The sequence below is a fragment of the Molossus molossus genome, unplaced genomic scaffold (assembly GCF_014108415.1).
Source record: "Molossus molossus isolate mMolMol1 unplaced genomic scaffold, mMolMol1.p scaffold_m16_p_23, whole genome shotgun sequence".
Taxonomy (NCBI): Eukaryota; Metazoa; Chordata; class Mammalia; order Chiroptera; family Molossidae; genus Molossus; species Molossus molossus.
In genome coordinates this window covers 9,907,501-9,971,673 of record NW_023425359.1, presented here as the reverse complement: position 1 = coordinate 9,971,673, position 64,173 = coordinate 9,907,501, and the positions used below count along the sequence as shown (strand labels likewise).

General features: G+C 42.1%; 1 protein-coding gene across 5 annotated transcripts; it reads right to left on the bottom strand.

Annotated features, from left to right (window-relative positions):
- Positions 1-13,209: 13,209 nt before the first annotated feature.
- Positions 13,210-39,710, bottom strand: EXO1 (exonuclease 1). 5 transcript variants are annotated; one of them, XM_036277445.1, is made up of 14 exons: positions 39,287-39,708; positions 38,440-38,613; positions 36,757-36,876; positions 34,094-34,217; positions 32,973-33,110; positions 31,641-31,853; positions 29,864-30,051; positions 29,095-29,191; positions 26,745-26,970; positions 21,824-22,070; positions 16,920-17,082; positions 16,194-16,877; positions 15,155-15,348; positions 13,211-13,486 (listed from the first exon to the last, which is right to left on the bottom strand). In XM_036277445.1, the coding sequence occupies exons 2-14, from the start codon at positions 38,598-38,600 to the stop codon at positions 13,345-13,347; spliced, it is 2,697 nt and encodes an 898-aa protein (XP_036133338.1). In that variant the 5' UTR covers positions 38,601-38,613; positions 39,287-39,708; the 3' UTR covers positions 13,211-13,344. The 5 variants fall into 5 exon arrangements, with proteins under 5 accessions (XP_036133336.1, XP_036133338.1, XP_036133335.1 ...); XM_036277444.1 differs by having other exon boundaries at positions 13,212-13,486; positions 16,194-16,919; positions 16,962-17,082; XM_036277446.1 differs by having other exon boundaries at positions 13,212-13,486; positions 16,962-17,082.
- Positions 39,711-64,173: the final 24,463 nt, after the last annotated feature.

Below are 64,173 nucleotides of genomic sequence, written 5' to 3'. Positions count from 1 at the left end.
CACCACCACCCAGCCACCTCCACAAGTGACACACTCAAGGAGTGGACTCAGTGGGTACAAGAGCCCTGCTGAAGTAAGTCTTGCTCTATGTGGTGGGCTCCTACACCACTGATCCTCCAAGAGAGTCAGAGGGCAGTGGTCAGTGGGCATAGCCAGTCCTTGCGGCTGATCAGCCTGAGTAAATCCCTCCCATTGATGTGCCAACAGCAATCAAGACTCAATTACAACAGAAGGGTGGGCAGTCCACACGAGGGATGCACCTCGAGGGCCCAGCTGGAAGATCAGGGAGGCTGTGCCACTGGACCCTACAGGACACCTACTACAATAGGCCACCTTAGGAAGTCCAGGAGAGATAGCCACTCTATCTAATACATAGAAACAAACACATGGAGACAAAGTGAGGAGACAAAGAAACATGTCCCAAATAAAAGAACAGAATAAAACTCCAGGAAAAGAACTAAACAAAATGGAGATAAACAATCTAACAGATGCAGAGTTCAAAACACTATTTATAAGGATGCTCAAGGAATGTAGTGAGAATTTCAGAAAACTTCAAGGAACTTAGAGAGGACTTGAAGAGCATAAAAAAGGATCAGTCATAAATGAAGGATGCATTAACTGAAATAAAGAATAATTACAGGGAATCAATAGTGGAGTAAGTGAAGCCAAGAAGCAAACTATCAATTTGGAATAGAAGGAAGCAAAAATACCCAATCAGAACAGCAAAAAGAAAAAAGAATGCAAAACGAGTATAGCATAAGGAGCATCTGGGACAACTTCAAGTGTGCCAACATTCACATTATGGGGGTGCCAGAAGCAGAAGAGGGAGAGCAAGAAATTAAAAACATAGTAACAGAAAACTTCCCTAACTTGGTGAAGAAAACAGACATACAAGTCCAGGAAGCATAGTGAGCCCCAAACAAGATGAACCCAAAGAGGCCCACACCAAGACATATCATCATCAAAATTCAAAAGGTTAAAGACAAAGAGAGAAACTTAAAAGCAGCAAGGGAAAATCAGTTAGTTACCTATAAGGGAGTTCCCATAAGACTGTCAGCCAATTTCTCAAAAGAAACTTTGCAGGCCAGAAGGGAGTGGCAAGAAATATTCAAAATGATGAAAAGCAAGAACCTACAACCAAGATTACTCTATCCTGCGAAGCTGTCATTTCGAATCGATGGACATACAGTCAGCCCTTGTTTATCGCAGTTAATCTGTTCCAGACTCTACAGCGATTAATGAATTTCTGCGAAGTAGGATTCTTTATTTACATACAGTCGTCTCTCGCCACTTCGCGCTTCAACCTTTGCGGCTTCACTCTATCGTGTTTTTTTTTCCCAGACAAGAAAAGCTAAGGAGTTCATCACCACCAAACCAGTATTATATAAAATGTTGATGGGTCTTCTTGAAGAAAAAGATTAAAAAATATGAACAATAAAGTGACAATAAATATGTAGCTATCAACAATTGAATCTACAAACAAAATGAACAAGCAGAACAGAAACAGACTCATAGATACAGAGAACTTTTTGTTGTTTGCCTGATGGGGGGAGGCTGTGGAAATGGGTGAAAAAGATGAAGGAATTAAGAAGTACAAATTGGTTGTTAGACTGAGGAAACTCGAAGGGAAGGAGGGAGGGGGTGGGAAGAGATAAACCAAAGAACTTCTATGCATATATGTATAACCAATGGACATAGACAATAGTGTGGGGAAGGCAGGAGGAGGGCTGAAGCAGAGAGGAGGGGGTCAATGGGGGATATCTGTAATACATTCAACAATAACAATAAGTTTAAAAAAAAAGAAAGAGGTGACCCCCTCTTTGTCTAGACAAGAGCACCGTTTATTTTGCTATCCGAATCTGTCTCTCCTAGGTTAGCTCCTTCTGCTCAAATCATGCTTTTTTATTCTTTACTACAGACTAGAGCTAATTGTGGTTTACACTCTGCTATGAATTTAAAGTTAAGAATTTCCTGTGTGCTGAAAAGTGCTGTGTGTTCTGACACATCAGTTAAGTAGCTTTGGGGTGGCATTCGGAGAGGAATTCTTGTGCATATGCCTAGAATTTCCCCTCTTGGGTTAAAGAGGCAAAGAGAAAGCCACTTTGACAGGACTTCACAGGAGTTCTGAATTGTTTTTTAATTTTTTTAATTTTTATTTATTGATTTTAGAGAGAGGATGAGAGAGAGAAACATCAATGTGTTATTCTACTTTTTTATGCATTCATTGGTTGCTTCTTGTATGTGCTCTGACCAGGGATTGAACCTGCAACCTTGGCACATTGGGAGGATGCCCTAACCAACTGAGCTACTGGCCAGGGCCTGAATGGTTTTTGATAACACAGCAAGTTGAGTGTGTTGGTAATGGGTAACCCTGTCTAACCACTCTCCACCCAAACATCAGGCACACAGCCAGCCCCAGCTGGGAGGGTCTAAGTTTATGAGCTGGGTGGGAAGGGAAATCGTTTCAGAACCTGGTTAACTAATGCTAGATCATCCAAAGACTGACCTCTGACCCTTGCCCTGCTCTCCCAGTGTGCAAATGCCTGTTCTTCATGGGAAATGATGGAGCTGAAGGTGGGGCTGTTGCTCTGGGCTCTTGCGTCCAGAAATGTTACATCTCCTTCCTTCTGGTACCTGGCTCTCATCTTATTAAGGTTGAGGAGACTCCAAGAGTCAGAACTCTGTGGTTTGGAAGATGTTTAGAGCAAGAATGTTCATCCGCTTTGGTCATTGTTCTGTGAGTGGAGCCCAGAACAGTGCCTGATATATAATGGGTGCTCACTATCCGTGTGTTTAAATGCATTAATGTAGAGATTAAAAATTACTGGGACAGAGAGTGGGGAGTGCATGAAAATCAGAGGTGCACCTATATGGATGAAAGGTGGAAAGGGTGTCAAAATTCACTTTTTGGTGAAGCTGCTGATGCCCCCAGCATCCTTCAGTCTGAGAGGGTCTAAGCCTGACCGTGGTTTCCCCTTAGTTTCCACTGGATTCACCTAACCCCCAGCAGGTCAGGGGAGGATGAAGCACGTTCCCCGAGAGCTCGTAAAGACTCAACAATAAACACTCCGGAGAAACTGTCTGCATCAGCTGAAAACTTGGCGAGGTTGTCTCCAGACCCAGGAGACTCCCACGCCAGCCGTGTTTACTGAGCCCCTCGTCAGCTGTTTTTCGTTTCATGTCATTTTTTATTGAGTCCAGCTGGCAGGTGACAACTTGAATCCCTTAAGCTTTATTTCTCAAAGTCAGCAACATTTGCTTTACTTTGCCTGGCTTTGTTCTGAGTGGGAGGCCGCTGGGTGCGGGGAAGCCCCTCCGCCAGTGGTTCCAGCAGGTAGACAGAGTGTTCCCCGACCAAGTGTCCCTCCCCGCCACGAGGGGGGAAATAGTCAGAAGCAAAGTGCTGTCTTTGGGCTTTATTTTATTTTTTTTAGTTTTAGCCCTGGCCTGTGCTGCTTAGTGGTTAGAACCTCAGCCCTCGCACCAAAGGGTCACAGGTTCGATTCCCGGTCAAGGGCATGTACCTTGGTTGCAGGTGTGAACCCCGACCAGATCCAGGCATGTGCAGGAGGCAACCAATCGGCGTGTCTCTCTCTCATCATTGTTTCCTTTCCTCCCTCCCTCCCTTCCACTCTATCTAAAAATCAATGGAAAAAATATCCTCGGGTGAGGATTAACAAAATACTAATACTTAGCCCTGGCTGGTTTGGCTCAGTGCTTAGAACATTGACCCACAGGCTGAAGGGTCGAGGGTTTGATCTCTGGTCAAGGGTATGTACCTGGGTTGCAGGTTCAGGCCCTGGTCGGGGTCGTTAGGGAGGCAACCAATCGATATGTCTCTCTCACATTGATGTTCCTCTCTCCTTCCCTCCCACTCTAAAAATCAATGGAAAAATCCTTGGATGATGATTAACCAAAAAACAGCGATGGAAAAAACCCCAACAAAACAAACTAAAAAAACAAAAAACAAACAAACAAAAAAACACAATTAAATAAATTATGACATGTATTTTATGGTGTTAAAGAGATTAAAGATAAATTAACCTATGCATGTTAACAGGGAAGGATGTTCAAATCGTATGTGGATTTTAAAAAGTCAGTTACAGAAATCATATTAAAAAACACACACACACACACACACAGAAAACAAAACTTCATGAAAAGTAAAATATCCACCAGCCTGACAATAGGGGAGGGAATTAGGCTGAAAGTACTAATCAACAGTCTCGAAGTTGGTCCATAATGTTGACATTTTTATAGGTGGGAATACATCTGTGCCCTACCTGTGTAATGAAAAGAAATAAAGAAATAATGTATAAGAAGGTGAGGTTTTTTTTTTTTAATTTTGAGAGTACGTTTATTAAAGTTGGGGAGGGCTTAGGGCAGAAGAAGCAACAGGAGAGAGCCTAGGTGTTTTTTTTTTGTAAATAGACTTAGCTCTGGAGGCATGGCTCGGGGGTTGAGCATCCTTTTATGCACCAAAAGGGTTTGATTCCGGGTCAGGGCTCATGCCTGGATTGAGGGCTTAATCCCCACTGGGGGGTGTGTAGTACGAATCGATAAAAACATTGAAAAAAATATATAAAAATAAAGAAATAGACTTAAAAGAGGGTAAAGGAGGGACAATGGTGACAGAGACTTGATTTTGGATGGTGAACGCACAATGCAATATATAGATGACGTATTATGGAATTGTACACTTGAAATCCATATAATTTTTTTTTAAATTTTTTTTTATCCTCATCCGAGGACATTTTTCCAATTTTTGTACAGATAGAGTGGGAGGGAGAGAGAGAGAGAGAAACATCGACGTGAAAGGGACACATCGAGTGGCTGCCACCCACACGACCAACCAGGGCCGGGGACAAACTGCAACCGAGGTACGTGCCCTTAGCGGAAACCGAACCCGGGTCTCTCCGGACCGCAGGCCGATGCTCTAACCGCTGAGCCCAACCGGCCAGGGCGAAATCCATATAATTTTATTAACCAATATCACCTCAATAAATTTGATATATCTATCTGTATCTGTATCTGTATCTATATCTATCTATACCTATATCTATCTATCTAGGAAAAACCAAAATGGACAGGAACAAAAGGTACTTGGCCTTTCTCTCCAGACATTAAGCATGTGGCAGAGCTGCCCTCTTGTGGAGCTTTTGAAATAGTCTTTAAAGCTTATTTATAAATCAAACACTATTTACTGTGTTTGATTCACAGAATTTTGAAGTTGCAATTTCTGAGTGACAGGTCAACCCCTCGTGTCTGTTTTGTGAGACAAAGAACACAGAAAAATGTCAGTGGTTTACCCAAAGTCACTTAGAGTTTAGGTAAGTCAGAATTACAGACCAGGTCGTTTCTAACTGGATTCTTTCAGTTCTTCTGCCTCCCGGAAACCACGGGCCAGCAAGTGTTAAACACCAAAGCGTGTTTAGCAAGACTTCCGAGGCTACAGGCTATAGGATAGTCTGGGGCTCGAAGTCGTTTAATGCGACATGTGGGGAATGCTGGGCATGTCGGCAGGATCTGCTGAGAGCTGAGAAACACAAGCAGCTTGAAAATGCATTTATTGGATAGTGGATTGCAACTTAATATAATTGACACATTTAATAATAGCTTTACCCTAGCCTGACCGGTGTGGCTCAGTGGTTGAGTGTTGTCCCATGGACTGAGAGGCCCTGGTTTGATTCCCAGTCAGGGCACGTGCCCGGGCTTCGGGTTTGATCCCCAGTGGGGGGCGTGCAGGGGGCAGCCGATCGATGTTTCTCTCTACATCGAGGTTTCCATCTCTCTCTTTGAAAAAAATCAATAAAAATATATTTTAAAAAATAGCATTACCCTTAAGGCTGCATCTAGTCATTAAGCACAAAATTCTTTTTTATTTATTTATTTTTTATCCTCACCCGAGGACATTTTCCCATTTTTTTGTTCAGGTAGAGTGGGAGGGAGAGAGAGGAACAGAGAGAGGGAGAGAGAGAGAGAGAGAAACATCGATGTGAAAGGAACACATCGAGTGGCTGCCACCCGCACAACCGACCAGGGCCGGGGACAAACTGCAACCGAGGTACGTGCCCTTAGCGGGAACCGAACCCGGGTCTCTCAGGACCGCAGGTTGACGCTCTAACCGCTGAGCCAAACCGGCCAGGGCTAAGCACAAAATTCTAAGCAACCACAGCCTACTGCTGGAGAGGGCGCGGGCGTGGAGAGGGGCCCCTTCTGAGCCACAGGTGCCGGAGGAAGACAGAGGACTAGAGAAAACGGGAGAAAACCACCACCACCACCACCACCCTGGCGCTACAGCCCCCACCCAATCACTGGGCAACCCTAGAAGGCTCTGAAGTCAGTGGTGCACTCACGATGACCATCAGCGACAGCCAACCCGCGGGGTTAAGTGCTGTCTGGACGTGGACAGTGCCCTGCTCTAACCACCTGCAGCAGAAGAGGCATGCCGCTGCCAGGCATAAACATTATCTACTTCATCCCTGCTGCTCCACATCAGCGTGGATGGCGTGCAGTCAAGAACTCTATGACACGTAAAAACAAAGAAAAAGAAAACTACCAGCCCTGGCCGGTTTGGCTCAGCGGTTAGAGCGTCGGCCTGCGGTCCTGAGAGACCCGGGTTCGGTTCCCGCTAAGGGCACTTACCTAGGTTGCAGTTTGTCCCCGGCCCTGGTCGGTCGTGCGGGTGGCAGCCACTCGATGTGTCCCTTTCACATCGATGTTTCTCTCTCTCTCTCTCTGTTCCTCTCTCTCCCTCCCGTTCTACCTGAACAAAAAATGGAAAAATGTCCTCGGGTGAGGATAAAAAACAAACAAACAGAAAACTACCAGACACATGATTCAGAACCAAACTCAGAGATGAACCAGACACTGGAAATATCAGACTAGGAATTTAAAATAGCTGTGGTGAATATGTTCGAGTGGCAAGGGTGGACAACACACAGGAGCCGATGGGGGAATGTCAGTAGAGGAACAGAAACTATAAAATAGGAATGCCACAAGTAAAAACAAAAAGCACGTACAGAGATGGAGGGCCGCTGAGGGAACTGGTCAACTAGAAAATGGGTCCATCGAGGTCACCCAAACCGAAACAGAGCAGAAAGTGAACACCACAGCTTGCAGAGACAACTTGAACGGTCTGACAGTGCGACTGGAGTCCCCAAAGAAGAGAGAATTGGGAGCTAAATCGGAAAATGGGCGTGGGAATCACACCCCGGTTTTCCTTCGTCTCTTCTTTGCAGCTCAGAGCCTCACCTGGACCGTTTCCTGTCCTTTAGGGTCGGAGGCCGGCTGGTGTCAACTGGCCAGAGAGGAAACGTTCAGGCTTTGGGAAATGAAGATGCTTTATCTTGTACACGAGGGACAGGATTTGTGGTGTCTAATGGCTGCATTGCATCTATTCTAAGTACACACGGTAACATTTTTAAAAATAGTGTTTCTTAAAGTTGATGGAGTGTCAACATAGTGATTTTTTTCTTTCTTTCAGTGGTACATACAATAATAGTGCATCTTGCCATTAATTACATCTTCACTTTGATGAAATACTAATTAAGCCCTGGCCAGTTTGGCTCAGCGGTTAGAGCGTCCGCCTGCGGTCCGGAGAGACCGGGGTTCGGTTCCCGCTAAGGGCATGTACCTCGGTTGCAGTTTGTCCCCGGCCCTGGTTGGTCGTGCGGGTGGCAGCCACTCGATGTGTCCCTTTCACATCGATGTTTCCCTCTCTCTCTCTTCCTCTCTCTCCCTTCCACTCTGTACAAAAAAAATGGAAAAATGTCCTCGAATGAGGAAAAAAAAAAAGAAATACTAATTAAAAAAAAATAACATAAAACAGCCCTGGCCGGTTTGGCTCAGTGGTTAGAGGGTCGGCCCGAGGACCAGAGAGTTCCAGGTTCAGTTCCGGTTTCATCTCTGGACCTGGTTGTGGTCGTGAGAGAGGCAACCAATCGATGTGTCTCTCTCACATCGATCCCTTCCCATTCTGTCTGAAAATAAATGGAAAAATATTCTCGGGTGAGGATTTAAAAATAAATTTACATATGTGTGTGTCACACACACACACACACACACACACATATATGAAACAGAAAATAGAGAAAAATCACACAAAACAGCTAACGGGCTTAATAAGTTATAATTATAAGGCTGACAGCTTACCTTATGATATGGATAACTTAAGCTACTCTGTTATTATAATATAAACAGTCTTAAAATACACTACCCAGGTCACCATAAAACACTCTGCTAGCCACTCCCAGAATCCCCTTGCTGTACTTTGTCCTAATAATCAATATCTCTCCTGCTGAATAACCACTATCCTGAATTTTATAGTTGTCACATTTTAAATTATTTTTTATTGTCTTATCACCAAAGTGGGTATCCCTAAATTATCTAATTTAGTTTTGTCCGTTTTTTTAAATATAAAATTTCCCTTCCCATCCCTTTCTTTACAATTTATGTTGAAAATCCCAGGGCAACCCTGACCGGGTAGTTCAGTTGGTTAGTGTCTTCTCCATATGCCAAGGTTGTAGGTTGATCCCTGGTCAGGGCACATAAAAGAATCAACCAATGAATGCATAAATAAGTGGAACAACAAATCAATGTTTAGCTCTCTTTCTCTCCCTTCCTCTCTAAATATCAATTAAAAAATATATATATATATTAAAAAGGAATAAAATCCCAGGCTTCTATGCTAATTGCACTCATGCTACAGTTCCATGTGTCCCTCCCTCTGTCCTCTGCATGCCCTGCAGTTTGTCAGCTGCGTCCAGAGGCTCAGACTCATCTCCAAGTTATTGGCAAGATAGAGGATGTTGAATTCTCTCAAGAGGCATGGGTCTGGTTGTCCATTTTTGTGATATTAACAGCAGCTGATGCGCGGGACCCCAATCCATTCATCCACTGGAGGGTGCGAAATGGTGATGTTATCTCATCTTTTCCTTTATTAGAGCACTGAAGATATCTTCCTGCCTTCGTCTGCTCTTTGGCCCCCCAGTGGTCCAGTTTAGAGAAAAGATGGGAAAAAATGATATTTCTCCTTCACTTTACACTTTCAAGATAATGAATTGGTACTCTACCATCCTGAAGGTGAACAAGTATCTTTAATACATTTGTGACGGTTTTCAATACATTCAATGATCCCTTTTCATGATCGAATTTTCCTATTTTTAGACAGTGGGAGCCTCAAGTGGACTCCTGAATCATTTAAAAATTATACAGCAGCTTATCTTTTACATGTCCTGCCAGGCTATTTTTTATGAAGCTTTTTTCCCCCTCCTGTTTTAGTAAAAAGTGGTGTTTTAAGATTAATAAGCTGAGTAATAAGGATGCTTATTGGTACAGCATTGGGTAACTTTGTGTGTGTGTTAATCCTCGCCTGAGAATCTTGTTCCATTTTTTTCCAGAGTGGAAGAAAGGGGGGTGGGAGGAGGGAGGGGGGAGAGAGAGAGAGAGAGAGAGAGAGAGAGAGAGAGAGAGAGAGAGAGACTGAGATCCATGTGAGAGAAACACATCGATAGGTACACATCGATAGTTTGTTGCCTCCCACATGTGCCCCAAGTAGGTCTGGATCAAACCTGCAACCCAGGTACCTGCCTTTGACCAGAAATTGAACCCGATTCTAACCACTGAGCAACAACGGCCAGGGCTTTATCAGCACTTTTTAAAAATTTAATTAAAATTTTTTTTTTTTGGTTACAGATGTTTCTCCTTTTTTACCCCTTTGGCACCCCCTCCCCATCCCCGGCTTTGTTGTCCATTGGTTATGCATACATGCATATAAGTTCTGTGGTTTATCTCTTCCCACCCCCCACCCTTTTATCAGCACTCTTAATTCAAATTCATAACTACAGAAATGTTAAATTAACTTGTTCAGTATCCCCCTCCCCATCAAGAATCCTGGTTTTTAAGAAAACTGGGGATGTACTAAAAGTCCCATAAATATTCATGTATTCTATCCCACACCATACACACAGTCTTAAAATAGCACTATCAGACTAAGTACCACCAGCTAAACCAACTGTCTCTGCAAATGCTGTCCCTCCTTGTCTATGTATGTCACTGGGGCATACAGCACAGCCATTGCATTTCATGCTCTCACCCCTGCACCCCAATTTTACAAATACTATTTAATGCCCACCCCCAGTCTTTCCGATGCTATTTCCCTGGTTCTTTGTTATCCACCGCAGCTCATTTTCTGGTGGGACTCCTCAGTACAAGCTTAAGGAACAGTATTTCCCAAATTCTTGTATGTTGGATGCTTGTCTGTGCTCATATACTTGAAAGACAAATTATTTTTGGATATAAAATCCTCCTAGTTTTTGAGTTAAATGTTACATTCTTCAAGCATAAAGAATAATTGTGAAAACACCTGATCATCTAATGTTTTTCTTATATGTCATTTACTCTTTTTTAAAAAATTTATATTTAAAAGTAAAGTAACTTTTACTTCTGTCTTGCTGTAGGCTGTTTGGGGTCAATAATCTTAGGTACAAGAGTGCACTTTATAGTTTTAAATCTTGTTAAATTAGAAAGATTTTTTGAAAATTTTTCCCCTTCAGACTCCTGTTGGACCTTCTGTCCTTATCTTCAATATTTGTTACTTCTTAATCTTTAAAAATGTTTTTGATTTTACCTCTTTTGCTTGTGTTCGGCCTTCATTTCTGAAATGCTTATTTCTAATACTTACCTGAGTTTCCCTTTTAAAAAATTTTTACAATCCTAGTTTTCCTTTATATCTTCTATCATTTGAGTACTTTAAACTAGTTTTGATCTGTTCTGTGGGCCTTTCTGGTAGATTTTCATTTGATATTATTCTGCCTGATTCTTTTGAAAAATACTAACTTTGCAAGAAGTTGGTCTAAAAATGTTTCTGTGGTTTCTTTGGAAGCAAAATTCATTTTCTTTTTTTGTTGTTGTTGTTGTTTTTTATCCTCACCCAAGGACATTTTTTTTTTTTGTTCAGATAGAGTAGGAGGGAGAGAGAGAGAGAAACATCGATGTGAAAGGGACACATCGAGTGGCTGCCACCCGCACGACCAACCAGGGCCAGGGACAAACTGCAACCGAGGTACATGCCCTTAGCGGGAACTGAACCCGGGTCTCTCGAGACCGCAGGCTGATGCTCTAACCGCTGAACCAAACCTTCCAGGGCACAAAATTCATTTTCTTCAACTTTAAGAAGAAAGCATGGTTCGTAGGGCTTTTAGAGCTTCTAAGTGTTAGAAGAAAACAGGGCATTCTGCTGAGCTTTCTTGGCCAACAGTTCCTTCTTCCACTTTAAGCTCATTTCCTGCTCAGTTCTGGCCTAACTTCCAGCACTTTCCCTCCCGAGGGGACCCATGCTAGAAGGGAGCCTTGGTGAACCAGCCTCAGTAAGGCACTTGGACTAGACTGCTGGTCTCTCACGTCACCCCTGTAGGCCTGTGGACACGCCGTCGGAAAGGGCAGAACCTGTCTCCAGTGCCGTTTCCTATTGGGCCTGCTGTGCATTTCGGTGGTTATTCTAGTTCGCCTCAGGCCCACTAGATGGTCTATTCCTCCCTCTGCTCCCAGATGCCAGGACCTGCATGTGGTCCTGTGGCTGTGGCTGGTTTGTCTTCACCCACTTGTACTTTGGAATTTTAGGTTATCAGTCACCCAGATTTCTTGTAATGTTCATGGGTTTTAACTTGCTATCCAGTTGTGGGGGTTTGAAGACTGGAAAACGGGGGCACAGCTGCCACTTCCCCTTCTCCCACGAGAATCTTAATTAAATGTTTGCAGCCAATCCCATTTCAGCCTTACCGTGAGCCCCCACTTTAAAGGAATCTGCATGACATCTCCATGTACTAAGCCCACCTAAACCTTTACCTCCTTTTGGCTTCTGTCACTGGAGAACTGATGTACTAAATCACTTGCCATTTATGTTTCCTTACCCAGCTCGTCTTCTACTAGCCTTTGTGAGTCTGTAATGCTTCATTCCTTTTCTGTCCTTTGACATTTTATTTTAAAAAATATTTAAAAATTGATTTTTAGAGAGGAACAAAGAGGGAGAGAAACATTGATATGAGCTCCTGCACACCCTGAACTGGGGACTGAGCCCGAAACCCAGGCATGTGCTGACTGGGAACTGAACAGGCAACCTTTCGGTGATGGATCGATGCCCAATGAAGCCACCCCAGTGCGGTGGACAACACTCAGCCAGCTGAGCCACACTGGCCAGGGCTTAAGTGGCATTTTAAATGAGCAAGAAGATAAATATTATTTGATTTGCTTTCTTAATTCGTTCCATAGCAGGAAACATCCACAGAAAACAGATTTGCTTCTGTTCTTTAGATTTAGTTCTTTCCAGATTTTTTTGTTTTTAAAAATTCTATGCTGTTTCTTACAATGTTATGTTCCATTCTGACCTCTTTAGCCCAAAGTCCTCTATTAAAGCCTCATTTAAAAATGAAAACACTCTGGGTCCCCATCCTTCATCTTCTATATCTTAGATGCTGGTTCTCTTACCAGGTATCTGCCTGTCCCTGTAGACTGACTGCACATACTACAGACTTTGCAATTCAATCTCATATCACACCTAGGACACCAGTTTTAAATGTATGTTAATGAATTTCTAGCCTGTACTTCAAAAAAGACATTTAAAAAAAGGCTATTTCAAAGTTGAAGAATATTAATAAGAAGTAGTTCCTTTCACCTAAAGCTAAAAGCAATTTTCTTCCTCTGTCAAATCTGTAACCAACCAAACTCTCCAGGGGTAAATAAAACACTATCCCATTTGAGCAATAATTTTAAGCCTTCCAACTACCTCCCCATCCCAGCAACTTTATTTTCAATTCAACGTAGCAAGACAGAAGAGGTAGGTGGAAAAATTTAAAGCTTGGAGAAATACAGTGATTTCCTCTGTAAATAATAGAGAAATAATCACAGAATTGTGGTTTTCTACTTACCATTCTTATGTTTGACAATGTAACAGAAATATTGAGAGTAAATTTTTATAAATTCCAGTAGACTTGCCCAATTAACATTAAAACTCCCCAAAAGTGTCAAAAATAAAATAATTTATCTAGTTAATGAAAACACAAAAAACCGAACAAGCCCTGGCCGATTTGGCTCAGCAGTTGGAGCGCAGGCCTGCGGACCAGAGTTGGAGCGTTGGCCTGCAGACAGATGCATGGGGCACGTACCCAAAAAAAAAAAAAAAAGCCGAACAAAAGAAACAATCACATGGTTAATATACAAAATGTACTCTATTTTAAAAAGGGTTATATATCTAAGAACAAATCTTTCAGACTGGTGATGGCCTCATGTCCAAGCAGGACCGCAGATGGACAAGTCTCGGTGGGCACGAGCTGCCCAGCTGCCCGTTTACGGGAATATCGCTCTCTGAACACGCGCACATTCAGATTTGTTAAATATGTCTTCTTCTGTTTCTGGAGTTAGTTGAATATTATCTTTGACTGGAGACAGGGGATCTGGCTTCTTATAAGAAGAAAGCTTTTCAGAATCTCTGCAAAATAGAACAGAATGAAACGAACTTGGTGTTTTTAGAGTGGTGATGCTAGGGAATGTGCACCCTGGACAGAATAACGGCATATAAAGGGCAGGTATGCAGTTTGCCTCCGCTCATTATATGCACAGTCAGGTTTTCCGAGGGCATCCAATAACACCTGCCTCAGAGTCCCTTCCTGGTTTCTCAATGACCTTTCAAAGTAGGTGCTGAGTCACTAATAAATATATATTAGTTAGGCAGAATGATTCCATACAGAAACGAATTCTTTTCTACTTAGCACCCTTCTCAAGCCTTGCTAAGAACCAATACAAGTGAGGCATGAACAAATGTTCTAGCCTTATCTTTTACTCCTCCAACCCCTATGTTTTTGAATTTTTTTTGTCCTGGAAGCAAGTATTTGTACTCTCCACTTCTATGTAAAAAACAAAAAAAACCAGTCTCACTTAAAATTCTTGACACAGCAGCAAAAATCATTAATTTCATAAAATCTCAATGCTCTCGACTTTTTAATACTATAACACAAAGGGAAACACGATGCACTTTTGTTGAACACTGACTCTTGCTGTGACCTGAAGTATGAGGATTATCTCAAGTAAAAGCACCTGTGACACTACTGGTCTTCAAATTTCAGTACCTGGCAAAGGGCTGCTGTAAATGAACAAAAAGAGCCTACTGCAAAGACAGCAACTAGACGTATGTGTTGCCAACGATAACATTCAAGCTTTCAAGTAAAAATCTGAATTTTGGAAAACTTGAGTTTGCCCCCTGACAGCTTCTGAATACTCAAACACTTTGATGATAAGATTGAGTTTTTAAAATACTGCGTAATAAAATGTGCCAGCACTGGAGAAACAAGCCCACTTTCCCAACGAGCGACTCGGATGTAACGAAATCAGGCTCGAGCACCACGCTCTCGGGTGCGGCACAGCGCATGCGCGGCAAGTCAGCGACGGGGTTTCGTGCTCTACATCGCAGCGACCTTACAACACTGCTGCCTGCTGAATTTTGATATAATATCAAAATAAGATATACTATTAAATACAAAGGCCATTAAAATATACAGTTATAATTTTTTTAAACTTTTATTCTTAGTGCATTTGCTTCATTAAGAATAAGATAAAAAGGAATTATAAAACAGTGTTACTCTGTAGCTACCTTTGCAGTCCTAACAGGGAAATACTGTGGTCCAAAAAATGTAGATATAGACAGGGCCAATTCATTTAAAACAGTGGCTGCCACACACATCAGAAATCTGCCCAATTCATCAGATAAACTCAACGATTTCTCCTATTTTAGATGTGATCATTTAGGGAAAGAAACTGATTTAAGTCCAGAAGTACCATTACCTCCAATCCCCATGTCTTAAACAACCTTGTTCTCATGACAATCCTAAGAGATAAAGAAAACAAAGCTGAGACACTCAGACCCCAGGAGCCAGACTGAGAACTGAAGTTTTTTGAGTTTGCCGACTTTTCACTAAAAGAAGGTACAGAAATTAAAGTTAAATATACTTACAAGGAGACAGCTAAAGGAAATAGGGGAATATAGTTCTCTTAGGTAAGAGAAAAAGATACTGATTCATATGGAAATAGAAAGTTGGGAGAAAGATCGAAATTACAGAAAAAATAATAATTTATTCTGTTTTACAGTAACGAAACAACTCACTTTTTAAATCCAAAATTTTTCCAGAGCTCATTGATTTTTATCTGCAATCCTGGCTTGTTCTCAGCATCATGATGTTTCCTCTTCTGGATTCTTGCCGGCCTCTTGCTCAGTCCACTGACTCGGGCAGGTACCAGAGGCTCGATCTTGGTTGTAAAAAGACTGTCTGCAGAACTAGATTTATACAGCCCAGAAACCTGAGGAGTAAAATCCGATTTAATACTATTCTGTTAAAGCAACAATCTTTAGTTAATTTCAAACTATTTATACTCTGGAACAGAAAAATAACATAAACAGTGTGAAAAGATGTGCTATTTTATAAACATCTACTACACAAATTATCATAATTTTAACAGGTAACACATGCAGCACCTGGCACTAAATTCAAGAGTTATAGAATAGAGAAAAGTGGCTCACTGGCTGAGCATCGACCCATGCAGCAAGAAGTCGCCAGTTCGATTCCTGGTCAGGGCACATGCCCAGGTTGTGAGCCAAATCCCCAGTGAGGGGCATGCAGGAGACGGCCAGTTGATGTACTCTCTCACCGATGATTCTATCTCCCTCTCCCTTCCTCTCTCTATAATCAATAAAGAAGAAAAAAAAGTGAGCCTCTCGCTTACCCCTTCACTGCCTCTAGGCGACTGCTGTCTGAATCCATTTACCGTGGTCCCCCTTATTCGTGGGGGATAAGTTCCAAGACCCCCACTGTACACCTGCAATGTGGAGAGTGCCCAACCCTGTTTTCCTGTACACACACACCTGTGATAGTCTGATGCCTTTTCCATCAACACCAAACCGTGCACACACCCTGCAGCCATCACTTCTGCAGTGTGAGGTGCAACAGCAAAACTAGCACAAGTCCCTTTTCCTTCTTCAGTTTCACAATGGAAGATGCATTCTTACCACAGACCTCAGCTACCTCAGCAGTTTTTTCTCTCCTTACTAAGTTGAGAACATTCACCTCTTTTCTTTAGGGCTTCTCTGCAGCACATCTGAATTGTATATATACATTTGAAAACAAAGGTTTCATAATGTGACTTACCTGTGAATTGAAATCCTTAGTCGCAAGCTGAGAACGTGAATTTAAGTTGTGTGGTGGTAATTCTACACTTTCCCGAGACTGTGGAGACCAGCCCGGTTTACGTAAAGGATGAGCTTCATCACCCGACTCATCACTCTTGATCTGAGACACACCAGGCACCTTCCTCTCAGGCAGAGAGCTGGGGGAATCACTCTTTCTCCGGAACTGGCGCAATGTGGAGCTTGGAGAGGGGCTCGGAGTCCTTGAAAAATCTCGAAGACTTCCAGACCAACTGAAACAACTTCTTAGTGTCCCCAAAGTGGGTGGGGAAACAGTCCTTGTGAATTTGCTGGTCTTAAAATACTGAGACTCTTCATCAGCTATCACAGTTACATCATCTGGAATCTGATCCCTTGAATTATGTGCTACATTCCCATCAAACAGCTTCTTTCCCTCTAGACAACCTGATTCATTCAGATCAACTGAGTTCTTGCCCTCTAGACAACCTGATTCATTCAGATCAACTGAGTTCTTGCCCTCTAGACAACCTGATTCATTCAGATCAACTGAGTTCTTGCCCTCTAGACAATCTGATTCATTCAGATCAACTGAGTTCTTGCCCTCTAGACAACCTGATTCATTCAGATCAACTGAGTTCTTGCCCTCTAGACAATCTGATTCATTCAGATCAACTGAGTTCTTGCCCTCTAGACAACCTGATTCATTCAGATCAACTGAGTTCTTGCCCTCTAGACAACCTGATTCATTCAGATCAACTGAGTTCCTGCCCTCTAGACAATCTGATTCATTTATATTGGTCTTTTTGTCTGTGACAGCAGTTTCATCTAGAGGCTGAGTGCTTGCTTTCTTTGATACACAGTCCATAGGATCCAGAGAACTGCAAAAAAACCTAACAGAAAAAACAACAGAAAGAATGCATAAGTATTTTAGTTTCCTCACAAGGTGATAAGATTCAGAATATGGCCCAGTTTCTTCTTATTTTTCTATTTATCATCAGATAGTGTGGGAGGGAGGAAGAGAGGGCGTGACAGGGAGAAACAGCGATGTGATAGAGCCACATCGACTGGCTGCCTTTCACATGACCCAACCAGGGCCAGGGATAAACTGCAACCGAGGTACATGCCCTCGACTGGAATCGAACCTGCAACTCATTGGTCCACTGGCTGATGCTCTAACCACGGAGCCAAACTGGCCAGGGCCCCGTTTCTTCAAAGTCTCATAGCCCAGCTAGTGTGGCTCAGTGGTTGAGCATCAACCCATGAATCAGAAGGTCACCACTGGTTTGATTCCTGGTCAGGGCACATGCCCAGGTTTTGGGCTGGATCCCCGGTATGAGGCATGCAGGAGGCAGCCAATCAATCGATGTTTCTATCACTCCCTCTCCCTCTCTTTCTAAAAGTTAATAAAAATAAATAAATAAATGAATAAATGTCTCATAAATAAATAATTTTATAAAGCAAAAATAGAGCTTGAAAGTTCAATTTTGATTCACACATTTAGACATTTTATTTATACATTTTTTTAGGTATTTCTAAAAGCAGTCATCTATATATACATGTATTTAGAGCTTGTGTATTTTATCCATACCTAATCATTATATAGATATTCTTTCTGCTAACCTTTTTAACTTCCAGACTATAAGCTCCTAGAGGACAGGTATTGTCTATGCCTTTGCATCTCCATAGTAGGTACTAAAGTAGTGGCTAACACGGGCCTGAAAGCCACATACTTGAACAGATACAAATATCCAACAGAAAAGACAATGTACAATTACTGTCCCATATTTTGTAGAAAGCAAACTAGCCATTTACTCCTCATCTTAGCTTGATTCCTAGTAGCAAGCCATGTGGAAACTGAAGTAGTAAATTAACCCACCAGATTTTTATATACCCTATACCCTTCTATACTATTTTAATACTGAGGTTGAGAGTTCCAAATCGATCATTAAATCCCATAATACTAAAGAAGTATTACTTATTCAGTGTGGCATCTTTAAAAAAAGACAGCTACTCCAACATACTTCAATACGAAGGAAAGAGAGATGAGTGTCATTATTGGGGAAGATGTATTCAAGGAGAATTTTTAGGTTTGAAAAGAAAATTCCAGAGTACACAGATACATATAAAACTTAAAGAGAATTTACCTCCTCAATAAGCATCATCGAGTTGAAGCTCAAAATATGAGCAGAGTATTTATTATACGCTGGACAGTAAGACCCTCTCCATCCTCTCACCAGATCCCCTACTGACAGGTGTGGGGCAAGGGCAGAAAGACGCAGGACATGGAAGGAAAGGTCTTACCAAGATTTCCAATGAGCACAGAACATCAGCTCCTAGATCTGATCACATGATTCCTTCTTACGTAAACAATAATCCCTATGCTATCCAGATATTTCTCCATGTATTATTCATGGGTAAGAGAAGTGACAGTGCCCAGGTTATAAAATTAATAAGCTACAGAACAGAGTAAAAACCCAGAACCCCTCAGTTCATGGCTGCTTCTTCCCAATTAGCCTGTGGGATTAGTTAACTGACATTTATATTTCTATCTCAAAAGATAAAATGACAAGTTCTAAAGTATCTATATAATAAAGATAAAGAAGACTTAAAATTAAAATAGTCTTCCAAAAAAGTAAAGATCAGAGACAATATTTTGCATTATATCAACAACAGTGGGGTGGAAATGAATACTTGAATAGCCTTTGTACATGATCATCTGCAGTTTATGGATAAAGAAATAGGGTCAGGGAAGTTAAATGGTATGTGGGAGGTCCCACAATAATTAGATGACTGAGAATTCAAGCCTGGCCTCCCAAACCTGTGTTCCTTTCCCTCCACCATGGCCCTGTGACTGTGAATCTTTCCTATCAGCAGTACTAACCCACAACCCTGGGAAAGTTTCTTAACCTCTAGAAGGCTCAATTTCTTAGCCAAATAAAAAACATAACACCAACCCTGACTGTCTCATAATATTGTGAGGAACAAGAGAACATATAAAAGAAACCTTGAAAATAAACCAAGGAAACTAATGGAATAATATTTAGTTTTTATTATCCAGATCAGAAAATTATACGTCAAAGACCAATTATTATTTCACAGGAAGCTGATGGAGAAAGATTCTTTCTCCAAGCATTTGTGCAACATCAAACTAAACAATATAAAGCAGCTATGTACAGCTTCAGATGGAGATTTTATTAAGCTTCCACAATGACTAAACAAGCAAATCCTGCAAAGACACATGGACATCCTCATTAAACGCTGGGAGGCAGAAAAGGAAATTCTAGTTTCACCCAAAGAAAAATGAAACACAAGCTCCAAAAATTTCCCCAACTGAGAAAAGTAAAATTTCTAGAACTTATTAATCAGTATATCATCTAGAACCCTTTTCCATATTTTTCGGCCTACCTTTTCATCATTCCACTGCTAACAAGTACCTTTAATGAGGGCGACTAGCAAAGGAAGAACCAAAATGATCATTTAATTGTATTGTGACTGTTTCCTTGAGAAGACCTGATGGGAGAAGGGTCTGAGACCTCACCTACAGCGTGGTTGAGGGATTTTACCAGCGGTCCATTCTTTCATACCAACTACCACTGTCAAGGTGAGGCAAAACTGGCTGCAGCCTGGCTTACTGAACTTGAAAAATAAAAACTATTCACTCCAAGTCTTCTGGAGGAATACAGGGGCTGGTGAATTTTCTCTTTCTTAGAGTTAGTAGAGCATGTCAAAATAAAAGACCTCTGACTCTCAATTTTCCTGTTTCTCGTGGTACCACGAACCAGACAATAATATAAGAGCTTTGCATTGATTTTTATTATCTATCAGGCACTGTTTTAGGTACTTTATTTACAGTAATAAATTAATCCTCTCAAAGGCCCTGAAGTTGTTAGTAGCAGTAACTTGCCCAAATCAAGCATCTCATGAGTAAACAGAACAGGATTCAAATTCAGGTAGTCTAACACCCGGGTCCACATTTCTAACCCTTAAGTTGTACTGACTTCATATTCTCATAATCACTAGCAGGTACCATGGCAACAGTCTAACTAAACTTCCTGGCCCATATCTGGCTCTCTAGAATCCTTTTTGTTGTTGTTGTTCAGATAGAGTGGGAGGGAGAGAGAGGAAGAGAGAGAGAGAAAGATCGACATGTCCAATGTAAAAGGGACACACTGAATGGTTACCATCCACACAACCCAACCAGGGCCAGGAACAAACTGCAACCTTGGTACATGCCCTTAGCAGGAACCGAACCCAGGTCTCTCCAGACCGCAGGCCAATGCTCTAACTGCTGAGCCAAACCAGCCAGGGCTAGAATCCATTCTTCAGTGTGCTCAGAGTGGTCTTTCTAAACCAGGAATCAAGTCATAGCCCAGCTGTGATTCAAACCCTGTGCATGTTTCCGGTCACCTCTAAAGACTAAAAGTTCCTTACCTGGGATTACAAGCCTTCCATGAACTGTCTACTTCAGCTCCCTGATCATCCTTTTCCCAAGTCATCCTCTAGCAGTGGTGACCACAGCCACCAGCGGCCAGTAGGCTCTCCCATGGCTGCTGCTCACTGCCACGCCCGAGCCCAAGCTGTCTGACTCTGGTGGGAAGGTGTTGGACTCCATCCTTGGTTGGCTTTACCCACCAGTCACTTCAACTGAGATAATGGCACCTAACACTCGCCCCTTCCTTCCCACCCTTTCCAACCACTGATGCAGCATTAGATGCCCCTTTAATGCCCTCAAAACACCTTATGCTTGTATCACTGCACTTACCACACAGATGAAAAAATTCTGTTTATGGACTTATTTTTCCAACTGTACTATAAACTTCTCAAGAATAAAACCTACGTCTCTCATTTTTTTTTTTTTTGGTACGTGCCCCTAGCGGGAACCGAACCCGGGACTCTCTGGTCCGCAGGCCAACGCTGCAACCACTGAGCCAAACTGGCCAGGGCTACGTCTCTCATTTTTGTATCCCAACACCTACTATTGTATCAAGTTCTCAATTAATATTAGAGCTCTCATATTCATCTGTATTTAAATATATTCCTAGTAACACTTTGTAAAATTGTCTTAGTTCTAAAAGAAACTAACTGGCCCTGGCCGGATTGGCACAGCGGTTAGAGCGTCAGCCGGTGGACCAGAAAGTCCCAGGTTCAGTTCCCGCTAAGGGCATGTACCTCGGTTGCAGTTTGTCCTCAGCCCTGGTTGGGGTCATGTGGGTGGCAACCAGTCAATGTTTCTCTCTCTCTCTCTTTCTCCCTCTCTCCCTCCCGCTCTATCTGAAGATAAATGCAAAAGTGTCCTTGAGTGAGGATAAAAAAAAAAAAAAAAGGAAACTAAAACTGTAGAAATAAAGTAGTAAAGACCACCTCCCCAAACCAGAATTTTTCTAACATAAAATATAGTAAGGTCTACAATTTTCATTTGGCTTCTGTTTAAAGCGATCACAAAAGCAGAAGTTCAAGAAAACAGCCGTGCATTTAGGTCTGAACTAAGGCAGAACGTGCTAAAAACTCATTTGATAAGTCAGGCCATGCATCTTCCCCAACTAAATTCAATGTTCGTTTAAGACAATTGAAATATATATCAATACAGTAGAAAGCACAATAGACAAACAGCATTCTACGATGTCACCATACCTGCTTCTGGTTCCGGGAACCACAACTGCACCACTTTGTTCATTTTTTCTCTGTAAAAATGCTGCAAATTTATTTCTCGTTGTAGGTGGTGTGCTTACAGTTTTCTTAATAGTAGCTCTGTCGACCAGGTCAGGCATAAATGTTTTGGAAGAGTTCAATAATTTACTACCTTCACAGTTCGTCTTCTTGGTCTTCTTTGCATATGAAAGAGAATACTGACTCAACAGGTCGTCTTCCGACAGCTCTTCTAGATAAAAACAGAATGATCAATAACTCCTGGTTCACATGCAGCTAGAGCTTTGGCTCTAACTTCACAGTTTGTGTCCCTTTGTCCTAAGGATGACGTCTTTTTAAAAAAACTATGTATCAGAAAAGAAAACCCAAGGATTATAAAAAATAAAAAAAAATTCCTTAGTTATGTTTTACAATTTCACAAGTTAGCTATGATTTCATGCCAATTATCTGTACAATTTTATGTGAAATCACCCAACCCAAAATTTCAGGACACAATTCTGTAAGGCTATATACTCATTATACTAAGGGCCTAATTTTGAATATATATATATATATATATATATATATATTTTTTTGTTTGTTTGTTTGTTTGTTTGTTTGTTTTTGTTTTTTTGTTGTTTTTTTTTTATCCTCATTCGAGGACATTTTTCCATTTTTTGTACAGACAGAGTGGGAGGGAGAGAGAGGAAGAGAGAGAGAGGGAAACATCGATGTGAAAGGGACACATCGAGTGGCTGCCTCCCACACGACCAACCAGGGCTGGGGACAAACTGCAACCGATGTACATGCCCTTAGCGGGAACCGAACCCGGGTCTCTCCGGACCGCAGGCGGACGCTCTAACCGCTGAGCCAAACCGGCCAGGGCTACATATATATATATGAATTATATTGCCCTGGCCAGTGTGGCTCAGTTGCTTGGGCACTGTCCCATACACCAAGAGGTTGTGGGCTTGATCTCTGGTAGAGGGAGTGCAGGAGGCAGCTGATCAATGTTCCACTCTAATATGTATGTTTTTCTCTCTTTTCCTCTCCTTCTCATTCCAAAAATCAAGGGAAAAAAAAAAGTTTAAAAACAAAACAATTTTAAGGGAATTTACATATAAATATATATTTAAGAAACATTTAAAAAACATTCCAGTAAAACCAGCAACTATTTATTTATTTTATGTTTTTATTGATGTTGTAGAGAGAGAGAGGAAGGGAAAGATAGAAACATAGATGTGAGAGAGAAACATCGACTGGCTGCCTCCTGCACCCCCCACAGGGGGTGAAGCCCTCAATCCAGCCATGTGCCCTGACTGGAAATCGAACCGGGACCTGGACCTCTCAGTCCATAGGACAATGCTCAATCCACTGAGCCACAACAGCCGGGCAAAACCAGCAACTGTTTATACACACCATCTATGTGACACGGCTTTTGAGGTATACGTGACTGTCAGGTAGTCATATAATTTACGCTGTTGCTCTGACTACGGGGCCCCAGGTAATAAAAATTTGTATGGCAAATATATTCTGTGACATTAGAATAAATCAAAGACTAAATACCACAAAGGCTACAGCCTGAGGTAGTCAAAGACATAGAGATAACAGTATAAGGAGTTTTAAGTTAGTTCAACTAAGTCTGTTTGAAAACTTGCATTCAGAGCAGTAATGCTCATTACTCTATAAAATTAGTAAAATAGTTGAGGGCACTAAAATACTAGAGACAAAAAGACGATACCTCAAATTTTAAAATGTACACATTTTTAAAAAGCTATAGATCAGTAAATTTGATTTTGACTCCTGGCAAAAGCCTAAATCTGCTTGTTATGGAGGGAATCGTGGGCCCCTACAGAAGGGGAAAAAACAAATATTGCAGGAGCGCCATCAAGGCTTCCCCAAGAAGCCACACCAGACAAACCTCATTTCCTTTCTGTGATGAGTTTTGGACTAGCTACTCAGGACAATTCTATACATTTAGCATTAAGTTGAGTAAGACACTCAAAATAGTAGACAACACAGATAGAATCCACTGTATGTCAATTACATGGGTTAGCAGCAAGCTGAACAGCCCTGAAAGACTACTGGCGATTACTAGTCTGTACGGAGGTCTGTCTCTACATAGTGCTTTAGATTTCCATACACACTCTGATTCAATTACATACTACACAAGCAAACACATTTTAACCAAACTTTAAGACACAGGAAGTCACACTTCTCAAATTTCTAGCCGACATAGATAATACTCGTATGTTAGAATACAGAAATTAAAAAAAAAAAAAAAAAAAAAAAAAAAAATATATATATATATATATATATATAACGGGGCAGAACAATGAATTAAAATGAATTCAGATTACCTCATTAGGAATACTTCCACCAGCATTTAAGTTTAAAAGTATAATTGTATCTAGTTTAACAGCAACTGGTACATTTAAAAAAAATATATGTTTTTATTGGTTTCAGAGAGAGGAAGGGAGAGGTAGATATAGAAACATTGATGAGAGAGAAAAGTCCATCGGTTGCTTCCTACATGCCACCTACTGGAACCCACAACCCAGCCCTGTGCTCTGACCGAGAATCAACCGGCAACCTCCTGGTGCATGGGATGATGCTCAACCAGCTGAGACACACCTGGCTGGGGGAAACCCGTCGATTTTGATTATAAACTCAGTAAATGTCACCAAAATGACAAGAATGCAAATAAAAGTTAACACTATCTTCTTTTGCAATAACAAAATCAGTCTCTGAATAAAGAACTGAAATAATGCCACATCTCTAAAAACTTACTGTGCTCTGTGATAAGCAGACCACATATCAACAATCACTCACTGCAACAGTTACACAATTAAGCTCAACTGGGAATAGATGAGGAACTTTTAGTTTGGCAAAGAAATGGAGGAGGGTCACAATGGCTCGTTAAATACACGAAAAGCTGCCACATACAAGAGGGTTCCAACTTTGTTTTGTTTTTGTGTGTATGCCCAGGGGCAAAATCCATTGCTAAAATGTAGTTTGACAAAGCAGCCTTAGTTTGACATGAAGAACTTCCTAGTCATGAGCCCCTACACAAAAAGCATGGTTTGTCTTGATGGCAGCAGAAGGGCAGGAGTTGACATGTACGTGTGCTTGCTGTGCACCAGCTTTTATGTTATCTTATGTAACATACATAAAAATTTGTGAAACACGCAATTTCGTTCCCATTTCAGAAAAGGAAACAAAGGTTCAGAAATATCATCATGAAAAGAATCAGGTTCACAAAGAATCAGGACATTTCGGCCATACATATATAATCTATACCTAAATTTAAAAAATAAAAGCATGAACTACAAGTTTTCAAAGGCTTTTTATTTTTTTGGTCTTTTATTCATTCATGTAGATGTTAGAGAGAAAGAAGAGAAAAAAAAAGATTACAATTATTTTTTTCTATTTCTAAACATGTTCTATGGTAAAAAAAACAACAACAAACAAACAAAAAACTTTGCCCAATACCTAGTGTCCACTCAGCACTTCTGCTCAACAGTGCACTGGAAGGTCCAGCAGGCAAGAAAAAGAAACAAAAGGCATCCAGACTGAAAAAGGAGAAGCAAGACTATCTTTACTTTTGGAAATACGATCATCTCTATGGAAAATCCTATAGAGTCTATAAAAGGGAATTTAGCAAGGTGGCAGAATACAAGATTGATATACAAAACTCAATTATCTTTCTATATACTAGCAATGACCGACTAGAGATCAAAATGAAAATATCACTTACAATAGTATAAAAAGTCTAAAATATAGGGGTAAGTTTTATGAAGGATGTGCAAGCCCTGTGAAGTGAAAACTATAAAGCACTGCTGAAGACTCAAATTAAACTTAAATAAATGGATCAGAAAACTCAAGTGTTCAGATGTCAGTTCTCCCCAACTTGATCTATAGCTTAAACGAAATCCCAATCAAAATCACAGCAGGTTTTTTTTAAAAAAGAAACTGACAGGTGAGTCTAAGATTTAAATGGAAACGTGCACACAGAATTAGCTGAAACAAGTCTTCCAAAAGAACTCAGGGACTGCACTCCTCGGTTTCAGAACTGACCATAAAGCTCCCGAGCTCAAGGCAGCGTGTCTGGCACACGGACAGGAAGAGAGATGGTTCGAAACAAGAGGTCAGAGGCAAACCCACAAAGATATGGCCAAGGCAATTCAACAGGGAAGGGATCATGTTTACAACAAACGGGGCTGGAACAATTGAAATGCCACAAACAAAAAAAGTGAATCTTGATTCTTACCTTACACCATAAAAAAAAAATAAATAAAATCAATCCAACATGGACCATACATCTAAATATAAGAGTTAAAACTACAAAACATCTAAAAAAAAACCTAGGAGAACCTGGCTGGTGTGGCTCAGTGGTTGAGCGTCAACCCATGCACCAAGAGGTCGCCAGTACGATTCCCACTCAGGACACATGCCCAGATTGTGGGCCTGATCCCCCGTGGGGGGCATGCAGGAGGCAGCCAATTGATTTTCTCTCATCGATGTTTCTCTCTCCCTCTCCCTTCCTTTCTGTCTCTAATATCAATAAAGAAAAAAATAAATAAATAACAAACAAAACAAAACAAAAAAACCAGGAGAGCCCTGGCCAGTGTGGCTTAGTGCTTAAAGTGTCAGCCCATCAACAGAAGGGTTTAATTCCTGGTCAAGGGCACACACCTGGGTTGCAGGTTTGCTCCCCAGCACTATCAGGACATGTTCAGGAGGCAAGCCATCAGAGTTTCTCTCTCTCTCCCCCACCTCCCACTTTCTCTAAAAATCAATGGAAAAAATAGCCTCATGAGATAATAAAGAAAGATAAGAAACAGGAGAAAATCTTAGTGACCTTGGTTTTAGCAAAGATTAAACATGACCAACGCTCACTAGTATTTCACAAAAATGAAACACATACCACTTCTTGGTCTTTTCACAACCGACGACTTCCTTGGAAGATTTAACCCTTTAGTACTAATCACCTTTTCAATGCCCACGGTACTCGGATTTTCTTTCAATCTTGTAGCTTCTGGACCAATAGGCAGCTCAAGTCTAGGGCAATAATTCCTATGCCAAATGCTATTAACATTAGATGGCTTCTGACATGTTTTATCATCCCAACTACGGCTTCTTGATTGGGCAGGCTAAACAGTAAAAGAAAAAAAAAAGTTACTTGAAGAAAAATAGTCCATTTATTTTCCTCTTTATCAACATAAACTATAAGCAAATAATTAAATTACGCTTAAAAAGAACCGGTTTTTGACGAAATATGTGTCCTCTAATAATATTTTCTACTTTTCTGGTCCTATACTTTTCTGTTACATGTGTCTTGTATTCTTATATTTGTTTCTCTTTTAACGAGGGTTAAGTGACCTTGTTAGCTGATTTCTAAGAAATAAATAATAAACTTCCTAAGATGAATGGTGTAAGATATGAGACCGCAACTGAAGAAATGTGGACAGAAAAAATGTACTCTTAAAATTTACTCTTAAAAATTATCTCAGCACACAACATTAATTAGTTTAATAACCACCTGTCAATAAGCTCTAAGTAATAATTTACGCACCCTTTACAAAGCACCCAAAAGTTAAAACCATAAAATCATGTATTTAAGGCAATCAAACATCACACCTCTAGAAACTGGCTGAGTCAAATCAAAACAATTTACAAAACACTAGATTCTATTAAAGCCATACTTGGAACCATCTTTAGTGGACAATATAAAGATTTCCTCTGAGCAGGGCTCTTTGCTAGTTAGTATTGTTGGTATATTTACCACCTTTATTTGTTGGATGAATAAATGTCAGTTACATACATGATCCTTTTATCCTCTGACCACAACATTTAGAAACAAGCTGGCCTGCTTTCATTGCTAAGTCCTTTTGCTGCTGCATCTTTTAAAAAAAAAAAAATCCTCACCCAAGGATATTGTTCAATTTATCATCAGATTGTGTGTGGGGCGGGGAAGACAGATCAATTAGTTGCCAGAAACGGGGACTAAACCACAACCGAGGTGCGTGCCCTTGACCAGAATCAAACCTGAGACTCTAACTGCTGAGCCAAACTGGCCAGGGCCCTTTTGCTTCTTTTAGTTGTCTTGCTGGTTTATTCTTTCTTATAGTTTCCAGTACAATCTAGGGCTGTTTACTCTTCCTCATTCTGATTAGTTCAGTCCTTGACTAAGCACGTTAGACATAGGTTAGCTAGTGTTCCGAAGTCCAAAGAAGCAAAAAATAGGATCCTTGCCTGAAAGAACTCAGCAATGAAAGATAAAACCCTGCCTTTATGAAGATTACATTTTTGGGGAAGAATCAGAAAATAAGCCATAGAGACATAAATCATGTAGCAGTAAGTGCTCAAGAGAGAGAGACAGAAATGTTATTAGGGAAAGCTGATGAGGAAGAAGAGTTTGATTTTGACTGTGTAAAGACTCAAGGTTAGAGGAAGTCGTTTATGTAGAGATTCAAGAGACATTTAGAAATATGTGGCTGGTACACAGACTAGAGATTGGGTTAGAAAAGAGAACAGAGGCCTGGCCAGTGTGGTTCAATTGTTGAGCATTGACCCAAGCACCAAGAGGTCATTAGTTCGATTCCTGTTCAGGGCACATGCCCATGCTGTGGGCCAAATCCCCATGGGGCCCATGCAGGAGGCAGCCAATCAATATTCTCTCTCTGATGTTTCTATCACTCCCTCTCTCCCTCCCTCTCTCTCTCTAAAACCAATAAAGAAAAAATTAAAAGAAGAAAAAAGAAAAGAGAACAGAGTCTGAATGAATATACGAACAGAAAAGAGAGTATGGTGGGAGAGTGGACCGCAATAAACAACTGGGCAAAAGTAGAAGAAAACAAGAAAGGGCTTAAGAACACAGCAGGGCACTCATCAAACATTTGCTAAAATGTGAACAAGTGAAAACCAGCGTGTACTCTCAAGGGCAGTGTTTCTAGGTTTAGGTCTTCAACAATCCCAAATGACAAAGACTGAACCAAGTGAGATGAGAAAGAAGGCATCGGATGCTTGGTATATTTAAATGAAATGTCCAAGTCTAAAGGTTTGATAACATATAAATGTGGTCGCTTTTTAATTTAAGAAAATTAAGCCATATACCTATGTTCTAAGATATATTTAAGTTATTTTCCATCTATACTCTGCATAGTGCCCGGATATAGAAATGCTTAGAAAATGTTTACTAAATGAAGATTTGCCTTTGTCACGGTTCCCGACACATAACTAAATGTGCCTTTAGAAAGAAGCTATTGAAATGTTACCGTAGCAGTGTCTGGATTGTAGTCATCAATCTGCTCAAAGGTATTTATATCTTTATTTCCAAGTGCTATCTGAAGAGCTATCGAATCATCAATATACCTAGGTTGGTAAGATTAAGGAAAAATGATTCTATTAACAACCAAACAAAAAACACTGAATTAAGATAGAAAAGTGTCTTCTATTGTCACAGAAAATCTTCGGGTTTGTAACATCAGTGGACCCTACTTCTACACTCAGCATTACTGAAACCAGGCATATTTACTCATCTCTACCTACCAGTGCAGGGTTGGCTGTTTTCTGAAGCAAAGCCCCAAGCCACCACTTACTTCCTTTCCAGAGAGACGGAAAGTCCTGGCCCCAAACCGAGCGGCTCAGGGCTCTGCACTGCCCAAGTGTGTGGCCAGTGGCGTGGGTAGGGCACCTCAGCTGGAGTCCTCACATGCCCAGGATGCCCGTCCTAGTGCACCGAGCTTGCTCGCCACGAGTGTTTCCCGTAAATGCCACCTCTGGAATGTGTTCCTTAAGTGATAGACTCTGGACATGCTTCTATCAAGTAATTAGCAAATTATAACAAATAAGCCTCAGATTTATAAACAAGAAGCGGTTCTAAATTTTCACCAGCATGGCAATTAAAATGAACAAACTACAGATTTCACTATAAAAAAGAAAGTAAACTATTTGCTAGCTTTTCACTGAATGTTTCACTAAAAATGCCACCATAAACACATGGAAGAATGGAAAAATTCTACCACTCTGGTTCAGAAAGGATACTGCCCAGCATAGCTTAGAGTTTCAGGATCAATGTCATCTCCATAGTCATTCAGAGGGATGAGTTTCCTTTTGATAGGATCAAAAACTAGCTGATAAAGGAAGGTATTGTTGGCCCGAATAAATCCTTTGATGTAATCTTCTGGTACTGTTATATTCATCTTGAGATAATGTCCAATTTTCTTGATAACCTAATAATGGATGCAAAAATATTTACAAGTTATCAGCAAATAAAGAATACAGAACATATTAGCCCCAAGACCAATCGGTTTACATGGGCGATGAGGAGAAATAGAAAAACCAATTGCTTTATCTACATTAAAAACCTCCACCAGCAAACACAACCATGTCACTCACTTGAAATTCTAATTCCCAGTAACAGTATTTTCTTTGCTTTTTCTTTCTTTCTTTTTTTTTTTTTTTTGGTACATGCCCCTAGTGGGAACCGAACCTGGGACTCTCTGGTCCTCAGGCTGAGGCTCCAACCGCTGAGCCAAACTGGCCAGGGCTCTTTGCTTTTTCTATTAGTAATCCAAAGAATGAAAAATTCAGTTACACATCAAGTTTACATGCTTAGGTGTAACTTTAAGATACATATTCTTCACCCTCAAAGTCCCTTTCATTCAAAAGGCAAAAAACATACAAACACAACTCCAGGGTTAAAAAAAAAACCCAAGTATTCTTATATCATATTTTAAAAGAGAAGTTGGCAATCTAATTCCTATGAACAGAGTCATGGATGATTAAAGTCATAGATGATTAAAGCTGGAAGTGGTTTTAAATATTTTACATCAAACTCACAGCGAGAGAAGGGAAGACCCAGAGAAGTGACCTTGGGGTCAGACTGGTAAGGGCATATCGCTCTATCCCCAGCTCTGCCACCTTCTCCCAAGGCAGAGATCTTTCCATGACGCTGTACCACCTGAGCCCTGAGGACTCATACTCTGCCCTCTTGGAGACAGAAAGTGGGACCTCTGCTCTGCCAACTTGAAGGGCTTTAGAGAACCACCCAAAGGGGAGAGAATTAGCTTCTTTAATGTAGGCTGATTGTTTCAAGGTAAGGCCATCAGAGAAATTACAGAACAGTGATGTGACGTAACTCAGAATTTTCCAGAGGCTCCACGACACAGGATATTACATCAGACTGCATAAGGAAGCAGAGAGGAGAGCCCAGCTGTCTCTGCTTAAGCCACGTAAAAGATATTTACATAAACGTACAGTTCTTCTCATAATTTTCATTTGTTTTAGACTACATGGCTATTTTTCATAAAAGTATACTATTTATGTTAATACATAATGAATTTATTATTAATTTAAGTGAATTAATAAATATTTCAACTTTTATTTTAATTTCTGACTTGGTAAATCTCAATAGCTATAACCCATATTAAAAAAAAAACTACCACCACAAAGAGCTTTTAAGAGTATAAAGAGATACTACGACCAAAAGTTTGAGAGCCACTACTATTAAGTAATAGGACAGAAATCAAAAGATGGTACATTTTAACGTTCCTACCCTAGACTATTTTAAATAGCCCTTAAGTCTCTATATTATATTACTCTTCATTTTAAAAATTACTACTACTTTTTTGTCAATTGCTTAAAACATGGTTCATCAGTTGCTAAAAGCGAAGTTCTAGCGTGTTAGTCATTTTCTAATTTCAGTGACACATTATTGGCTATTAACGTTAATAGAATATACAACCCATATTTTGAGTGTCTTATCTATTATTTAAGAAATTCTTCAGAAATCGAATGCCACTTGGTACATCTCTCTTACCTTTACAATATCTGGATTATTGGCTAGCCTCAGTACTTTGCAGGCCTTTGCTAATCCAATCCCACGCAGTGATGAGAGATAGTCACAGCCCGAAAGAATACACATGTAACGGAATTTCTCTTCTGTGAACACATCTCCAAGCTGTCTGCACATTCCCAGCCGAGCCTGATCAATTTCGAGCCCATTTCCAAACTGGTCCATTTTTAATATCACCTTCAAAAGGAAGGGGGATTGTGAACACCTATAAGGGACATTTTTATTTTTTATTATACAATTCACTGCACTATTTCTAAGAAATCTTTCTTGTTCTTCATCATAACAATGAGAGGCGAGAGAGGCATGCGCGTTAACTACTGTGATACCCGCGAATACATTAAGCTGAAGCACAGGCGCTGACTCTGATGGCAGGAACACCCTTTCTGCACCTCTTCACTTCCTACCGAACCAGGACCTCGCAGTCCAAGGGACGACGCTCAATCCACTGAGCCACACCAGCCGGGCCCCTTTTTCTTACTCTAAAGTAATACATGTTCATTATAGAAAATTTGGAAAGTAGAAATTCAGGAGGAATAAAATAGAAGTTGCCCTAACTCTCTCTTCTATCACTGTTACCCAGCATTAACCTTTTGACGTAGATCCTTCTAGTCATCTATGAAATATATAGAAAATACAAATAACACATGTATTAATAAAAATCAGATCATTCTATACGATCATATCATAAAAATTTCCATTAAATATTTATACACAATCCCATTAACAGACAAATGAATTTACCTAATAGAAAAACATAAAGCATATACATTACCATTGTCAAAAAAATAAGACTAATAAGTCTATATTTAGCTAAAATACTTGGACAAAACAATAATAAAATGCTGTAACTTTAAGGGCTTCCTCTGAAAAAGCACCCAGATTACACAAATGTCAAGCAGCAAATCCCGTCTTTTCATTTTAAATAAAATAATTATTAACATTGCAAGTAGGTCCCTGGCTGGTTTGGCTTAGCGGTTAGAGTGTTGGCCTGCGGACCAGAGAGTCCTGGGTTCGGTTCCTGCTAAGGGCACGTACCCCAGTTGCAGTTTGTCCCTGGCCCCAGCCCAAGTTGGGGTTGTGAGGGTGGCAACCACTCGATGTGTCTCTCTCACATTGATGTTCCTCTCCCTCTCTTCCTTCCTCTCTCCCTCCCGCTCTATCTGAAGATAAATGCAAAAATGTCTTCGGGCGAGGATAAAAAACCAAATACTGCAAGTAGGTATTAATTTCAGGTATTAAATAAAATATTACCGGAGAAGAAAAACTTTAGCTCCTTGATTTATACTATTTTAGTACCTTTTTACAGCCGAAAGCGAGGAGGTCAGAGTCCTCTGTGATTATAGCTTGTACAATACCAGCTTTGTTAAGATAGGCCAACTGTGCATCCGCTTCATACGGCGCCACGAGACAGTCTACTCCCTGAGCCCGGGCAGCCTGTGGGAGAGGATCAGTCAATGTGCAGAACAGCATCTGGAAACACTAAACAACTGCCTGTTTCAAGTCCATTTTATTACCAGCTTTAACATGCATGATACTGTTTTCGAAAATCATTTCAAGTACGCTTTTTCTATTTTTAGTCCTAGTATATACTGAAGTGAACATATATATAAGTGATCAGTAAAAAGTCTTTAAAAAAATCAATTTATAAATTTGAAGAAAAAATACTACTATATACTGGGGGTGGAGCAATAACTATAAGCCACAAAATTTAATTATTTCAAATTATAGAAAGCTTCCATCTTAAGAATGGTTAGGCTCCCAAAGATAAGACACATTTAGATCTCTGAATATATTTTCCCCATAAAAATAACAGGTTCTCTCGTCAGACTACAAAAGTCTATCTGACACTCATAAACTATAAAACCTAATTACTCTATTTACTTTCCCATTTGTTTATCAAGTAGTCCGAACAAAGGCCTGAAAAGGGGAAGGGAGGGCTGGGGTCGTGGGCACATGGACACTATTATTTAGTGACAAAGAGGACACTTCTAAGCAGAGCAGATCAGGGAGGCTGAAGTCTGCCGAGTTCCTGTGCAAGGCTGGTTGGAGAGATCTCTGCCAGTTGTCTAGGAGTGAAAGGTCAGTAAATGCTGAGGACTCTATGAGAGTGGGGTGCGACTGGCCCTTCAGGAAGGTACCACTCCCATCTCTATGGGACACGCTGATGGACTTCATCCAAGTGACATATCTAAACAGGGAGAGCTCAGCTTATTCCTTAGGCTCTCTCCCTTGGAAACTGAATTCCTCTACCTGAAGATGCTGTTCCCTTCTCCATCTCACGTCGGCCCTGTTGTGGGTTAGGCCTACAGGAATTTTCCTCCCCTCATTCTCTTGCTCTTCCTTTACTAAACACCTTATAACCAGCTTCAGTGAACTTCACCACTGGTCACTTTGCCATTATTTCTTATTTGGCTTACTTTGATTACTTTGTGGGCCATAGCATGTGTGATATTGATACAACGGGTGAAACATTCTCTGGCCTCTGAAACTTTCCCCTCCCGAAGAAGCTGCTTTCCCTTAAGAAGGTTGGTTTGTCGTCTTCTGCAAGGGAAAAAAAATCAAGAGGCTATAACAAAACTCTAATTCAAGAAATTTTCCTAGAATAAAAAAAATTGTTTGACTCATTTGAAGGTGCACACCAGATCCTTGAGAATATTAACCCAGACCCCTTGGGCTTCTAGGCAAAACGATCAAGTGATTTGTAACTCACTCACACATCAGCTCACTAGGCTTTTCCACAGCAATGCTACACGTCAAAAGAAAATGAATAGCTAAGTCACTTAAGAAGAAAATGTGGCCCTGGCCCGTTTTGCTCCGTGGTTAGAGCGTCAGCCTGTGGTCCAGGGAGACCCGAGTTCGATTCCTGCTAAGGGCACGTACCTTGGTTACAGTTTGTCCCTGGCCCTGGTTGGGTCATGCAGGTGGCAGCCACTCGATGTGTCCCTTTCACATCGATGTTTCTCTCTCTCCCTCCCTCCCACTCTATCTGAACAAAAAATGCAAAAATATCCTTGGGTGAGGATTTAAAAAAAAAAGAAAATGTGTGCCAAGGCTTTTACACCATCAAAACTACTTTGAAATATAAAGGATGAAACTTGAATCAATATATAAGGAACTTGAAGACTGTTTATGTGATCTTCTCTGTGAAATCTCCTAGAGGACAAACTTCAGAAAAACCAAGATAACACGAGAGACATTGACATAAGGACTGTTAACAACCATGAGATATTTGGTAATTTGCAGAATCAAGACTAAACAAGGGTTAAACAGGTACAGCGCCATAGCTACATGCCCTGACAATATAGCACCATTTTTTAAATGGAAAGAGAGTACATGTGAAGGAAAGAAAAAGAAATTTTAACTGTTTTCAATAATCATATTGGGAGTGGAAGTATCAGTACTATTGAGTATGTGGAGAAAATATATGTGTAGTTATCGCCCCCTTTCCCCCAGTTTTGCTCTCTGCAGTTCCAGTTCCCTGCAATTAACTGCCGACCCAAAATATTAGGAGAAAAATTCCAGAAATAAAATTATTAACTTTTAAATTGTGCACCATTCTGAGTAGCAGGAGGAAATCCTGTGCCATACTGCTCCATCCTGCCCGGGAGGTAAATCATCCCTTTGTCCAGTGTGTCTACTTCACTTCATCTCATCATGTCGGCACTGCATCATCTCACATCATTACAATGAGAGAGAGACAACATTCACATAACTTTTATCATCTTATTATGACTGCTGTATTTTACTAATAGTTATTGGGTCTTGGATGGTGTTCCCATTAAATATGGGGGGATAACTGTAATTATAATATGTTCTAACTTTATCATCCCCTGTACCTTTAAAAACAAGGACTCTCAGTATGGAAGGAAGGGGACACAGATGTAGTACAGAAGTAAACACCTGAACCCTGAATTTGAATTGGAAGTATCAATCTGAACTAATGAGGTTTTTTAAAGTAAATGCACACATATACATAGGCATAAATTCCCTAGTTCCACTTTTAGACTGAGCTGTCCAGATGAAAAGACTTTGTAGAAAAGGATTATTGTTTCAATTTACCACAGAAACAACAGATTCTAAACTTGAATGCAACCAATAAAATAGCTTCAGGCCTGGCCGGTTTGGCTAAGCGGTTAGAATGTCAGCCTGTGGACCCCCTGGGAGTCCTGGGTTCGGTTCTGGCCAAGAACATGTACCTTGGTTGCGGTTTGTCCCCGGCCCTGGTTGGGGTCATGCAGGTGGCAACCAATTGATGTGTCTCTCTCACATCGACATTTCTCTCTCTCCCCCTCCTACTCTGTTTGAAGATAAATGTAAAAATATCCTCGGGTGAGTATTAAAAAAAAAAAAAAAAAAAAAGCTTAAAAATAAACACAGCAAAAAATGGACAGATGGCCCTGGCCAGTGTGGCTCAGTTGGCTGGGTGTCCTCCCATGCACTGAAAGGTTGCTGGTTTGATTCTTGGTCAGGGCACATGCCTAGGTTGTGGGTTCTATCCCCAGTAGGGGGCGTGAAGGAGGTAGCTGAGAGAGATGCTTCACTCTAGCGCTGATATTTCTCTCTCTCTAAAAATCAATTAAAAAATACTTATTTGACTTGGGGTGGTGAACACACAATACAATATACAGATAATATATTATAGAATTATACCCCTGAAACCTATATCATTTCATTAACCAATGTCACCCCAATAAATTCAATTTAAAAAAATGGACATAACTACAAGGTAATTAACAAATCCACTACATACTAAAATTTTAACTTTTTCTAAGTAATTGATAGATTAAGAAGACACATAAAAAACAAACAAAAAAACCATAGTAAAGATAAGATATGGAAGATTTGAACACTACAATCAACAAGCTTGATTTACTGGACAGAAAAAAAAACCTTCCACTAATACACATTCCTTTCTAGCACTCGTGGAAAATTTAAGGAAATCTGTTTATGTATTAAGGAAATCTGTTTATGTACTAGGCTATAAAACAAGCTTCAACAAATTAAAATAAAATGGTATTATACAAACTTCAGCATCAGACTTCAATAAAATCAAGTCAGATTAAATAGAGACTCAACTTACTCTCTTCTAGATTTCTCCACTTCTTTTTTAGAAGGCAAAGTACATCCATCAAATACAAGAATAGGCTTGATTCCATGAGACAGTAACATATTTACAAATTTCATACAAAATCCTACATACCTATGAAAATAAAGAAAATACATGTAAGTGTTTTGTATGCTGTAAGGTAATATACTTTTGTTCTTTTTAAAACCAGATGAGATGAATTGTGAAAAGAAGTTTATGTTTTGTTTTGTGTTTTAAGACGTTTTCATAGGAAATGGAAACTAATTTAGACTTGGGTTCAAATCCTGTCTTGGATCCTAATGAGCTATATGAGTTACTTTACCCTTTAAGCCTTGCTTTCATCTGTAGATTACAAGACTTTGACACTTCCAGTTCTAACATTTTATGGTTCCAAATCTTGCCTTCCCCCCCGCTAGATTTGGGGCGGGGGGAGAAGAGGGACTTGGAAAAATTTCAAATCTATTGAAAAGTTGGAAGGATAGTACAATAAATTCCCGATTCCTCCAAATATACCATTATCATACAATAAATTTGTATGCAATACAAATTTAACAGCAATAAAATATCATCTAATATACAGTGTATATTATAATTTATCCAACTGTCCCAATAAAGTTTCTTATAATCAGTGGTGTCCTGGTAAACGTTCAAAACTCAGTTTTGGGGCGAGGGCCTGTAATCGTAGCATTACAATTTCCCTGACCTGAATATGCTACAACAAAGGACAAACTACCAATGTGGGGGTCACTGAACTGGGAGGAGATAGTATATGGTACACTTGAATGAACTAGCTCCAACACAGCACTGCTACAAATCCACCTCCCCAATCCAGGATTCAGACAAGGATCAGGCATTGCATTTAGTTTATTATGACAAGGCAAGTAACAAAAATAGTAGCCACATTTATATCTCCCACCATTTCATTTAAAAAAAGGATCTCGCCCTGGCTGGTTTGGCTTAGCGGTTGGAACATTGGCCTGCAGACCAAAGAGTTCCAGGATCGGTTCCCACTAAGGGCATGTACCTCGGCTGCAGTTTGTCCCCGGCCCTGGCTTGGTTGTGCGGGTGACAGCCACTTGATGCATCCCTTTCACATTGATGTCTCTCTCTTTCTCTCTTCCTCTCTCTCCCTCCAGCTCTATCTGAATAAAAAATGGAAAAATGTCCTCTGGTGAGGATTAACAAAAAATGTTTCTATTTAAAATATTAAAGAGGACAACAGTCCTGCCTCAAATGAGGTCACAGTTGTAATTGGATGTCAACATGGCCCACCAGCTTTGTCCCCAAGTGAAGTAAAAGGGAGTCACAATACCTTGCCCCTTTGAAGCAAATGCCTTGCTTTGGTAGCAGGGCTTAGCAGTGTTGTTGTACCCAAGAAAGTAGAAGTCTGAAATCACTTTGGATTTTTAGAATATTGTTAAAAAAGTTTATCTTAAACAAAGAATAAAGGAGACAATCTCTGGTCTTTGTCCATCAGTATGCTGATAGTATGGCTTATTCCAAATAAAAACTAGGCCTATATCACAAAAGGAAGTCATTCCTGATTTAACATTCTAAAACATAAACTCTCACTTCTTGATAAACTTGGCATTGAATGAAAAGGATCCTTTTCTGAAAATAAGGCACTGTAATTCTCACTCTTAATTGGCAACTAGTTAACATGAGGTCCAGACTTACTTATCAGTAGGTTCACCTTTGGCCAGTTTTTCAGCACAAGCAATGGCGCCTTTGTGAAGCCAGCAATACGTATCCACAGCTACTACCTGCCCTTTATACTTCCTCATGTGGATGGGTTCAGAAGCTTCTTTGATAAATTGCAGTAATCCTTGTATCCCCATCGTGCCAAATTAACTACATGACATGAAAGAAGGGAAGACAACAATATTTAAAGCAAATATGTATTTACCCAAAAGTTTTAGAAAAAAAAAAGGAGCCTGGAACCTGATAAAGACCTGTTACTGTTCAAATATTTGAGAATCAATATTCTCAAATATTTTAACTGGGTTCCTCTCTGTCACACAATTTCCATAGTCTAGAATTCTTACACTAACTAAACCCTATTATTACCTTCTGATGCCACTTGATAGTTCCTTAATGTTTATTCTTTCCCACATGAGCTCCAAGCCCTTAACACAGTACTAGACACAGGGGGGTGCTGAAATAGTACGAGTCTCTCTTCTCTAAAAAGGCATTGCTAAAACCTACAACATTGTTCTTGCTATGGCATCACATTCCCTCTACACAGACCCTGTAAGAGCCAACATGCAAATGACCATAGGAGTGCAAACGCAAAACGGTTTGTAGGAAGGTAGGCATGTCAACGGAAAAATATCACAAATGCTTCAGGGCAGATGCTGCAACATACCACCACCCTCTTCCATCCAGGCCGCAGCCCCTAAGCCCTTTCTATACAGAAAGTGTGGAACTGCCACGGCCCTTGCATTTCATAGCACGAATCTCTCCCACGGAGCATTAAGTGTGGGAGGAAGGGAAGAAGCAAGCCCAGATCAGAAGGCAGCCTCACCCTGCCGATCCCGTACTGAGGCTCTGATGCTCCAGTCCAGTCCGGCGGTTCCCCAACTGCAGCAGTTTGCAGATTCTCAACTCCACCCCAGCGAGGTGGGGGGTTCTGATTTATAGTCACAGCAGGTAATCTGGAGGTTCGTGGCCTTCGAGAACGACAATTAACCTCCCATCTCTCAGATAATGTCCCTAATAACAGTGTTCTTGCACTGGGAGGAAGACGGACACGGTGTACATGTCGGGAAACGTTGTTTCTCCTAAGGGAGGTCGATGCCCTCGAATACACATGTCCTCTTCAGCGCAGCGCGAGTGCCGAGCGCCGCAGGACGCCCATCACCTCCAGCGGGCACCGGGCACCCGAGGTACCAGCGGCAGCGGCAGCGTCACCGCCTCATTCCTCCGGCGCAGAGACGGGCAGGGGCGGCCCGCGAGCCTCCGGTTCAGTTCCCGCTCCGGGACACACGCTCTCTTTGGCCTGCGTTAAGGAGAACGTTTAAAAGGTGGGAGATCGCCACGTACAGACGGGACTCCTGGCTTCGGGAAGGCCGGATCCGATACCGGTGCCGGGCTGCAGGGAACGGTCCGCGGGGAGCGCGGGCGGCCCCTCGGCACGAACTGCAGCCCCGGCCCGGCCCAGCTCGTTCCCTCGGGCCCAAACACCCTCCCGGCCCACGAACTGCACTCGGGCAGCGGCCCGCCGCGTCGGGAGCCCACGCAGACCCGCAATCCCGACCGCAACGTGGGGACGCGCGCACCGACCCCGCGGGGAGCTGCAGGAACCCACCCCAAGCCTCCGCACAGCCCGCTCCGCCGGTCCGCTCGAGGGCAGCCGGGTGGGGGCTCCGAAGCCCGGCCGCACCCTCCCTGACTCACTTGGGCCGGAGCACCGGAGGCGGGCGCCGCGAACCACACAGAACCACGCCGAGCCCCGCGGCTGCCGCGCTGCAGCACCGAACCTTTCAATTTGCGCGGGAAGGCCCGCAGCCCGCCCAGCGGAAGTGACGTCAGCGCGCCTCCGCCGCGCCGGCTCTGCCTCCCAGAAGAACCAGCTCTTCGGCGGAAGCAGGGGTGGTCGGCGGTCCTGCGACTCCGGGTGCGGCCGCCCGCCGGAAGCCCGTGCCGCCCTCGGAGGGAACGAGAAGAGCTGCGCCCCTGGGCCGCAGGGGACGGCGCCTGAGGGTCGAGAGTTTTCTGTCGCCGGGACCGCTGGGAGGTGTAGTCCTCCCCGACGGCAGCCTCGGCTCCCGGCTGCTGACGTTCAGACAGCGCCGCCGCGCGTCTGCTGTTTTTAAAACCTGAAAAAGGGCCCCCGGGAAACAGGAGGAGCAGCTTAACTTTAAGGGTCTTGGGACCCCTCCTGTAGACTCTGGGACGGGAACGAGGTGGCGCTTGGTAACTAGATTAACTGAGAAGTGATACGCTTCTCCCCTTGACGGAACTCTGGCCGGGCCCTCTGGGCGCCCCTCCTTCTCCAGCGGGTCTCAGCCTGGGACTAGAAAACATGAGTCCCCAACGTATTTCTAACAGCTCAAGGCCACATCCCTGGGAGGACGCCGGACCCCAGTGCCTGCCTGAGCAAACCCTCCAGGCCGCCGGCGAACCGACTGTTCAGCACCTACGCTAGGCCCTGCCTCCTAAGGCCCAGGAGAAGCCGCTGGGTCTCACTCTCCCCCGGGGTTTGGTAACTTCACTTCGTGACTCACTGAGCCCTGTTCCCTCATTCTCTCCCTGACCCCTCCAGTCATCTCCACAAATGGAGTTGAGTTCAGTTCACGCTGGACGCTTCTCCTGGTGCAGTGTGATCACTAAGTCTGCCCTCACCGCTTTACCTGGTGACCAGCTTTGTTTCTCTTTGAGACAAGTCAGGCGAAACCTTACGACCAAGCAATCATGAAAACGGTTCTTCCAGACTTTAAAGCCATTTTGGACTTTGGTGGCCACTTGGGGCCAGGCTTCCAGTCCTCATAACACTTTAGACCTAGTTGCTGTCTTAGGGGTTTGTAGTAAAAGAAAAAAAATAGGAAGAATCTTAGGCCAGACAGCAAAATATGCCGTGTCCAGAGATGGGCAGGAATGATAATTATGACCTAGTTTAAGGAGTTGAAGGGGGAAAAGTGAGCACACTTAAACAAATCAGTGCTCCTCTTTTGACTACCTGCTCTACATATTTTTTTCATACTAAGTTTATTCATGATGGGTCTAACATCTATCATGCCAGCATATTACCTTAGAAATTGTCGAAAATGTGCCACTCTGGAGTGGTGTGCTCAGTGGGAGCAGGGCTATGTCCTCCCCTCTCTGGTCTATTTTTTTTTTTTTTAATCCTCACCTAAGGACATTTTAGAGCGGGAAGGAGAGAGAGGAAGAGAGAGAGAGAGAAACATCGACATGAAAGGGACACATCGAATGGCTGCCACCCGCACGACCAACCAGGTCCAGGGACAAACTGCAACCAAGGTACATGCCCTTAGCGGGAACCGAACCCGGGTCTCTCCGGACCGCAGGACGACGCTCTAACCGCTGAGCCAAACTGGCCAGGGTCCCTCTCTGGTCTTTAACGTGGAGCCAAGGAGATGTGGTCAGAAGTCAGCTTCCCTTGCTCTTCCAACAACTATGGTAAATCTCACCCTGGACCAGCTTAGAGCTGACTATAGGGGGAGATGGGGGCCAGTTCCAAGCTGCAGTCAGTTAAAGAGGAACTTAAATATGAGTGGGGTGTGTTTGTTAGATAAGTGTTCTTATACCCAACTATAGTAACTGCTTCAGTACCTCGGATCCAACCAAGAATGTGCCGCACATGGGAGGGAGTGTTTGGAAGAAACCCAAATACCAAGAAGGTGCCCATTCCAGCCATACTGAGTCCATGGTGAAACTAACAAATGAAGGCTGTCCAAGGTTCCAGACTGGATTCTTGGCTGCAGTGTTTTAAAATGGAAACTAAAAAAAGAAATAGTTAAAAATAATTTCACTGAATGGGATATTTTTAGTCTTCAGGAGGATAAAACCACTTGAATCAATACATGAAGTAATTTACCGCATGCATGTACTACAGTGCCTGACAGTACTAGGTGGTATGGGGAACACAGAGAAATGGTCCTTGTCTTCAAGCAACTTCAAATCTGGTTCTGCAGACAAAACAGCTACTCATCAAAAAGTTAAATCAGCCCTGGCCGGTTTGGCTCAGCGGTTGGAGCGTCAGCCCGCAAACCAGAGAGACCCGGGTTTGGTTCCCCCTAAGGGCACGTACCTTGGCTGCAGTTTGTTCCCAGGCCCCAATTGGGGTTGTGTGGGTGGCAATCAGTCAAAGTGTCTCTCTCACCTTGATGTCTCTCTTTCTCTTCCTCCCTCTCTGCCTCCTGCTCTATCTCAAGATAAATGCAAAAATGTCCTCGGGTGAGGATACAAAAAAAAAAGTTAAATCACAGATTATGATGCTGTGTTATTAAATTTTGAAATGCAGCCCTGGCCAGTTTGGCTCAGTGGTTGGAGCGTCAGCCTGCGGACTAGAGAGTCCCGGGTTCGGTTCCCGCTAGGGGCACGTACCAAAAAATAAAATAAATAAATAAATTTTGAAATGCATGCTACTGGCCATACTTTCTTAGCTTGACTCATTTCGGGTGTTTTCAGCTCCCAGGAGTCTCCCCTGACATATGCCCTAACACCCTGTAAAACCTTTGTCTTGATACTTCTCATACTCTCTATTTTAATTGACTTTCTTCCACAGACTTAGCAAATAATAATACAGAACCCAGTTAAATTTGAATTTCAAATAAATAGATACTTTGTAGTGAAAATATGCCTAGTAAGATATTTTAGAAAACACGGCTCCATAGTGTGGTTTGTTAAAGATCATAGTGTTAATATCAAATCATAGTGTTCATATGAAATCTGCTTTTAAAATAAGTCAAAAATTAGCCAATTTAAAGAAAATCTATTAAGTAAATAGTAGTACAGGTGTTTCTCTTTCATGGCAAAAATGACTAAGTGGGGTTTCCAAAACAGTCATTTCTCCCATCTTTAAAATAACCTGTCGGCTATTGTCTTATTTCTCAGCTCCCCTTGTGGTAAAAACTTTTGAAAGAATTATCTGTACTTGCTGTCTCAAATTCTCCCATTCACTGCTGTGCGTATAAAAGTTGATATATAACAGCCCTGGCCGGTGTGGCTCAGTTGGTTGGGTGTCATCTCATGCACTCATAGGTGACTGGTTGGATTCCTGGTCAGGGCACATGCCTAGGTTGCAGGTTTGATCCCTGGTAGGGAGCGTGCAGGAGGCAGCTGATTCATTTCTCTCTCACATTGAAGTTTTCTTCTCTCAGAAAATCAATAAAAAAAAATCTTTGAAAAAAATTGATATATAACATAGGTACAGAAAGGTACACAAATGCTAAATGAATGATCATAAAAGGAACACACCATATTACCTCTTCTCAGCCCTCCCAGAGGTCCCTTTGTGCCCCCTTTCTAATAACAAATATCTCTTTCCTCCTTAAAGGTAACTATAATCTCTCTTCCTTTTGTGTCCATATAGGATCATGTTATTTAAATATATTATAATTTATCCATTCTGTTATTAGATGCCTTGTTGTTTCCAGGTTTGGCTATCGTTAATGATACTTTCATGTATGTTCTGATAACTTCTCATGCATGTTTCTTGAAACACCTTCTACTCTTGCTCTTGCTTAGACTTTAGCCACAGTGGCTTTCTTGCCATTCCTTGGACATTCCAGGTCCACTTCCACCCCTGGGCCTTTGCATGTGCTGTTCCTTCTTCCTAGAAAGCTCTTCCACTAGAGGTCCATCATTCACTCCTTAACTGCTCTCAGGCCTTTGCTGATAGTTTCTTTCAGCCAGTTTTGAGTAATATAACTATTTGCAAAGCTGTTTTATAGTCAAATTAAACAAAACATTATCAACACCAGTATTTGAATAATCTAGGACAGATTGCAGAACGAATAAATGTTGGTTCTCATTCCCTAGTATAGAGGAAATATTTTAAACAACCTTCTCTTTTTTTCTTTGAAAAAATAAACTATATAATTTATTTACACAAAATGATAGCTCTAAAAAATATTAAAGCTGGCCCCAAAATGCACATTTTTAGAGAAATTGGCATAGATATTTGGCAAAACTCTATTTTAGGGGATCGATATATTAAGATAAACATCACTCTCCATCTATCTAAATAATACATTTTACTACGAGAGCCCTGAATTATAACACTTACAAAGCGCTTAGTATGTTTGAAGTTTGTTATGTATGTTTTACCTGCTTAACTTGTTCCATGCTCATAACAATACTGTGAGGTTGGTGAATTTATCATCCCCATTTACAAATAAAACAACCGCACTATGAGAGGATCTGAACCCAAGGTAGTTTGGCTCCCGAGTCTGTGCCTTGATGGCCATGATTGGTGTATATCCACAGAGAGTTGAAGACAGATCATGTTGACATTTTCAAAGTTATCAGTCTACTGAGCCCCTTCAGGATGATTTGTTCTTTTTTGGGATAACTTGGGAAGAAAAAGGCAAAGGAAAAACTTTTATTTAGAATCCACTGTGTTTTGCTTGTGGAAGATAATTATTACCCCATTTACAGAAGAGCACAGAGAAGTAGATAAGCTCATCTCCTGAAGCTACTCTGTGATGTGAACCAAACGTAATTCAAACCAGGTTGGCCTCACTCCAAAAACCCATGTTCCTCACAAAAGCCCATGTTCTTGATGATGACACGTAAGAGGAACTGGTGTCACCCAGTGAACAGTGGAGACCCTGGAAGGAGGACCTGAACGCGGTTCCCACTGGCGCAGGCTGTCACTGGGCTGTGGAATCAGCAAGACGGTAGACACAATTCTACCGAGAATTTCTGGGTCTTTTTCTAACCGTGGCCTTCAAAGCTACATTCTCAGATGAGTGTTTGGTGAACGGATAGACAGGGCCTCTGTAATCACAGCCAGGCTGACTCTTCAGTCTTGTATGAGATGGTTAACAAATCACACACCCTGCGCCCAGTGGTTCTGATGGAGGAAGCTCCTCCTACTTTTGGAGCAGCCTTAGCCTTTGTATCAGTTCTCAGTTACCACAATCTTTTCATGGCCCAGGGTTATCCCCTCATCTCAGTGCTTCAACTTAAATAAACAAACAAACAAACAAATAAAACTACAAAAAGTTCAGAGAATGCTGCCCACTTTCCTGGTGAGCTTGGGATCAGTCACACCAGAGGCGCAGAATGGGTAAGGCTTTTGTGACTTCAGTGGGAAGTGTGACTTGCAATCGGATAGCAGAACACTAGTTCCAAGCTGACGGAGGACATTCCATTCACCAGATGGTTAGAAAGGACACTTCTATTGAAAAACACAGTGAAATATAACCTGAAACAATGAAACGGACATCAATACATCAATGGAGTGAGAAAAACAACCAGTACCAGACTGCTTAGTGAGGAGAAATACAAGATGGAGAGGCTGAGCCTGAACAAAGGAGTCACATTGATGAGAAGAGTGGTCCTTGTGTGGCGAGAGCCGGATTCTGCATGGAGCAGCTGCTCAGAGTGAAAGAGTGATGAATTCCTGTCCATTTCCTGGCCTTTCAGCCTCCGGGGACTCACTCAGCCAGCAGCTCTATTTTCAGAAGCAGAGGACAAATACAGGCTTTAATTTCACCATTTAAAACCTAATAAATATTTTATCGAACATCTGTGACCAATTTTTCCAATGTTTCTTTGCATATCTATACACACATCTGTACCTCTGTAGATGTCTCCTGTTATCTCCTGCAAATTGCCTCACTTGATTAAAAGCTTAAGCTCTGCATATCAATTATTGGATTCAAATCTGGACAACACAATTTATTAGACAATTAGCTGACTTTGGGAAATACTCTTAGTCTCAATTTTTTAATTTCTTTATCTGAAAATTGGGATGAAAATAGCTCTAACTTAACTGCTTCATGGGATTGTGAAGAGTAAATGAAATAATGCGTGTAGATGCAGGCTCTCAAGGTCAGTTAAGTGGAAAACAAGTCCACAATACTTGTGTATAGCGATCCACGTTGTGTGTAGTGATCACATTTCTGCACACATTTCTCATTTGGTCTTCGCCATCACCTCATGAGACAATCACCCTGGTTATAAAGAAGGAGGCCTCCAGCTCCCTTCAGGAGCTCACCCAACATCACAGAGCAAGTGGTGGCATCAGAATCCGTTATCTAAAAAGTATTTTCATGCTAAGATTAATGTCCTTCTCTCAGCTTTATGCTACATCCCTTTAAAATGAAATTGCCATTCTTTCTGGAGTTGTTTTGGCCAACTTCATCCATAATAGGTACTGAGCCCAGTTCTCCTGCCTACCTCATCCTGAGCCTCTTGTTTCACTCGGGGATGACTCCGAAGGAACTGAGTTAAGTAAAAACTGTGCCTGTGCATATTATCGCCCATTTTTGGAAACATGCTGGTACTTAAAAGAGTGTTTAGTTACCTAAGGGGAGGAAATTGAAATTTACTAAGCAGAAGTCTTTTGGTCATAAAGGACAGAAACCCAATTCAAATGAGCTCTAGTAAAGAGGGAATTTATTCTTTCTGTTATGGGTAAAGTTGTGTTCCCTTCAAAAAGATCTGTAGAACCTCAGAATGTGATCTTATTGGGAAATAGGATTATTACAGAGGCAATGAAATTAAAAGAGGTTATGAGGGCGGGCCCTACTCCAATATGGTGTCTTTGTAAAGTGAAGATATTTGGAAACAGACATTCACATGGGAGAATACCATGTGGGGATAAAGGCAAACATTCACAAGCCAAGGAGAGAGGCCTGGGACAGATCCACAGATCCCCCTCACAGCCCTCAGAGGGAACCAACCCTGTTGATATCTTAATTTTGGACTCCAACCTTCAGAACTGAGACAATACATTTCACTGGTTTAAGCCACTCAATTTGTGGTACTTGGTTACAGCAGTCCTAGCAAAGTCATCCACCCTCTTGTACCTGTAAAGTTCAGGAGTAGCTTAAGGGTTTAGACATGGGTGAATCTAACAGGTCAAATGATATTATTAAGACTTGATATATCTCATCTTTTTTCCTTTGTGCTGCTTTTACTCTATTTCATCAGTTCTAAAGTGCACATTTTCCCTTGCATGTCCACATGTCTGAAATCAATACGTAACTTACAATTTTTTCATATATGTCTTCATTCTTAGTGGTATATAAGATAATGTATGCTTTGCAATTAATGGCATTTTAGAAAACCATAGAGGTAGAGTGTTCACAGTCAGGTTGCATATGTGGCCAATCTCGGCAGCTCAGAGCTTGATATCTAAGTCACTTAGCAACCCTGTGGAACAAGGGAGCCTTTCTTAATTGTTTCAACAAATAGCCTAGGCTCTCACTGATCTCACTTTGGTTATGCCCAAGCTTAGATAAAGCAGATTTGGGGAAGAGACGGGTAGATGCAGCACCCCTGAAATCACATGCCCTGAGAGTAACACAGGAGTGGTTTTTCAAAGGTATTAGTTAGGAACCCTGGGAGTTCCTTGGGTAAAACTTGAAACTGGCCCCATCCATGGAGAGCAAGAAGAGACCCAAGAAAGGTAGACTGCTTCAGATTGGTAGGTGGCAGGTTTAATAAGCAAGGGAACTTACATCTGTGGCTTGTCTTGGAGCCAAAGATGAGTAGATCTCTGCATCTGCCTACCAGAATCTTAAAAGCTTGTATAGAGGCCTTAACTGGGCTCAGACATAGTTAATCCAGATGTTCTCACCTATTCATTCCTCTCTCAAGTCGGCATCCTTGAAATGGCCGAGCCTTCAATTGACCTGGGCTAGTTTGCAGGTCAACCAGCGGTCACACCCTCTCTACTTCCTCCTCCAAAAAAGGGAAATTAAGTGCTATTACCAGGAGGAAGAGGGCTGAATGCTCAGAAGGCCCATGTCACCACAATGGCCTGCCTGTGCCATGCCCTGTCACATCCCTCCTGCCTAATTGCTCTGTCCATTTCCCTAATCAGGAAACTGAGGCTCAGCGAGTCACGAAGCTGTTGACAGCTGAATATTCCCCAATAGTTATAGAGTGCTTACAGTGTGTAAGAAATTCTCCCAAGGGATGAAATACAAGGATGAATGTTGTCCTTGTGCCCAAGGTGCTTGGAGACCAGCGGGAAGATGAGACCAAAACACTAACCAGCTTACTATGAAATAAAAGGGCATGCAATGAAACAGGAGCACAGGCCTGTGAACCGAAATCTGCCTTGGCAGGAAGACAGGGTCCAGGGAGGGAGGGAAGCTGAAAAAAATCCATTCCCCTCTTCAAAACCACCCTTCTTACACTTTGGCAAATTATACCATTAGAGCACTAGGAAGCAATGCTATTCAATCTTGCAAAGAACCTAGTACATGGAAAGTATTTGCTAAATATTTATGGATGATGAGTGATTGAAAGAGTGAAGGAGAGGTCTTACTTGAAGAACCTGGTCTTGTTTTACAGGTTCTGAGCAGCATCATGTGCGTTTCCAGGGTCGGTCACTCATCCAAGGGTCCCATCTTGTTCACGCTTGTCTGACTTCAAACAAGGGACTCGTAGCTCTTACGTCTCACCGTCTTTTCCTCTGAATTCTGAACAACGTTCCTTTCTTCTTTTTAGCTATTTCATTATGAATCATCTCTCATATTAACAGAACCTTGTTTTCCAGGTATTTGTTTTATTTAGCTTGCAAAAAGCCCTACCAGATCCTGTGCAGCTCACTGCTGCTGGGCTTGCTTCATTTTCAGGACTAAAACGTGGTGATTTTGGCAAACATGCAGGCTTCAGTACCCCTTTGGGTTTCGGTCCCTATAAGGTAATATATATTTTTTTCATTTCTATTCTACTATTTTTTTAAGAAAAATTTTCACTGATTTTTAGAGAGAGACTGAGGGAGAGGGGGAAGAGAGAGAAAAACTTCCTTGTGAGAGCAAAACATCAATCCACTGCCTTCTGCATAGCCCCAACTGGGGATTGAACTCACAACCTAGGCATGCGCCCTGCCGGAGCAGAACTGGCAGTCTTTTGGTGCAGGGGACAATGCCCAACCAACTGAGCTAAACTAACTAGGGCCTAGTCTACTGATTTTTTTTTAAAGTTTTATTGATTTTTAAATTAAATTAAATTAAATTTTTTTTATCCTCACCTGAGGATATTTTTGCATTTATTTTCAGATAGAGCGGGAGGAAGAGAGGGAGGAAGAGAAAGAGAAACATCGATGTGAGAGAGACACATCGAGTGGTTGCCACCCACATGACCCCAACAGGGGCCAGGGACAAACTGCAACCCAGGTATGTGTCCTTAGTGGGAACCAAACCCGGGACTCTCTGGTCCACGGGCTGACGCTCTAACCTGTAAGGCAAACCGGCCAAGGCTTTATTGATTTTTTTAGAGAGAAGAAAAGAGAGAGAGAGAAACACTGATGTGAGAGAGAAACAACTATGGGCTGCCTCCTGCACGCCCCCTACTGGGGATGGAGTCCGCAACCTGGGCATGTGCCCTGACCAGGAATCAAACCAGGACCTCTCAGCCCATGGAACGATGCTCAGTCCACTGAGCCACATCCGCTGGGCTATTCTACTGATTTTGATGGTCATGTTTTACAACAAAGTAGGTGACTTGTTCTCACTTCCTTGTTCAGTTTCCTTGCTCTTCCTGCCCCTACTTTCTGGAAACTTTCTTTTCTGCCTCTGAAGTGCTCACTACCCACCTGCACCGTCATGATATCCAGTGTCCTTCTCAATAGGACCCTTGGCCACCACCACTGCTGAGATCCCAGTGAACTTCCCAGAGTTGAAGTTTGAGTTCATTGACTCTCAGAGATAGATATTTAGGAGTTGGATTCCTTTTCTGTACACAGTACCTCTAGATGGTCTTTGGGCTGAGGTATTTCAAGTTCACCAGCTACTGAGGGTTTGCTTGAGAAGTGTCTCAGTCATGATGAACCCACCACATTCCATGGTGAGTCTGTCCCCTTTAGGCCTAGACTCAGGTTTCCTGCATCAGAGTTCCTGCAAGGCAGTGTTGAATCTATAAATAGTTTTACAAAAGCATTTCTGGGTTTGTATAACCCAGATATAATTACCCTAATCTCCACACCATTTTATCTTTATAAACCTGCCTACAATAGCTCTTAAAATGATACTTTTCCTGAAATTTTGAATTTACAGGTTTATCTCTAAATGACACTGGTGAAATGCCATTACATAGCTTCCTAGAAATGATCAAAGCTACCTAGATGTCCCATGTGGGTGGAAACTGCAGTGATATGGAGAACCTTCATGTTTGAAAAGGGCTCTGGCTCAATTTTTCAAAAATCCCCGGGTTGGGTGACCTTTTGCTGTGGACTGAGTGGAACAAAGACCACCCACTGCTCCATTTCACTCTGCACGTCCCAACTCCTCTAAGTGGTCTGGGCTTCGCAGTGGGGGTCCCAGTGGGCCACTAGTTCCACCCACCTCTTTTCCCACCCTGGACTTTGTAAAGCTCTGGCTTTGAAAGAACAGCAGCCACAAAAACACTCCTGGCAATTCCTTTGTCCTCCTTAGGTAGTATTTCTGCTTAGACCAAATGTCACGTCCTTCTTTCTCAGATTACCTGTCCCTCACAAGTCAGGATGCCCTCATGCCGCCTCAATCAATGCACATTTTCCAACTACAGTAGAAATATATATTTTTGTAGTGACCTTAGGAAAATACAGAAATGTATAGAGAAGGAAAAAAAAACAACAAACAGAAAACCCCACCCCAGTAATACTGTAATACTGCTATTCAGAGATTACTGCTGTTAACATTTTATCTATTTTCTAGAGGTGTATATATAATCCTGTGTTTTTTCTCAGATATCATAATTTCATGCACATTTTCTTGTGAAGTATTCAATGAACACATCATATTCTATATTCCTTCATTATGAATGTGTTCTAATGATTTTTTTTTTTTTATCCTCACCTGAGGACATTTTTCCATTTTTTGTACAGATAGAGTGGGAGGGAGGGAGAGGAAGAGAGAGAGAGAGAGATGTGTTCTAATGATTTAACTCTTTACTTATGGTTAGATGTTTACTTTGACTTTATCTTTTATTATAAATATTGGCCATATTTATACTGAAAAAATATTTTTTATTGAATTTTAGAGAGGAGAAAGGGAGAGGGAGAGAGAGGGAAACTTCAATGTGAAAGAGAAACATTAACCGGCTGCCTCCTCCATGCCCCCCTACCAGGGATCGAGCCTGAAACCCAGGCATGTGCCCTGCCCGGGAATTGAACCAGCAACCTTTCAGTACACGGGACGATGCCCAACCAACTGAGCCACACCGGCCAGGGCAGCCATATTTATATCTTGATTCTCTTATCCAATGATCTACTTAGGACAAATTCCTAGAGGAATGGCAGAATTAAAATGTTTGTTTATCTTTATCTTTAATGTTCTTCATTTATATTGCTAGATTGTTCTTCAGCAGAGGATTCGCAATTTAAAGTCCTAGCTCTTTATGAGTGCCTTTTTACATATTCTCCCAATAATAAGGGATATTTTATTAAATTTTTTGACTGAATGATAGATAAAGATGTTACCACCCTCCTCTTTTATTTCATTGGATCATAAGAAGTGAACATTGTTTCTGTATTTTTTTCCTTATTTGCATTTATTTTGTACATTCACTGTTTATGCCCTTTGCCCATTTTTATTTTTTCCTACTACATTGTTGAAGTTTTTCTTCCTCTGTTTTTTTCTGTTTTGGAGTTGGACCTCAGCTAAGAGGGTTGCGATGGGACTCCTCTTCTCTTGGACATGGTCAGCATTGCTCCCTTTCATTCTGGTGTTAATCTTCACCCGGGGGTAGTTTTCCACTGATTTTGAGGTGGAGTGGAAGAGAGGGAGGGAGAGAGAGAAACATCACTGTGAGAGAGACACATTGATTGGTTGCCTCCTGCACAACCCTGACCAGGGCTGGGGATTGAACCTATGACCCAGATACGTGCCCTTGAATGGGAAATGAACCCATGATCCTTTGGTCCGAAGGCCAACATTCTAACTGCTGAGCCAAACTGGCCAAAGCAAGTTTATTATTATTTTAATTTGCATTTCTCTGATTGCTAATGACTTTGAGTATTGCTTTTTAGGTTTTTTTTCTTTGTGCATTTTCTAATCATAATCATTTCCCATTTTTCTGGGTTTCCTGTTTGTTTGTTTGTTTGTTTTATTGTAGATTTCCAAATCTCTTGTACACTTTGCTCTATTTTTGTGCCCTGTTTGTTAGAGGTATTTTCTCTAGTTTATTTACTTTTATTATAATATTTTATTTTTATTGATTTTAGAGAGAGAGGAAGGAAAAGGGAGAGAGAAAAAGAAACATCAATGACGGGGAACATCGTTTGGCCGCCTCCTGCATGCTCCCCACTGGGGATCGGGCCCACAACCTGGGCATGTGCCCTGACCAGGAATTGAACTAGCAACCTCTTGGTGCGTGGGTCGATGCTCACCACCGACCGGGCTAACTTATTTACTTTTCAATTTTTTATAATGTTTTATACATTTCTAAGTTTTAAATTTATTAGGTAGTCAGTTATACTAATATTAGTATCTGATTTCATCCAATGCATTTATGATATTTGGCAAAATAAATGGTCTTTTTCTTTGTTTTCTTCTGCTTACTTGCTTTTCCCAAATACATTCTTCCCAGCCAGCCAGCCAGTTGTTCACAAAGTGTGTTGTCGCTTTTGATCCACTAGAGGACGACACTTGCTTGAAAGAAGCTGGTGTCCCTTTCTAAAACTGGTCCCTTTCTCTCTGAAAGAGAGGAAACTGGCTAAAATAAGTGATACAGAAAATAAGTAATTTCCATTTAAATTAAATGACTCTAAATTATATAGAGGAGTCTGGACAAAATGAAAAGGCTATTTTAAAAAGTAATACGTTATATAATAAGGATTCAAAGTTGTTGTTCAGTGAAAAAATGAAACAAAGCCCTGGCTGGTTTGGCTTAATGGTTAGAGCATCAGCCCATGGACCGAAGGGTCTGGGGTTCAATTCTGGTCAAAGGCATCTACCTTGGTTGCAGGTTCCATCCTGTGTTCAGAAAACAACCAATCTATCTGTCTTTCTAACATAAATGTTTTCCCTACCTTTCCACTCTCTTTCAAAATCAATGAAAAAATATCCTCAGGTGAGGATTAACCAAGAGAGAGAGAGAGAGAGAGAGAGAGAGAGAGAGAGAGAGAAAGAGAGAAAGAGAGAGAAAGAAAGAAAGAAAGAAAGAAAGAAAGAAAGAAAGAAAAAAAGAAAGAGAAAGAGAAAGAAAAAGAGAGAAAGAAAGACAGACAGTTTTTGTTTTAAAATAAAAATAATGGTCCAGCTTCTACTGCAAATCTACATTCAACATCAGTAAGTAGGGGTGGATAACAAGAAATAGCACCGATGGCTTTTCTCCTGCTTCCCCTTTGTGGCCGGGAAAGGCCGGGAGGTGTCTGACCTGCCTCCCATGTTCTCCAGGGCTCCTCTACAGGTCGTGAAGTGGAAAACAGTTCTCAAACTAAAACACAAAATAAAAACCCAGCTGTTTTTTGTTGTTTTTTTTTTCCTTCATTGATTTTAGAGAGAGCGGAAGGGAGAGGGAGAGAGAGAGAGAAACATGGATGAGAGAGAACATCGATTGGCCGCCTCCTGCACGCCCCTCCCTGGGGATCAGGCCCACAACCTGGGCATGTGTCCTGACCGGGAATTGAACCAGAGACCTTCTGGTGCAAGGGTCGATGCTCAACCACTGAGCCACACAGGCCGGACCCAGCTATTTTAATTCAAATGAAATGATCTGTAAGAAAGGACCATGCTGGTCCAAAAGCAGACACTGAAATATGCTTCCTCTCTGAGTCTCATTAGTGTTCTTAAAATCATGCTTATGGCACAAAAGCAGACCAATCCACAGAGGGAGGGAGGGAGGAAGAGAAAGAGGAAGGACAAAAGGAGAATGGAAGGATGGAAGGAAGGAAAGAAAGGTCAACTACCTAGACTGAAATTCTAGTCTATGAAAACAACAGGACGGCTAAAAACGGTTCTTTACATGTAGATAACTGCTTATGTTTAGCCCTGGAAGGAACAGTCCCGATCAAGTGGTAACCCATGCAAAGCCCTACAACAGGCACAGCACTGTCAGTATTACAGAGGTGCACATGCCAGTTGGGGACTTGCGTTCCTGACGAAGTGGGAGAACTGGAGCCCTTGCACACTGCTGGTAGAAATGTAGAATAGTGCAGCCACTATGAAAAACAACACAGAGATTCCTCAAACGCTTGAAAACAGAACAATCCTGAGCTCCAGCAATTCCACTCCTGGGTGTGTGTCCAAAAAAACCGAAGTCAGGATCTCAAAGGGATACCTCCCTCCATCCCTATTCCAATTGCAGCAGCATTCACAATAGCCAAGGTAGGGAAACAACCCAAATGTCCATCAGCAGACTAATGGGTAAAGAAAGCGTGGTGTATGCATACAATGGAACGTGCTTCCGCCTTAAAAATGAAGGAAATCCTGTCATTTACAACAATATGGGTGAACCTGGGGGACATTATTCTAAGTGAAATAAGCCAGTCACAGAAGGACAAATACTATACGATGCCACTTATACGTGGGGCACCTAGAGTCACCAGATTCATAGAGACAGAAAGTGGAATTGTGGTTAGCAGGGGCTGGGGGAGAGGGACATGGAAAATTATTTTTGGATGGGTATAGAGTTTTGGCTATACAAGATGAATAAGCGCCAGGTACATAATACCTATGATTAGCTAGATGATAGTGTGCACTTTAATATATGTTAAGAAACTAGATCTCATACCATATGATCTCACTTATATGTGGAATCTAATGAACAAAATGAACTGACGAACAAAATAGAACCAGAGGCATGGATACGTGGAACAGACTGACAGATGTCAGAAGGGAGGATTGTGGAGCAGATGGGATAAAAGAAGGGGAAGGGATTAGCCAAAGAACATATATGCATAACCCATGGACACAGACGCCAGCGTGGTGAAGGCCAGAGCTGGGTACGGGGGCTGAATGGAGGTGGGCAAAGGGTGGGGGATGGGGAACATCAGTAATAGTGTCAACAATAAACATAAAGTAAAAAGAATCCTCAAAAAGCGAGAATCCACAAAAGAACACAAGGACATTTTGGAGATGATGACTAGGTTCAATATCTTGGTTGTGGTGATGGTATCACAGCTGTGTGCATATGTCCAAACTTATCAAGATGGATACATTAAGTGCGTGTAACTTTTAATATGTCAATTACACCTCAATAAAGCTAAAAAATCTGGAAGGGCTAGTCTCTAATTTTTTCCCCCCTGAAACATAAAGATTTTTTTTTATCCTCACCCAAGGACATTTTTTTTGTTGTTGTTGTTCAGATAGAGTGGGAGGGAGAGAGAGAAACATCGTCGTGAAAGGGACACATTGAGTGGTTGCCACCCACACGACCCAACCAGGGCCGGAGACAAACTGCAACCAAGGTACATGCCTTTAGCAGGAACCGAACCCAGGTCTTTCCAGACCACAGGCCAATGCTCTAACTGCTGAGCCAAACTGGCCAGGGCATCATAAAGTTCTTTATTTTCCTCTAAAAATGCTAGAAGTTTGCTTTTAAAAAGTTTATTTTTATCCATCATTGAAAGTTTATATGTTAGTTTGGGTGGGTGGGGGTTTCATTACTGCATTACTTAGGCTTCTGAGCCATAACAAATACTGTTCTATTTAAGTGTTTTCTATCCCTCAGTTTATATTTTTAAATTAAAAATTATAACATAGGGTTAAAATTATTCAATACAGATCTTGCATGTTTGTTGTTAAATGTATTTCTAAGCATGTAATATTTTAATTTCTGCTATATATATTTTTCCTATTATATCATTTAATTGTTTTTATATTGAGAAGCTTTTTTTTTTTTTTTTTGCATTAATTTTGTACCTAGTTAGCTTCCTGAATTTTCTTCTTGTTTATAAGGCTTTTGGGCTAATTTTCTTAGGGATTCCAGGTATACAGACATAATGTGACGACACCATCTTTAAAACTTTTTCTGTCTTCATTTTTCAGAAGCAAAGTAAGAATATACAAAAAAGCTAAAATTGCATTACTTATAATAAACATCTTAGATACAAGTAAAGGTTAGATATATTTCAAAATAATCAGGAAGAATGAGAGAGAGGAAGAGAGAGAATTACTACTGAGAAAAAAATGCTGAGCTCCTGAAAGTCATTAAGAAAACTGGAAAACTTATGGTGCCAGTTGGGGTACTGGAAATATCGAGGGGAGCACTATGTAAAGTATATGGTTGTCTAACCACTAAGCTGTGCACCCAAAATCAATCTATAATAAAAAACAAAAATGAAGAAAATTAGAAAACCTAGTTAATAAATCAAATGTATATAATGAAGAGGAACATTGTGGACCCTAACATCTCTTCAACCTTCTATATTAAGGCACCTCCGCTGAATCGCAGACTATAATTGTCCCTACAGTCGTGACTGACACAGTCATGGGCATGTCCTTGATGACTGCGGGGCAGCATGAATGTGAAGACAGGACCGATGTCCCCTTTTCTGCCAGCAAAAGCTGTCACTAATGGACAGTGATCGCCCTGGTGCGCTCCTTATTTTCCTCAACCAGAGATGAAAGAATTCTCACCGACTCAGTAAGAGGCAGGGAGGGGAAAAGGGTATCAGAGCACCACTGGAGTCAATGGACTCTGACTCAGTAATGGACTGTCATCTGCCGGCAGTCAGTCTGTCACTGAGTCATGTTCCATGAGTGAGCGAAGTGCTGGCCCAGCCCTTTCGGTGCCCTCGATTGCTGAGCAGGCTGCCTTGGCGCTGGCATTGCTGAGTCCACAGGCAGCCCGCGCCCTCCCTGCCAGGAAGTCATTTCTGAGCCGCTTCACCTTGTGCTTCCAAGACTGGCTACTAACTCTGTCTATTTGTATGCTAAGTAAATTTTATGTGCATTTAAGCATTTCTTTGAGGCAGTCCAACGTGTTCTCCAGACCTCTTTTTATATAGACATAGAGATAACCAGTTTGATAGAGAAATAGAAGACACACAGATACTGACAGATACTGGTTTGGGAGTTTCAGTTACGTGAAGGGGCTTAGGTGTTCGGACTTGCCCTTTTCACTCTAGCACTTCATCTTTTAAAAATTCATGGGTTTTTAGAGGGAAAAAGAGAGACAGTGAGATAAATTTGTTGTTCCACTTATTTATGCATTCATTGATTGATTCTTGTATGTGCCCTGACCAGTGATCTAACCTAAAACCTTGGTGTATGGGGATGACACTCTCAACTGAGCTACCCAGCCAGGGCTATAACAATCCATCTTGACTTTTTGTTGTTGTTAATTTCCACCCAAGGGTATTTTCCATTGATTTTCAGAGAGTGGAAGGAAGGGAGGGAAAGAGAGAGAAATCAATGGACATCCATTGTTGCCTCCTCCATGACCCCAACTGGGACTGGGGATTGAGTCTGCAATGCAGGTATGTGCCCTTGACTGGAATTGAACCTGTGTTTCTTTGGCTGTCGGGCAGACGCTCTAACTGCTGAGCTAAGCTGGCCAGGGCTATCTTGGCTTTTTTTTTTTAGGGTCAAACTACATTTTTTCTTTTGCTTTTATATTTTTTTAAATTTTATTACAGATGTTTCTCCTTTTTTACCCCATTAAAACCCTCCACCCAATCTCCCCCACCCCATTCCCGGCTTTGTTGTCTATGTCCATTGGTTATGCGTACATGTATAGAAGTTCTGTGGTTTATCTCTTCCCTCCCCCCACCACTCCCTCTCCTGAGGGTTGTCAGTCTGTACCCTACTTCCACGTCTCTGGGTCTACTCTATTCCTCAGACTGTTATGTTCATTATATTCCACTAATAAGTGAGATCATGTGGTATTTGTCTTTTTCTGCTTGGCTTGTTTCGCTTAGGATAATACTTTCCAGGTCCCTCCATGTCGTCTCAAAAGATAAGAGATCTTTCTTTCTTACAGCTGCATAGTACTCCACGGTGTACATGTACCACAGCGTTTTTATCCATTCGTCCACTGATGGACACTTGGGCTGTTTCCAGATCTTAGCGATTGTAAATAGGCCATCTTGGCTTTTGATGTCAGTACATGTAAATATAACCCTTATAATGATTTGGGATTACACTGTATGAAGGTACTATAATTTAATTACTCAGTCCTTTATTGATGGGCATGTGGGTTGTTCTGGAAAAATTCATTGCATTGTACACATGTTCCTCCCTTTAACTGATGGTAGGAAGAATTGGGAATGAGGATAGTTACACCGGAATCTCAGTGTCACCCAGAGCAGGAGAACTTTCTCGAGAAGCAGGATCCACTCTACGGCAGTGGGAATGGAGCTGCCAAAAACTGGGGACTGCGATGGGGACAATCAGTGGAGCCATGTCTGGATCCGATGGCATTGGTGACAGCAGCGGGGGAGGCCACGAGAGCAGCCACAGAGGTTGGCTCGCTAAGTTCAAGTACTCTGGTTTGGTAACTGCAAGGTCGGAGCAAAGGGCAATGCTGGTCGTGTTTATTTGTCGCAATCCTGAAATCCTGGCATGAGTGCTGGTGTTACCACGATATCGTATCAAAACAGACCAGGTGGCGCCACCATCTTCCTACATGGTCTCCTGAGGAATCGCAAACCTGGGAGACAGCCGGGCCAAGGGCCATCGTTCCCGAGCCCTTTGGGCCAAGTCTCTCCAGAAAGGGCATGTTGGAGAAGAAATGATAATAAACTGTCCTGTGGCAGTACAGTGAATTTGGTCTTTTCAGGAAAAAAACAGGAAGAACCACCTATCTAGAAACTTCCTCTTTTCTTCCCCTCTGTCCTAGGCTGTTTTTCTTAAAATCCCTCCCTAACGCTCCACCCCACCTCAGCCCCATCAAATTCCATCAGAGACTTCTAGAAATGGATCGGGCCTCAACTGGCTCTGGAGGGAATGGAAAGCTCTAAGAAAAAAAAAGCTCAGCCTCATTAGTAATTTAGGAAGTCGGAATTAATACAACCAAAAGCTGCTCTGAGCAGGTTTTAAAAGGCAAGTGATATGATCAGAAGGCTGTCTAGTCAAGTCACCGCTATTGAATATGAGACTTCAGTGTAATGGGTGACGCTCTGGGTTATCTCACAGTGTACTTAAGCCAGGAATTAGATTTTGAAATATTGAAATGATAATTATAATATAAAACCATTATAATCACCAAGAAAAATATCAGAAAAGACTTGGTTCTTTAAAAATAGCATGATATCCTGGCATACCAGAATACTTCAGAACTCTATTTCAATCATGGACTCGGTCAAGGCTGACAATACTGAACAGGGCGAAGCACCGGGGTGGAGTACCAAGCTGATGACGAGAAGAAACCCATCGAACGGTGGGGGGCAGCCTGGCTCCATGCAAAGGGCCTGCCTGCGAAGTCAGAAACCTCAGCTCAGAGCCCTGATTCTTTCTTTTACGTTTAAGGCTTATTATTAATTTACTTAGTACCTAGCAAGGCTGCCGGATTGGGGTTACGTTCTGTACCTCATTGGGTCTTACTTTAAGGACGCAGTAGTCACAGTAGCACTGCGATGCCTCCGTCACAGGACTGCCCTGAGATAACAGAAATACAGCACTGGCAAGAAATGCTGTAAAAATAAGATCTTCGGCTCTACGGATAGAATTGTCCTTCATCACGTCTGTTCTGATATTACTTAGGGCAAGGTATCCTGGCCTACCGCTTCTTCTACCACTCTGTGGTCTCTGCGTGTGAACTAACACCTAGTGTGTGAGGTGGTAAGAGCTGGGTGAGAGGGGCATGACGGGCAGACCAATCTCCTTCCAGTTTACAAGCTAATCTTCCTTCCTTTTTTTATATATGTTTTTATTGATTTTTTTTTTTTTTAGAGAGAGAGGAAGGGAGAGAGAGAAACATTGATGCTAGAGAGAAACATTTACCGGCCGCCTCCTGCACGCCCCCCACTGGGGATCGAGCCCACAACCCAGGCATGTGCCCTGACCGGGATTTGAACCTGGATCTTTCAGTCCATGGGATGCTGCTCGATCCACTGAGCCACACCAGCCGGGCCGAATCTTCCCTCTTAACTGAACCCTCACCCAGTTGCCCTTTATTCCTCAAGACTGAGGAATGATCAAAAGAAAGGGAGAAATGTAACCACACAGAAACTCATTTATTTCATCTGGCCTTTCATTTTGATTTTTTTTCTCTTTGACTCAAACTGGCCTCACTCAGCACCGTGACTCACCCAGCTCCCTCTCCCTCGCTTAATCATCAAGCCCTCGGGACAGTGAGGTCTGGTCACATCCAGTAGTCCTAGGAACAAAGCCTCGGCTCTGTGGACCAGAGACAGAGTTCCTGTCAAACTAGAGAGAACATCAAGGCCTCCGTTGTGTTTCGGCTCCAGGCCCAGAAGAGCAGCAAAAGGAGACAAAGTGTTGCCATGGCTGATGTAAAGACCAGTCAGACAGCCCACCCTAGCACCAGCCAATCCTGTAAAGACCAGAAGCTGGGGTCGGACAGCCTACCCTAGCACCAGCCAATCCGTGTAAAGACCAGAAGATGGGGGTCGGACATTCCACCCTAGCACCAGCCAATCCTGTAAAGACCAGAAGCTGGGGTCAGACAGCCTATACCCTAGCACCAGCCAACTGTGGAGACCACGGCCCTGACCCCATTAGTCACCAGGACCAGGGATCCATCCCCTCCACCCACTCCATCCCCTCCAACCACTCCATCCCCTCCGTCCCCTGGCAGCCTTCTCCTTAACAAATCCTTTCAAAAAAAATTGTCCTTTATTTAAAAATTTAATGCTAAGAAAGAAACAGCATCATTTGATCTCGTTCTCAAACTCTGCATAAAGATGACTCCTGTACCTAGTCCCTCTTTCTTCAATGCTCCCTACAATGATTAGACATAAATAGAGAGGGCATTTTGAATTATAGGATGAGGAGTCTCCTTCCTCATTAACAATATTAGCATGTTTAACTTTCAGCCATTGTCATCTCCATTGATCCTAAACAAACAAAGAGCTCTTTAAACTGCATTGTTTGAATTTAAAGGGCCAGTTTTGTTTCATCTATGCATGGTGGATCCTTCTCCATTATTCTGAAGCAAACCCCCAGATGGTATATTAACGAGGTCTTTGTATTTGACGTTTAATTGGAAATGCCTTTGATTCCTGGGTGTCTGTTGGCTTTACACTCTGTGGCTGAGCTATTCTTGAGCCTTCGTTGGACATGGGAGTCTTGGGTGGTTTGCTGGCTTGGGAAGGGAGCTTGGCTACTTCCTGGCAATCATCCTGGGACCTTGTTGGTCCTGCCTTGTTTCTGCTGTCTCATGCCATCTTTGAGCTCTGGCTCCACTTGAGCTTAGAACCCCTTGCTGGTATTTGTCTGCCCTGAGTTGGGTTCTCACTTTCTTTAAGGGACAGTGGCCTGGAATTGCCCTTCTGAGCTTTCCTGACTTTTGCTTCCTCAAGCAGGTTACACCCTGGACCCAGCCCCCAGGTTCCCTGGAAAAAGGCCTTGCACGTACGGGGCTGCTTTCTCTGTTGTGGCATTGCTTCTCCTTCATTTGGTTCCTCAAGTAGCAGCTTCTTCTTTTTTTCATTTTAGAGAGAGAGGATGGGGAGAAAGAGAGAGAGATAGAAACATCATTGAGAGAAAACATTAATGGCCACCTCCTGCATGCCCCGCACTGGGGATCGGGCACACAACCTGGGCTTGTGCCCTGACAGGAATCGAACTGGTAACCTCTTAGTGCATGAGTCAACACTCAACCACCAAGCCACGCTGGCTGGGCCCTCAAGTATCTTCTGATGGCACTCTTCCAGGCAGAGGTAGCCAGTCCAAATTTTCCTGTTCAAGTTATAACAATTGCCGGGAAGAAGAAGGTAAGTATCTGTTACCGAACCATACTAGAGTCCGTCTGTTCAACACGCAGCAAAGCCAAACACTGAACATCAAGGTTTGAATGAAGAAATTAATGCTGTTTTATTTAGCAGGAGAATGGAAAGCTGTTGCTTAAAATCCGAACTCCCTGGTGGCTTTTAACCAGGGTTTCTAGAGGCAAATGTTGAGGGTAAGAAGCTCGGGAACAGGCTGGCATGTGGCAGCGCTGGCGTGTAGGCTTTGACTGAAGATCTTTGGAAGGTGGCGTTTATGTGAAGATGTGATAAGAGCATTCAGCACCAGGTCCTCGTGCACAATGGACCCCTCCCTTCCGGTTCTGGTGTTTTAAGTTCCAGTCATGTCCTGATCTTTTGGTTTCATGAGGGGGGTGAAAATGGTTCCAAGCACAGCTGGAGGTCAAAGTTTTCTCCTCTGCACCTGCTTCGGCTGTATAACTTGAGGTTTCAGCCTGTTGCTTCTGAAAGACAACCCAGTATCTTGTTAGAAACAGGAAAGCACCTTTGGGAGCTGGTTCTGTGGTTGCCTATTCTTTTCCACTTGTGTTAAACCCAGTCATTGGGCCACCATTATTGTTTTGCGTGTACTATCCTAGTTTTCTACAACATTTTTAGGTCAGCAGCTCTTTCCCTTGACTTGTATGATTCTGATTCTGATTCCAAGTCCAATGTGTGGGTTTTCCCATAGCACCAGGCAATTCTGACACCAGCTGGTATCCTACAATTCAACTCAGTTCTGACACTATCTGGAGGTATCATCGGATCCCACAGGTTAAGGGCTCAGACCTGCAAGGCCACTCCCCCACTTCAGAGACCAATCACAAGTCCAGGTGGTTCCCTGGGCTTCTAACCAACTGGCCATAAACCAGAGGTTCCCACAAGCCTTTCCTTGGATTCCATTAGTTTGCAGGAGTGGCTCATAGAACTCAGAAACATTGTATTTACTAGATCACCAGTTTATTATAAAAAGATATAATTCAGGAACAGCCAGGTGGAAAAGATGTAACAGGGCATGGTGTGGGGAAGGGGCATGGAGCCTCCACGCCCTGTCCAAGTGTGCCACTCTCCAAATTTCCATGTGCTCAGCAACCAAAGCTCTTTGAAACTGGCCTTTTGGGTTCTCATGGAGGCTTCATTACAGAGGCAGATGGATTAAATCATTGGCCATTGGTGATTGCACTAGCTTTCCAGCCCGTTCCCTGCCCAGAGGTCAGGGATGGGACTAAAACGTCTAACCTGCTAATCACATGGTTGGTTCCCCTGGTGACCAGCCCCATCCTTATGTGATCCAAGGGCTTTCCAAACATCACCTCATTGACACCACTTTTGAGAAATGTCAAGGGTTTTATGAGTTCTGTGTCAGGAACAGTGAATCAATACATCTTCTTGTACCCAGCAACCCTAAGGAGGAACCTCAGGCCACAAATCTCCCTTGGGCTAGGTGGAAAGACAATCTTGGTAACACTGGGCCTGCAGCATGCAAAATGATCTCTCATGACAGCCCCAGCCTCTCTGTTTCTGGAATGCCCTGGTTCCTCTTCCATCTGGGTGAGTGGCTTCCTGATACAGTACAGGATGCTGGCAGAATGAAGGGCTAATTCCCAACTGCCCTACAGGGGCTATCTTAGATTTCGGAGCTAACAATTAGACCCAGGACATTCAGTCTTGGTCTCATTCTGAGGCGAGGCCTGTAGGCAAACAAAATGAGCAGCAGGTCACGTCTACTCAAAACTCCACGTTGTAGGTCCTGCCCTGCTAGGCATCTTCAGCCCTGTTTGGTCTTTGATGATATATGTACCGGTTGTAGATTAGGCTTTTCATACCTTTCCCGTTCAGCCTAGTGATGATTGTTCTTCTTATTTCCATCTCTGACACAGAAGTAGTGATTATTTCCTGGGAAGGTGTTAGAATATACAGAAGAGTAAACT

Excerpts from the sequence above, each read along its gene's own strand:
- EXO1 (XM_036277442.1), bottom strand. The coding sequence starts at position 38,600 with ATGGGGATACAAGGATTACTGCAATTTATCAAAGAAGCTTCTGAACCC. Across the intron at positions 33,111-34,093 it reads TGGCCCACAAAGTAATCAAA|GCTGCCCGGGCTCAGGGAGT; the intron begins GTAAGCCAAATA and ends CCTCTCCCACAG. Across the intron at positions 22,071-26,744 it reads TGTGAAAAGACCAAGAAGTG|AAGAGCTGTCGGAAGACGAC; the intron begins GTATGTGTTTCA and ends GTTTTTATCTAG.